At 36.0% G+C, this 72,089-nt stretch overlaps 5 protein-coding genes across 5 annotated transcripts in view; 1 reads left to right on the top strand and 4 right to left on the bottom strand.

The window, feature by feature from the left end:
- The window catches only part of LOC132191452 (protein kinase and PP2C-like domain-containing protein), a 30,810-nt gene extending 30,758 nt beyond the window's left edge, over window positions 1–52 (bottom strand). Inside the window, exon 1 of the mRNA XM_059606468.1 lies at window positions 1–52. This exon is cut by the window's left edge and continues 212 nt beyond it. The gene's annotated coding sequence lies outside the window, so the exon portion shown is untranslated.
- Window positions 53–24,761: 24,709 nt separating this feature from the next.
- Window positions 24,762–27,815, top strand: LOC132161776 (cysteine proteinase inhibitor 12-like). Its single transcript, XM_059571959.1, has 4 exons — window positions 24,762–25,125; window positions 25,511–25,730; window positions 27,038–27,183; window positions 27,417–27,815. Exons 1-4 carry the CDS (start codon window positions 24,910–24,912, stop codon window positions 27,552–27,554), a joined length of 720 nt encoding a protein of 239 aa, XP_059427942.1. The 5' UTR covers window positions 24,762–24,909; the 3' UTR covers window positions 27,555–27,815.
- A 5,716-nt stretch (window positions 27,816–33,531) lies between these two features.
- On the bottom strand, window positions 33,532–36,089 carry LOC132161799 (cytochrome P450 98A2-like). The gene is made up of 3 exons (XM_059571993.1): window positions 35,603–36,089; window positions 35,087–35,484; window positions 33,532–34,930 (listed from the first exon to the last, which is right to left on the bottom strand). The coding sequence occupies exons 1-3, from the start codon at window positions 36,084–36,086 to the stop codon at window positions 34,286–34,288; spliced, it is 1,527 nt and encodes a 508-aa protein (XP_059427976.1). The 5' UTR covers window positions 36,087–36,089; the 3' UTR covers window positions 33,532–34,285.
- A 6,138-nt stretch (window positions 36,090–42,227) lies between these two features.
- On the bottom strand, window positions 42,228–45,681 carry LOC132161912 (cytochrome P450 98A2). The gene is made up of 3 exons (XM_059572133.1): window positions 45,098–45,681; window positions 43,258–43,655; window positions 42,228–42,976 (listed from the first exon to the last, which is right to left on the bottom strand). Exons 1-3 carry the CDS (start codon window positions 45,579–45,581, stop codon window positions 42,332–42,334), a joined length of 1,527 nt encoding a protein of 508 aa, XP_059428116.1. The 5' UTR covers window positions 45,582–45,681; the 3' UTR covers window positions 42,228–42,331.
- Window positions 45,682–49,199: 3,518 nt separating this feature from the next.
- On the bottom strand, window positions 49,200–53,711 carry LOC132162270 (uncharacterized). Its single transcript, XM_059572528.1, has 5 exons — window positions 53,588–53,711; window positions 51,741–52,717; window positions 50,065–50,195; window positions 49,338–49,458; window positions 49,200–49,226 (listed from the first exon to the last, which is right to left on the bottom strand). The coding sequence occupies exons 1-5, from the start codon at window positions 53,709–53,711 to the stop codon at window positions 49,200–49,202; spliced, it is 1,380 nt and encodes a 459-aa protein (XP_059428511.1).
- Between the last annotated feature and the right edge of the window lie 18,378 nt (window positions 53,712–72,089).

Here is a 72,089-nt window from a genome sequence, read left to right as displayed (position 1 = left end):
ATGAAGAAGCGGGGCTGTCTCAGTGTGCTGGAAATTTCGTTTTGATTGTTTGGGTGTGAAGTATGTTTCGTACAGATTGAACGCGACAAATCTAAATGCTTTTCGCCAACTCATATATGTTGTCAATCTTGATATTAATTTATTAATTTTAGAGAAAAATGAAAAATTAATCTTTATGATTTTTTTTTTTTTTAATTTACAATTAGCTAATTTGGTATTGGAATGAACTCAAATGATTTTGAAACATGCTAAAAGAAAATAAAAAAATTAATCTATATAGTCAAATTTTGTCCACTAATTTAACAGATTCTGATAGTGTGACACGTGAGAGTCAATAAAATTATGACACGTATCTTATTTAAGTCAATGTCACACTCACATAATTTGTTAAGTCAATGGACGGAATTTGACTGTAAGAAATAAGTTATTTTTTTAGTATACCTTCGTCGTTCGGAATTTCGGAGTTCATTTTGATACTACTGTCTATATGAAAGTAATTGTGAATCAGATAAACTATAAGGACTGATTTTATATTTTTATTGCTTTAAGTTTTTTCCCTTTTTTTTTTTTTTAATGTTCTTTTAAATGACTTGTGCTTTGATTTGGAATTTCAGTTTTTTAGAATACAAAACCTTTTTACAGTCCATAAATTCACCGAATTGAATCCCAGACTTACCACACAATTTGTCTGAGAAAAGCTTGAAAAAAAAATTGATAAATTAGAAATCGTTTCAAACGGTTTTTTTCTATACCTGTTTTTTATATTTAGTGTAATAATATATTATGAATCAAGAGAAGTCACTTTCGTAGTACATAGAAAATGAGAAAGGCTAAATATTATACTTCCATCTCACTTCATTTTATTAGATAGATTGATGTGACACTGCACATCAGTCATTTAATTTTATTTTTAACAATAGTTGATGAGTAATGAAATATCAACTTAGCCAAATAGAAGTGGAATGAGATATAGTATATAACATTGCTGATAAAAAAAACTATTGCCAAAGGAGATGAAAAATTGTTGGAACTCCCTGTCCAATTGGAGAGCGTACTCCCATTTTTTATAACAAAAGATACTATATATATAAAAGGTAATAAAGCATTAGGTAAAATGGGACATTGAATCTCCGTAAAACAGTAGCTCATTATTTTATTTTCACTCCAAAAATCTCGGACTTGGCTGGGTTTGGCCCTAGGGGGTGGCCGAACCACCCCTTAGGGCCGAAGCCACCCCCAAGTGTCGGTTGGGAGTGGCTTCGGCCACCCCCTAGGGCCATCGGGGTGGCCGAAGCCACCCCCAACCAGCCCTTGGGGGTGGCTCCGGCCACCCCCATGTCTCAGGTGGGGTGGCCGGCCACCCAAATATATTTTTTTTATTTTGTTTTATATTTTTCTTTTTAAAATTTAAATAATATTTTATTAGTTTTTAGTTAGTTGGACACGTGGCAACTTCTAGACCCTTGGATGAGATTCAATAGCCAAAATTTAAAAAAAAAAAAAAAAAAAAAAAAAAAAAAAAATGATGGGCAATTCCCAACTATTGCTGGATCCCGATCCCACATATATACAATCACAAACAGTAGATCTACCCTGGATTTTAATAAAAGCTCTTGCAGCCCGGACCACGTGATTTGAGACAATGTGGTTTTGGGGGCAATGGAACTTCTCTTAAGAATTGAAATTGTCACACTAAACAAATAGTCTCGTGTATGGAACCACGCTGTCATCTTGATGGGTGACAAAGTCACACCATCATCATACATCTCACAATTGTGCCATATGATGAGAATCAACAAGCACCATTAAAGAATTCATTATATGTTCCAGTTGGGCCTATTACTAGAACAAGATCCAAGAAGATCAAAGAAGCACTTAATGGGCTGATTCAAGAGATTTGGGCTGGTTCTAAAATGGGGCATTCCAAGCTTGGCCCAAAGGAAGATGAAGGCGTAATAAATTTAATCCAAGCTATTGATGGGGCTGATCTTGCTTAATTGGGCATAATTTCCTTAGCAATGGCGTAGATTAATGGCTGATTGACTTTCCAATTACATACCAATTAATTGGATGATTGATTTGCTAAATTACATGTCAATTAATTGGTTGATTGACTTACCTATTTCAAGACCTTCCTTAGGTGTGATTTAATTGCCAATTTCAGTCTATTTTTGGCATGAAGGAGCTGCTAATTTCAGACCAAATCAACCTTAATTTTAGGCTTTTATTAGTTAATCCTTCTTTACCTTATTTACCTTCCAATGTTGGAACCAATTTAATTTCCTTTCCATAGCAAGCAGGTAGTCATATTTTCAGCCATACTTTATAAATAGCATGCACTCATTGTAATGGACATCATGAATGAAAATACAAAAAAGTGAGGTTTGCTTCTTCTATTGGTTATTTAAAGAACTTTTGAACTTATAAAGGATTCTTCCTTGTGGCGTTCAAACTTTATACCTTCGGTTTACGTTTCATTTATAAACGCTGAGTCGAAGGTTGTTACTTTATACCTTTGGTTCGCGTTTCACTTATAAACGTTGGGTCGGGGTTTTCTTTCAAAAATATGAATTTTTAGCTTTCTTGGGTCAATATTCCAATATTGTTGTTGGGTCTCAAAAGCGAGTCGATTGAGGTTCGCATCACATATGCATTGAAAAAAAGTGCCTAGTTTTTAGTGTTTATTCCCTAAATTTGTTTTTCTAATACCATGATTAATTATCTTTACCAAGTCATTGTTATTTGCACATCAATAAGAAGGGAAATGTTTAAGCCTGTCATGCCAGGAATATGTTAGAATACCATATCATGGAGTTTAAGATTCGATCTTAAGACTTTTAGTTCTGATTCCATATTAAATTATTAATTATTCTAAAAGCTTAAGTTGATAAGAAGATGTATATTTAATCACTTAATCAATATTTTAACATTTCTCCTTATGTGTGGGCTCAAAATCTCTAATAATAGGTGAAACTCAATCTGTAAAAGGTACTAAAGAAGCCCATTAAATTAACAAAATGTAGTAAAAAGGCCCCTTATTTTTTATATTCCTATAATACCCCTATTCTTTAAAAAAATAAAATATTGGAAAAAAAATATATTAAAAGCCCCCCAACTATAGTGACTAATTATTTATTTATTCCAAAAAACTTTTTTTCTTTTTTTTGTATTTATTCGCCCATTGGTTTTTTTTTTCCTTTTAAAAATTGTTTTTTTTATTATTATTTTATTTTTAAAAAGAATATGGGCATTATGGGAATATAAAAAAATAAGTGGCATTTTTTTATATATTTTGGTAATGTGATGGGCTACTTTAGTACATTTTGAACATTGTGGAGCTTTATCGCAAACAGCAGTTAGTTTGGGGTACTTTTTTTATATTTTTTCCTTAATTTAAATAGAGAGTGAATCAACTGTAACTATTATTCTTAAACTCCATGATATAATCTAACATAATCAACCTACTATGTCACTCTGGGGAGTGTATTAATGGTCTTTCCATGATATCAAGAACCAAGCTATAGGAGAAATATGAGAGAGAGGCATTCACCCATGCGTAGAAGTTGTTAGAAAAAATATGATTTTATTCCGCGCATAGCCTCCAATCAACACAAACCAAACAGCTCCTACATCTCTTAGCACTAAACTATTCTTAGACGTTGAGACTCATTCTCTGAGCACCGAATAGCTCTGGTCGTTTCTCTTAGTCTGAGTGCCAGGCTTCATGGACAAACCTTTGGGTGCAAACATTTTGAGGGGTATAGATAAATTTAGTTTTGTGTTTTCTGCGCATTCAATCATATGTCAATGTTTCTTATTTATAATAATAAAGAGATTGTTTTGTTTACAAGATCAATAATTGATAGAAACCTAATTATATACAAATTATCTTTGAGAAGTAATTCACTTCAGTTCTTGTTCCTGCAAGAGTTTCTGTTTGAGCAAAGGTTCCTTGTCATTATCTTTATCACAATCAGTTGTTTGTAATTTATCTGTTCTAATACGCCCCCTCAAACTCAACGTGGGCATGCTAACATTGATGTTGGATTTTAGCACTTGGAACTTCTGTGAAACTAGAGGTTTGGTAAGGATGTCAGCTATTTGATCTTTCCCTGAGATGAAATGAATGTCAAGTTCCTTGGCAGCCACTAAGTCACGGACAAAATGATAGTCGATGGCAATATGTTTTGTTCGTGCATGAAACATGGGATTGGAGGAGAGATACGTGGCTCCGATATTGTCGCAATGTAAGATCGGAGGATGCTGGAAATGCTGACCAAGTTCACGGAGAAGAGCTTGAATCCATACCAATTCAGCTAAGGCATTTACTAAGGCTTTATACTCAGATTCGGTGCTAGATCTTGACACCGTGGGCTGCTTTTTCGAACTCCATGAGAGTAGATTTCTGCTGAGAAAGGTACAATATCCAGAAGTTGATTGACGATCATCGGGGCATCCCGCCCAGTTAGAGTTTGACTATGCTGTGAGAAAATGTGAAGATGAGCGATATATTGAGAATGTATGATCACTTGTGAACTTTAAGTAACACAAGATACGCTTGACTGCTGTCCAATGGGTGTCTCGGGGTTCCTGCATGAATTGTGATACCTTGTTTACGGCAAATAATAAATTTGGCCGTGTGAGAGATAGATACTGAAGAGAGCTCACTATGCTGCGATATCAAGAGGGATTAGTGATTGTGGAGCCATCAAACTTGCTTAAAGGGGAGGAAGCTGGCATTGGAGAGGATATAGGCTTGGCAAACATCATGTTTGTTTTTGTAAGAAAATCATGTATGTATCGTTGTTGGGAGAGATGAAGAGCATCTTTTGTCCAAATTGCTTCAATGCCTAAGAAGAAGTTCAATGGTCCAAGGTCTTTAATGGCAAAGGATAGTTGCAGGTCAGCAATAAGTCTTGGAATAGCCGATTGGTGGGGGCTCGTAATGATGATATCATCGACATATATTAAAACAAAGATAGTAACACCATTGTATTTATAAATAAAGAGAGAGGAGTCAGATTTTGAATCTTTGAACTTTAGTTCATGAAGCCGTGAACTCAATCGATCAAACCAGGCTCTTGGTGCATGTTTTAAGCCATATAACGCTTTGTGCAGTTCGCAAACTGCATTGGGGATGTTGGGATGTGTGAATCATGGAAGTTGGAGCATATAGACGTTCTCCTTGATGACACCATGTAGGAATGCATTGCTAATATCAATTTGATGAATAGCCCAATTTTGAGTGACAGCAATAGTAAGGACAGTGCGTATAGTGATAGGTTTCACTATGAGACTGTAAGTTTCATCAAAGTCGACCCCTAGTTGTTGGTGGAATCCCTTGGCTACTAATCAAGCCTTATATCTTTCAATGCTCCCATCAGCTTTTCATTTGATTCGAAATACCCACTTTGAGCCAACGACATTCATTGGGGGAGAGAATGGTACCAAGGACCATGTACCATTTTTCAAGAGAGCATCAAACTCTTCATTCATTGCGTGACGCCAATTTGTATCCTTGGCTATTGTAGTGTAGTAGGTTGGTTCAATGGCTGCTGAACTTAAGGTGGTGGTGAATGCACTTGGTGGATACCTGATCATACCTGTATAGAGAGGCTTCGGCTTGAATATCTGATTTTGAGACCGAATTGCCATCTCATGAGTGCGTGTGAGAGGAGTTGGCACTTGTTCATCTTCTGAGGCCGTGGATGAGGTATAAGAATCACTTGATGCAGAGGGTGTGATGGTGGGGGCTGGGACAGTAGGTAATTGAGGTGAGGTGTGAGTAATGCTAATTGGAGAGCTTTGGTTATGAGGAGTTTTCGTAGGTGGGGAACTAGTGGCAGCAGCGGTAGGGGTTGGATGGAGGAAAATTGGGGATGTGAGTGGAGACTGAATCACAACACTTGGTGGTGAGGGTGGGTGATTTGTTTGGCCGCGTTTGAAGGGAAATGATGTTTCATTGAATACAACATGACGTGTGAGAAATATTTTTCCTGAGGGAATGTGAAGACATTTGTAGCCATGATGATCTTTACAGTATCCAAGGAAGACACATGATTTGGATCTATAGTCAAGTTTATGTTTGTTGGATGGACGAATGAAAGGCCAACATTCACAGCCAAAAACTTTAAGGAATTTGTAGTCGGGAGTGACTCTGAGGAGAAGCTTGTAGGGAGATTTGTTTTTGGTAGTTTTGGAAGGAAGTCGATTGATAAGATATGTAGTTCGTGATTTATCTGTTCCAATAAGGGGAATCTTCAGATAATCCCCATTCAGATCACCAAAAATCCAAATAAAAATTCTGAGCAACAGTACCATTGATCATAGTAAAACAAATTGTCCATCATAGTCAAGTGGCCAAGATAGTTCTCCAAGCTCCCAAAATTAAAATCAATTAATTTGATTAACTTGGAGTGAGTTACTAGAGTTGGAAATTGTTACAAGGATTTTTACGTAGAAGGATTTTATCCCGTTATGGTAGAAATTCAATAGAGGACCAAAGAGAAAGAGAAAACAGTATTGTCTATAAAATATGATGGAACGAATTGTTACTTACTATTTTCTCCCTATATAGAGTATTGCAATACATGCAACTCTTCATGAAGAGTTGTATTGTTCCCTTCTAACTCTAACCTCTATGTAAGTTATCACCTTCCATGGGAATTATAAGGTGTGGGGATGACTACACTAATTATGGTGTGATCATTCTTATATCTATATCTCTTACTTGATCACACTATACATTTGGTGATGAACTCTAGTAAAGCATGATTACTATGATAGTAATAATTTTTAACCCATGCCAACTCTCATCTATAAAAAGTACAGATCGGCGTTAGATTATGATTTGATTACATGTGCGCACATTTTGTCATTTTAATCTAACCGCATCTTTTACTATATACTGTTAAACCAACAACATATTAGATATGACTTCATTTCGTTATCTTACAAATGAATGGCATCATATCTCCATGGTTAGGAGTATAGTCCATACCCATTCCATAATTGATGACTTCAGCCATACACAAATCATGTGTTGACCTGCACTAAATTTTTGATCAAGTACGTCCTAAAACACTACTATTGTTAAGGTTTTTCCTTGATTCACATTATTAGTGTCTTTTACACTTTCAGAGCATAAATATTGCTTAAACTCAACATAATGCCTTTTAATGGACTTTGCATTTATGTAAAATATAATATATGTACCTCAAAATTGTTATCTGCCCTTAGCTGACCAATTGTTTCATATTAGGCATAAAAGCATAAAATCATTCTTCCAGGCATCCTTGGATCCTTCTGTTTATGCGCCAATCCATGTAGCAGTCATCAAAATGTACCTTAACCCCATTGTTGCTACATGCCCTCTAAATTTATCCAAAGGCAATCCCCTGGCCATAGTGTAGTGCCCCAAAATTTTCAAAGTTATTTAAATAGATTATTTTGATGATGATATTATTTTAATATCCATTTTAGTCATTGATTTTAATTCTTGGAAAATTTATGGTGTTACAGAGAGTGGTAATTAGAGAATGGTAATTGGTGAAATAATAGGATAGTAAATGGTAGGAAGAATTGTATTGGAAGGTAGAATAGTAAGGGAATGTAGAATAGTTAATGGTAGGTATAATGGTATTGGTATAATAAAAGGAGGGTAGAATTGTAAATGGAATGTAGAATAGTCAATGGTAGGTATAATAATATTGGTAGGTGGAATAGTAAAATGAGGGTAGAATTGTAAATGGAAGGTAGAATAGTATTTGGTTTTTTCCTATAAATAGAGCTATTCCCCTTCACAAATTTCACCACTCCTCTCCCTTCTCTTCCACATATTCTTCCTTCTTCCGCTTTCTACTCGGTCTTTCTTCTTTCTGAGAGTGTTTACACAGAGCAGAGAGAGAAAGGACGAGACAAAGCGCTGCAAGAAAGAAAGAACACGAAAGAGAACGGACTTGAGAAATTAGTTTCAAAAGATATACTAGTCGTGTTAGTCAGATTGGAGCAACTAGATCCTTCAGACCACTTTTAGCTTCAATCTAGAGGTAAGTAAATTCACTACCCCTTCTAAAATTACTTCATGTCATACTATTTATACATTCTTGTATCAAACTGTAAATGATTATTTTATTTACCTGTCATGGAGATATGTTGCATGCATGAAGGATTTCTAAAAGAATTATTTAGAAAGTTTCTATTTCTTTCAACGCTTTCTAAGTACAACAAGTTTATATTTGGAAAAGTTTCTATTTTGAGAAAAGAAAGTTGAGAAATGATGATGATTATAAGAAAGAAGAATGATGATAAACCCTCCTACATGTTGCCCTAAGATGCATCAAAAGAAGTACAAAGAAAAGTACAAGAAATGAGTTACATGTTTATGAAATGAGAGCACATGTATGGAGGAGAGTATTTTTTACCCCCAAGATAAGTAAGGATGAGAGAAGTTCGGTACCGATACTCGGATGGAGGCGAAACCATTGAAGGAGGCTATGCAAGAAGGTGGTATTCCATCAACATGACCGTTGAGTGCACCAAGAAAGAGTAAATTGACGGTCGGGCATGGCTGAGGCCACAGTTCAGTGCCATGGTCACAAGGACCCGCAACCCTCGTACACAGGGGTAACAGTGTACATGGGCCTTAATATGAGAAAATGATAATATAAGTTCAACGATGATATACTATGATGATTTACAATGATGATTTATAAAGATGCATTATGATGATGATTTATAACGATGATTTACGACGATGATTTATTACTAGATGTAATATTATGTATATGCTACGGGAGATGCAACCGTACATACTTATATTATTATGGCTGGATGTATATATATTTGTGAAAATATTTTTTTAAAACTGAGGACAATGAGTAAAACTATTTATGGTTGTGGACTTTACTTGCTGGGCCCCTTTGGGCTCATTCAGTTTTATTTCTTGTTTTTAGGTAGAAAGGACGCTGAAATAGGAGGCCGGAATGGGGGCGGGAATAATTATTAACTTTCAAAGTCTTTTCATATCAGTTATTGTAATAATATGATATTCTGCAACTAAAGTTTAATGTTTTCTAATTTCACTTATAATAAAATCTCTTAAAGAATGTTTATTACATTTATCGTATCCTTTAAAATCAAGTACTATGATAGACCTTATAGATCTTTGCAAAAACTTTTGTTGTAAAAGAAGAAAAGTGGCAAACTCAGCCTTAACGGGCTGGGGATGTTACACGTAGGATCGGCTACCATCTCTACTTCACATTTCTCTAATATATCTTGAATATAATGATAATTTATATCAATGTGTTTGCCTTTTGAACTATGTGCTCTACTTTTTGTTAAAGAGATAGTAGACTTATTGTCATAAAACACATTGACTGGTCTGTTAGGTATACCTAAATTTAAACTTTCAATAAAACATCCAATCCAGACTACATTGTTTACCATTGTGTTGCATGATATATACTCAACCTCCATAGTGGATTTTGCAACACAAATCTGTTTTTTTTGCTAAACCAAGAAATAATGGTTCTTCCAAGTAGGAACACATATCAACTTGTAGATTTTCTATCATCTGCATCACCTGCAAATATGCATCGGTGTATCCTGCAATTTTTAGATCACTTAAACCAAAACATAGCTTGATGCTTTTGGTGCCTTGCAAATATCTAAATATTCCCTTTACAGCTTGCCAGTGTGCCTTCCATGGATTGGACTAATATCTACTCACAAATCCTACCGCATGACAAATGTTAGGTCTTGTACTTGTCATGACATACATGAGACTGCCCATTGCTTGAGCATATGAGACTGGTTCAATTTCTATGATTTCTGTCTCATTTTGGGGACACATTGTTTTACTTAAATCTTGACATACTAAACTTTTTAGGTATCTTTTCCAGATATTTTTCCTGATCCAAGTATAATAATTTTGAATTTCTATTTCTAAAGATTCTTATTCCCAAGACATAGTTAGCTGCACCCATGTCTTTCATTTCAAACTTGGATGCTAAGAAAGCTTTAGTGTTGTTTATCATATCTGACCAATTTCTAGTCAACAATATATCATCTACATATAATGACAATATGGTTAATTTATCATTGTTTTTACATATGTAAACACAGTGATCTAGTGGACTTACCTAGAAACTATTTTCAAGTATAGCTTGGTGGAACTTCAAATACCATTGCCTCAAAGATTGTTTTAGTCCATATAGTGATCTTTTCAATTTGTAGACTTTCTTTTCATGTCCTTCTAGTTCAAATTCCTCTGGCTGGATCATATATATATATCTTTTAATTCTTCATTTAGAAATGTCGTTTTCACATCCAGATGATGTAATTCTAAATCCATTTTTGCTATGATAGACATGATTATTCTTACTGAAGCGAACTTTGCTACAAGCAAATATGTGTCTACAAAGTCTATACCGGGTTCCTGAGTAAACCCTTTAGCTACCAACCTAAGTTTATACTTGTCAAGGCTTCCATCTGCTTTGAATTCTTTCTGAGTACCCACTTACATCCGATTGCTTTCCTTTGTGTTGGTAAATCTGTGAGTTCCCATACGTCATTGTTTTTTATTGAATTAATCTCATCATTCATAGTCTCGATCCATTTATTAGCATCATTACTGTTCATAGCCTCTTTAAAATTTATTGGATCATCTTGTAGATTTATGTCATCTACACTTAGAACATAATGATCTTTGAGTATAATGAATGGTCGCCTTTGTCTTTTACTCTCATTGTTTTTATGATTTGTTCCCATGTTAGAAAGATCATTAGTTTGGGATATATCATCAGATTTCCTTTTAATACTCCCACTTATCTGGGGATCTATCACATGTTGCTCTTGTAAATGAGTATGTGTTGGAATTGAAGTTGGAGTTTGAGGCTCTTCTTCTTCTTGAAAAAATTTGATCTGATCTATAGGAATTATTTGAATGGTATCTTCCAAGTAAACAACATCCCTACTCTCTATCAATCCTTTTTCTGAATGATAAAATCTATAACTACTACCATTTTCCACGTAACCAATGAACCTACATGATGAGTGCCAAATATTGCATATCTCAGCCCCTTAATTTACATTTGTTAATCATTTAGCTGTGTCTTAATCTAATGTTTTGTGTTTTTAGTGTTTTGTAGGTTGCTAAAGAAAAATTGTGCCTTTAAAGGAAAAAATACAAAGTTTGGAAGAAAGTTGGAAAAAGAGCCATCTGAGAAAGTAGGATCGAGTGCACAACCCTGTGCTCGAGCGCATTTGCACTTAAGCCCAGCAGAGCGCAACCACGCCCACAAGCAAGCATCAGCGTATGAGCGCTGCGCCACTGGAGGAACATCGCATGCACGAGTGCGATCGAGCGCATTGGCCATGCGATCGAGCGTACTCGTTTACCAGCTAAGCACCAGCGCCATTTTTAGGATTTAAAACCCTAGAAACCTCTATAAATAGATTGTTAAGCCTCAAGGAAAGGAGGCTGGAAACAAAGTACGATATTTCAAGAGTAGTTCTCCCTTTAGATTAGTTTTTCCTTTATTTTTTTCATAGTTATGTGTAGCTAATTTCTCAACTAAGGTTGAGGATGAAGCCTTACCAATGAAGAGCAACAATGTATTCATGTAAGTTAATATTATCCGATTTTATTGAGTTTTAACATTTCAATTGTTCTATTTCAATTCAATTAGTGGGATGATTCTTGGATATCTTTTGTAATTTACAGATATATTTGATAATTTGAAATACTTTCATTTAATTGATTGCTTGGGCTTTTATTTATTAAAACATTGGATATTCATGGTGTTTCGTTCTATGGATACATTTAATGATTTGTGAAAAACTCTAAACAGATAAATATCACAATTTTATGCGGAATTAACAGATATTTATCAAAGCAAACAATCACCAAAATATGAACAATCACACACAAAGATTTTGGTGACGAAGAGGAAACCTTTTAGAAAACGTTCTAAAAGTAAAACCTCTCCGGGGCAGCCAAACCCAGGAAATCACTATCAAAAGATTTTTCAGAGATTACAGACACTAGGAACACTTACAACCCTTTGCAAGACCTTGACTCTATAAGATCGACAAGCCTCCAACTTGTCTCCTCGCTCACAATCTTTTTCAACGTGATTCTCCTTTATCGGACCCTTTCGATAGACTTCAATTAAGCACACAATGAAAACTAACAAAAATCCTCTAAGAGGAATCAATTTGGCTCACAACAAAATAATCACTCAAGCACAGCCTTACACGAACTTTCTGGGGGTGAAAATTCGTGTCTTTCTCTTCTATAATGATGTATATATATCAGTACATCAAACCCTAGACCTGAGCCCATTAAAAACACATTTTTGGGCATAATAGGTACGGGGTGTCCGGACAGGTTAATGGGCTGTCCGGACACGGACTTGCGGAGCAAAAATGGAGTTTCTGGAAATGCGGTCCGGACCCGGGGAAGGTGTGTCTGGACCGGGTGAAACAACATTCTGGAAATGCTGTCCAGCCTTGATCAACAGCTCCGATCGATGGGCGTTTGTGGTCCGATTTAGCTAAAATTTTGCAGGGACGTTCATAACATACGAATCTACATTATGAACGGTGGAGATTGGATTCTGAGCATTTTATATCAGTGTTTGAGCCCATAAACAGTAGCCTTTGCATTTTGAAACTGAATTAAGCCAACACAAGAACTAACAAACTCCCCCTTTGGCAATTCAGTGACAAAACCAAAATGTCGAGCCAATCCCATCATCTCCCCATATTTATTCCCCATTTTTGTCAAAGAATGACAAAAGGTCTTCATGTTTCTTGAAACACTTCACAAAATACATCAAGCCATATGTGGAACAAGAAGACATAAAATAAAACTCATGATAAAAAAATGACGTAGAATGCATGATCACAAAGAAACATCAGCAAAACCCCTCCTCAATGTATGACTCAATTAACAACATGAAACTGGAAATGCAAAACATGTTTCTCCCCCTCAAAAGTCAAATGAACACACATGATACACACATTAACGACTCATGTATTTCAACAATGAATATCCCAAACATGCTCAAAATATACAAAATATACATGAGATTAAAAATGGCAAGGAACTCATATTGCTTAGCCCAAGCAAAAGACACAATGTTCCATTTAACCAATGCTTGTTTGGTGTGTGTGTGTGTAAGCCATTCAAAGAGAAAAATGGTCAACTTACAAAATGAGGAGAAAGTTTCACCAAAATGAGGTTTTGACAAGTATATCAAATCAAAAGTCAAACCTTATTATACATTTCTCTTTGTAAAACAATTTGCACAAGTTTGACACGATGAAATAAATTCCTTTTGGAATATGATATTTTGATTTTATTTGTTTCACTATTTTGTTTATTTTTCTCTTTGAGAAAGTGTCCTTAAACTTTTGGTGCTTATCACAAAAGAGAAAACATGAATTTTTAAGCCCTAGGTTCAACTAGCATATGGTCAATTTGAAAAATATGACTAGTCAAAAACCTCATATGGTTACCTAACAGACCTCACAAATAAAGCAAAATAAAACCTCAATTTAAGCTTAAATGTGCACAAGAGATAAAGCATAGGCAAAATGTACCACATAAGCTCAGGCTTTAGGTAACCACAAAAACAAGTCCATTGACACAAATTTTCATCTCATTCATATTAAGAACATTCCAAGACGCAAGGAATTTAAATCCATGAAAGCAACATGAGAAATTAATGGACTATTTAGGTGCATAAGACAAAAGAAAGAAAAGAAAACAATCAAAGTAACATATTTTTGCCTTTTTGAAAATTTTTACAAAAGAAATGCACATGAATGAAAACAAATTCAAAACAAAATAAAACAAAAATGCAATGAAAACGAAAAACAACATGCTCTAGGATATGCAAAGATATGCAAGAAAATCAATCCTAAGCATGTGAGTGACTCACCTAACATAAGGTGAGATCATCACCACCCCCCTCTCAAAGGGTGAATGGTATCATCCTTCCTAACCCAAACTTGAGAAATCTTAGGTCTAGACTTATGACTTTGCTCAAACTTATCTAGCCTAGACAACACTTCTCTCATTATTATGACCAAACCCTCACTTTCTTTCCTAGAATAGGAATTTTCATTTATATGCACATAAGGTTTCAAATTAAAACTGTGAGGTCGAATGTGACCCACTTTGCCACAGTGATGACATGTAGGGACAAACCTTTGAGAAGGTAATTTCCTAGGAGGATGCACGACTCTAGGTGTAGGGTAAGATACATGAGGCTCAATGTAGATTTTCTTACCTTGAGGAGTCGGAGCAACTACTTGCTTTTCTTCACTTGAAGATTCTTCTATTTTCACTAGTTTAACAAAAAAAGTCTTTGAAGTAGAAGCACGGTTAGAAGACAAAGAAGCAGTTTTATCAAATCCTAAGCCAGATCTGTCGCTAGAATGCTTTTGAATATGCAACATTTTATCAAGCTTTTCACTAGAGAATTTACTCAAGTGATTTCTAGATGCAATCAGATCATTTTGAAGGGATTTATTTTTAGCAATTAACACGTGATTTTCAGATTTGAGAGTATTGCAAACAGCATGTGAATTACTCAAAGATCTCAACAAATTATCCCTTTCAAGCTCAAGATTCTTAAAATCCTTAACAATTTTCAAGTTAGTATTTCTAAGCATAGAAAACTTTTCCATTAAATTGTTAAAGGAGTTTTGAAGATCATTAACCCTATTTGATTCATTATTAAAGGCAGACTGAACATCTGATTGATTAGAATCATCCAAATCATAGGATGCAACAAAAGCCATATAATTAGGAGTTTCTTCCTCATCGGTGTTACTCAAGGTAATATTGAAGGCTTTTTGGTCTTTTAGCTTATTACTCTTGAGGTTAGCACAATCATTGCGAACATGACCATAGCCAGAACACTCATAACATTTTGGACCACGTGGGTCTCTTTCATTTCATTCCTGAGTACTTCCTTTTTGTTTTCCAAATCTCTTGGAAATTCTATGTTCATTCTTATAAAGCTTTCTAGCTATCAAGGCAAGTTCCTCATCATCTGGTGATTCCTCATCAGATAACTCATCAGAGTTCTTCCTAAGAGTTCTAAGGGCAAGATCCTTATTTTTCCTAGGTTGAGGCAAAGAAAACTCATAAGTCTGAAGGGCACCAACTAACTCTTCTATCCTCATGGTTTCCAGATTAGTACATGACTCAATGGCTGTTACCTTCATTCTGAATCTTTCAGGGAGTGATCTCATGACCTTTCTAATAATCTTAGTGTCAGAAACTTTCTTTCCTAGATTTATCATAGAATTTCTAATTTCACTAAGTTTACCAAAGAAATCATTAAATGTCTCATCCTCTAACATTTTAATTTCCTCAAACTTAGAAACTAACATTTGAAGTTTTGAAGCATTAACAAGATTTGTTCCTTCATAAGTAGTTTCTAGGATCTCCCATGCATCTTTGGCACTATCACAATTTGAAATTCTGGAGAACTCAGTCTGTGAAATTGCCAAGCATAGAGCATTCATAGCTTTGTCATTCGCCATACGAGTTTGTTTTTCATCATTAGACTATTCAGCTGTCGGCTTATCTGGAGCTTTAAATCCATATTCAATGACATGCCAAACGTCTATAGATTTTAAGAAAAATCTCATACGGGACTTCCAATAGCCATAATTTGATCCATCAAAATTAGGCACAGTGTTAAGGGTTTGAGACATCTTAAACAAGAAACAAAGATCACACTTAGGAATTTAATCCTTCACAGAGTGAACCCGCTCTGATACCAATTGAAAATCTCTAAACAGATAAATATCACAATTTTATGCAGAATTAACATATATTTATCAAAGCAAACAATCACCGAAATATGAACAATCACACACAAAGATTTTGGTGACGAAGAGGAAACCTTTTAGAAAACGTTCTAAAAGTAAAACCTCTTCTGAGCAGCCAAACCCAAGAAATCACTATCAAAAGATTTTCCAGAGATTACAGACACTAGGAACACTTGCAACCCTTTGCAAGACCTTGACTCTGTAAGATCGACAAGCCTCCAACTTGTCTTCTCGCTCACAATCTTCTTCAACGTGATTCTCCTTTATCGGACCCTTCCGATAGACTTCAATTAAGCACACAATCAAAACTAACAAAAATCCTCTAAGAGGAATCAATTTGGCTCACAACAAAATAATCACTCAAGCACAGCCTCACACGAACTCTCTGGGGGTGAAAATTCATGCATTTATCTTCTATAATGATGTATATATATCAGTACATCAAACCCTAGACCTGGGCCCATTAAAAACACATTTTTGGGCATAATAGGTACGGGGTGTCCGGACAAGTTAATGGGCTGTCCGGACACGGCCTTGCGGAGCAAAAATGAAGTTTCTGGAAATGCGGTCCGGACCCTGGGAAGGCGTGTCCGGACCGGGTGAAACAGCATTCTGGAAATGCTGTCCAGCCTTGATCAACAACTCCAATCGATGGGCGTTTGTGGTCCGATTGAGCTGAAATTTGGCAAGGACGTTCATAACACATGAATCTACATTATGAACGGTGGAGATTGGATTCTGAGCATTCTATATCAGTGTTTGAGGCCATGAACAGTAGCTTCTGCATTTTGGAACTGAATTAAGCCAACACAAGAACTAATAATTTGGTTTAACGAGTGTTATGCTAGTGACTCTCAAACCAGATGGCTTTAGTGCACTAGATGTATAAACATCCATTAGGGCTTATTAACTCAAGTCAAAAATGTTACGAAGCCAAGCTAGCCATACCATCAATCAACTTGAGCTTCACACATTTTTACGCGAACACCCAATGCTTAATGAGGCAAGAGGTCCGGTTACTCAGTGAAAAGCCCAAAATGATCTTTTATTATTATTATTATTATTATTATATTGCAAGCCATGGTTATTCATCAATAAGTCATCCAACAAATCTCAAGATAAACATGATTAAGCTCAAATTCATACCTCACAGACTATATGCTAATGTGCTCATGATAATTCAACTCAAAACAAGTGAAGTCTCTTTTGCCCAAAAATAAGTGAAAGGACTCAAATTCCTAATGAAATGATGATGTGTTCAAAACGTTAAGCCAGCCAATGAAATGCAAACCACAGTTACAACTTAACTCATACTTATCAGCAACATAACACAATTTTTTTTTTAAGAAACAGATAGATAAAAACAAACAGATAAATAAAAACAAAACGAAACAGACAGAGTGTCTTTCCACTACATTCCCATGTTTTGCTTCTTAATTTATCTCTTAAAGGTTTTGGAATTAGAACATGTGCTTTGCATCCCCATACCTTGAGGTGTTCAAAGTGTGGTTTAAGGCCTGTCCAATATTCATAGGGTGTGAGTGGTCTTGATTTAGCTTTAACTCTATTAAGAATATATGCTATTGTTGATAATGCTTCTCCCCAAAAATGAACGGACAAATCAACATATGTCATCATAGATCTTGATTAAAGTTCTATTTCTTCTTTCTACAATTCCATTTTGTTTAGGCTTATAAGGCATTGTAAACAAATGTCTTATTCCATTTTCGTTACAGAAAAGCTTCAAGGCTTCATACTCACCTCTCTTATCATTATTCAAGATTTTGATGGATCTACCAGGTTGATTTTCTACCTCCAATTTGTATTCTTTGAATTTTTCAATAGCCTCGGACTTAAGTCTGATTAGGTAGATGTGTTCATACCTTGAATAGTCATTAGTAAAAGTAATAAAATATTACATTCCTTTATGTGTTTTAGTTCTTAAAGGTCCACATATATCTGAGTGACTTATGTCCAATAATTATAATGATTTCCAATGTTTTGAAAAATACTTGTTAGTTAATTTCCCATACATGATTCACATATATTAAAATTCTCAAAAATAATTTTTGGTAATAATCCACTCTTGCTCATAGGGATTAATTTATCCTTATTAATGTGATCAAATCTTAAATGCCATAAGAAAGAACTATCAATTGACACAATCAAATAATCATAAATAGATTTTTAATTATCAACTTTTAGAAAGTACATACTGTCTATTTTTGTACCATTTACTAATGTATTCCCTTTTCTAATATATACTTTTCTAGATTTGAGCTTTATACCATATCCTTTGTCATCTAATACGAGTACAAATATTGGATTCCTATGGATACTTGGTACATACAATACATTGTATACAAAACAATAACAGACCCATTAACTGAAATCTTACATTTTCCTTCTCTTAAGACATCATTGTAAGTGTTGTTTCACATATAAACTTTGTGTTCACCGACTGCTTTTTCCTTGAAATCTACAAAAAATTTGCGGCTTCTTGTGATATGTCTAGTTGTTGCCGAATCTATCCACCAGGAATTTGTGGTCGGTTTTGCCATCATTACTTCAGTGATTGTCATAGCAATTTCTTTATGTTTCTTGTTGTTATTGTTCTTTGGACAGTTAGCTTTAAAATGTCCCGTCTTTCCACATCTGTAGCATGCTCTTTGTTTTTGAAGTTGCTTTTTGGTTTTCCTTTTCATCTTTGTTTGAATTTCTTTGATTTTCCTTGGAATGTGGGTGCATGCGATTTTTGTGCAATTGCACGGGCCATCGGTAGGTTTGTAGTTGTCCCTTCTATTCATCTTCACTTCATTCTCTCTTTTTTCCAACACAAGTAATACTGGAAGAGATGTCATGAAAATTTCTTTGCCACTATGTGTCAAAGAAGTTACCACATGCTCCCATGATAGAGAAAGACTTTTGAGTATGGTTGTAACTTGCATTTTGTCTAACATTGGGTGACCTACATTTGATAATTATTTTGCAACAAGTTCCATTTGATTAACATAATCATTTTCTTCCAAACAAGCATTGTTATATTTATTTAGTAACAATTGTATATGTGTGCTAGATATAGGTCCATACTTTTGATCTATTGCCTTCATCAGACCTTTTGCTGTTTCATGTTCTTCAAAAAGATGAATGATATTATCTTTCATATTGTAAAGAATGGTAGCTCTTGCCATAAGGTCATCTTCTAACCATTTTTCTTGTTTCTTGACAACCTCTTCATCTCTTTGACCATCTAATTCTGGTTTAATAGAATTTACAGTGTATAATATTTTCTCATGCATCAGTACATAAGAAAGTTTCAGTTTCCACATTATAAAATTGATGCCATTAAGGTTTTCAACCTCGGAGGCATCTATACCGCTTTTTATAGCCATTTTAAAATGTGGATATGACAACATATAACTATTAAAGTTTGATTATTGCAAACCAATAAAAATGTATTATGTAGCACACTTACAACAAAAATAAATATGTGGTTCGAAAATAAATACACACCAAACAATAAAATAAAATAGGATAGCTATGAAATCAGTTGTTAGGAGGATAAGTGAGACTGGCCTGATAATTGTTCAAATAGGCCTAATAATATTCTAGATCTGGATTTGGCAGATTGAACCGTTCACCTCTTCTTGGAAGAGTGTATCGATGTGTGCCTATAGGCCACGAGTCCCTCGGGTTTTGTGCAATAGTTTGAACAATCCTTAGAGGGCCACACCCTTTAATTGTCGGTTAGTCATAATCTCCGATCGTGCCAAATCTAGAATGTTAAATTCAACCTCATTGTATTGTGTTGGAGACAACCAACAAGGTCGAACAAATTGTTGATTCACGTTTTGATTGCCTTGATTCGAAGATTCTCCCCTTTCCCAATGTTTTTTCTGTTCTGAAAATTGTTGTGAGACAAACTTGTAGTCTTCTTCCCCAATTATGTTTCCATTGGTTTTGGAATCGTCTGAATTGGGTTTGAAACGAGCCAGAACGATCAAAGACAATGAAAGGACCTCGATTCGGGTAGTTCAAGTGAACCGGGCTGTACGGATGAAGCGGGCAGTGAAGGCAAACCGGGTCTGGTCTAACAGAACCAGGCAGGTCAACCTGTTGTTTGGCGCGCCACGCGGCACAGCCTAGTGGCTGGGCTATTGGGTGCGGGTTTGATTCCTGGTCGAATCTCGGGTCCGGGTCGGCTGCTGGATACGGGGCTGAATCTGGGTTTGAAAGTGGTTCGGGTGTGATGGAAGGGTGGGCCTTGAGATTCTGGGCTTGGGCTTGGGCTTTAAGGACAGATTTGCAGGCCATGTGTTTCCACTTCGGGTCGGTGCGGGTTGTAGTTCGGGTCGCATCAGATTTTGGTGTGGAGCCTAAAACGACGTCGTTGAATTTCTTCCGCTCGCCTTCTAGGGTTTGTGGACCGGAGCCGTTTCATGGTGAAACAGCGTCGTACAGCATATGCGGAGGAAAAGGTGCCCACACCTTTGAAACGGCGTGGTTCATAATGGATGAAACGACGTTGTTCCCAGAAGGGCCTTGAGGCGCCTTCTGGAAGGGACGTGAAATGGCGTCGTTTCCAGGATGGCCAAAAGGCGCCTTTCGGTTTGGACGCGAAACAGCGCCGCTTCACTTGGGTGAAACAGCTTCGTCTCTGTTAGGACTCCAAGGGTCAATTTCTGCCTCCTTTTTTGTCAAAACGGCAGCGTTTTGGTAAAAAATTGGGTTGTCTTCAACATCTGAACCAGAATTCGAAATTACAAAGGAAAATGAGGAAGAAAAACCTGAGATTTTTGAGTTTTCAAGCTTGGATTCTTCTTCTTCTTCCAAGATTGCCGAAATCTCATTCTTCTACAACATGCTCAAAACCTGGTGGAGGAGTTGCTTCCTTTTGGTAGAGAAAATTTTTCTTAGTGTTCATTGATGGAGTTTGAAGATAATTATTCCAATAATTCTCCTTCATAACGCCGCTTCAGAATCTCAACATTGCCAGTATATTGTAGACCTCTCACAGTAACGGTAAGAAGTTTTTTATTTGGATTTGCAAGCAATTGATGAAGACTGAACATGTTGAGTGCAATATTGCATATTTAGGCCCCTTAATTTACATTTGTTAATCCTTTAGCTGTGTCATAGTCTGATGCTTTTGTTAATTTTGGTGTCTTAATGTTTTGCAGGGTGTTAAGAGAAAATTGTGGTCTAAGTGTGGAAGTTGCAAAGAAGCTGAAGAAATTCTGGAAGAGGCACAATCAAGCGCACACTTCTAAGCTCGAGCACATTTGCGCTCGATTGCAGAAGTATTGCGCTCGAGCGCATACACACCCACAGCAATCCAACAGCACACAAGTGCTGAGCTGCAAGAGGAGTGATATTTGCACGAGTGCAATCGAGCGCACCTAGTGTGCGATCAAGCGCACTCGTCCGACTTGGTAGCGCTGAAACCCTAACTAACATTATAAATATCAATTTTTAATCTTAAAACGGGGGGCGAGCAGGGGGGAACCGCTCAAAGAGTGTCGTTTAGTGTAATTTTGATTTTCTAACATTTTGTAGCTCTGAAACGATCTTCCCTTGTAAGTTTCTTTGTTTCCATGAATGCAATTAGTGTTTCTATACTTGTTGTAGTCATGAGAGGCTAGAATCTTCAACTAAGGTTGGAGATGAAGCCTCACCCTAGATTTGTTTGCATATTTTTATGTTTTGTTCGTACAATTCTAACCTTTAATGTAATGTATGTTCATTTCAATTCAATTATTTGAGAAAATTGTGATTGATTGTTGTTTATAAATTGTAAAAACATTGGATATTCGATGTGTTTCATCCAACGGATACATCGAATCTTTTGATTGAAATTGGATATCCATTGTTTTTTGCTATTCAAATGGATACATTGGATATTTTGGTCTCAATTGGATATTCGCTGTGATTTATAATAAGGATGGATTCATTGAATGTTTCAATAAGTTAATTTTATAAAAACAATAGAACATGGATAGGGTTTAATTGCTTGTTGGATGTATGAACAAAACATGAGAATGTGTGCGTTGATTTGGTGAGGTGAATTCTGAAACATTAGTTTTTTATCATTTGATTACATTTCAATTTTTAGTTTAGTTTATATTTTTTGCACGACACAATTCAAAATTCGGAAGTAGGTTAAAATAGAATTAGTTTATATAGAAATTAATTTTCACAACACAATTCCCTGTGCATTCGACCTCACACTTGCAAAAGTTATATTGCAAACGACTCGTGCACTTGCGAGTAACATTAAAACTCACAACAGAACAAAGCAATTGTAGATGCCAAACCCACTGCTTGTCTATTGATTGTTTGGATTATTTGCCTTAAAAGAGTTTGAACATCTTTAGATTGTTTGGATTCTTCTTCAAATTTTTCTTTCTCTTTGTCCATGATTCCTTGTGCTCTCATACCACTGTTGGAAATTGTTACAATGATCTTTACGTAGAAGGAAATTATCCCGTTATGGTAGAAATCCAATAGAGGACCAAAGAAAAAGAGAAAACAATATTGTCTATAAAATATGATGGAATGAATTGTTACATACTGTTTTCTTCATATATATAGTATTGCAATACAACTCTTCATGTTATGTACTGTTGTATTGTTCCCATCTAACTCTAACATCTATGAAAGTTATCACCTCCATGTTATGACCACACTAATTGTGGCGTGATTACTCATACATCTACAACTAGCTACACCTCCAAGTCAATTAACTGGTAACTAACTTGTAATATCATCCATTCAACATATCAGAGTAAAAACATGCAGAAACTGAAAATACATGATCTGAAATTGCTACAATTGTAATTATTCATTAATATCTTTATATATCATCAAGTACAGACGCAAAGCTTCCAACAATATTCTAAGAACATTAAACGAATATATACCCAAACCTGCTAATATGAGTCATTTACTTGGCGTCTTCATCTTAGCGAATTTTCTCACTCTGTAATCTTGCAACCAACTAAACCACAAAACACCGAAGTGTTTGGCAAGTGGAAGGAAAATAATAGTGTAAATCAACTACTTAGTAAGCAAATTATTACAAAGTCGGATATGCAATGAGCCTTAAGTGACAATTCATAACTTGAGATAATAAACGTTGATTTTCACAAATGTAACATGTATTGTCTCCATTATTATGTCATAAAAATGCAGCTTATTTTATAAGAATAATGAGACATAATTCTAATAACAATCGCTGATATTTTAATGCAGGAAAATCATGTTTTATATATATATATATATATATATATATATATATATATATATATGCTCCTAACTCTTTTTTTGTAGGGTTGACGTTGTCCCGAAAGACCTATAATACAATATCGGTGCTCCAGATATTATACGCGTCCGTTACTAGGAGCCCGACCAAATTTCACCTTGGGTACCCACGCCGCTAATAAAGTCCATCTATAGTAAGCACCGTTCAAACATGGTTATGTTAGTTGCAAAACAACCATTAGATCAAATGCCAAACGTAAACAATAAACATCTTTTGACTATAGGGTCAAGCCAGAGGCAACTCCGGTCATTTGACACAAAAGATTCCCGATGCCCGATTAGTTGGACAAGTTAGGCATGAGAATTGGGAGGGTAGCCGTTGGGCGTTTTTTTTGGAAGGGAGAGGGGGATTTTTGGAATTCCTCCAAAAAATATGGGGCAATTTTGAAAAGTTTAGACAAAAGAATACACGTGCAGCCCACTTGAGCCATTTTTCGTCAAATTAGACAAAAATGGCTAATAGATGAGTCACATTGTGAATTTTTGATATTTTGTTAAGGTACATTACTAATTTTTAAACATTAGAGGTCAAATTGAAAATCAGGTGAAACTTTGGGTGATGAAGTGTATTTTCCCGTTATTAATTTTTAGATATAATATTAATTTTTATTGCCAGGTTAAAAAATACACACTAAAAAAATAAATTATATCAATAATAATTTTCACGGCCGAATCATAGATAAACTCGCGTAAGACAAAAAGCACGTCAATCGGAAATGGAATTAGGATTTTCTTCAGTTTATTTAAACTGGATAATATTTAGTTGGTTATATTAGGGGTGTCAACCTGGTCCCGGTTACCAATTATTGATCAAAACCGAAACCGGAGTACCCGGTTATTAATTTTGAACAACCGGAACTGGTAATTAGGTACCCGGTTACCCAGTTATGGAATAACTGGCCGGTTCCGGTTAACTGGACCAGGTAATCAGTTTTTTAAAATTTTGGCATTTGGGTTTCTTTTAGGAATTGGGCGTAATGTTTGAGATTAATTTAACCATTTTTAGCCCATTTGTTTTAATAAATAATTAGCATTTTTTCCCAATAAATTGGCCTAATGCATTTTTTTATAAATGAGCAAACTTGGAGGTTAGTCTAATATATATATATATATAACCGTGTATATACCGATTATAACCGTGTATATAAAAATTTCAAAACTGGTAACTGGACCGGGGTACTCGGTTACTGGTTTTAAAAACGGTTTTCAGTTTTCTAGTTACCGGTTAGTACCCGGTTATAACTAACTTGATATATATATATATACTCGATTACCGGTTATAACCGTGTATATAAAAATTTGAAAACTAGTGACTGGACCAGGGTACTTGGCTACTGGTTTTAAAAACGGTTTTCAGTTTTCTAGTTACCGGTTGGTACCCGGTTATAACCAACTGGGTTAACACCTTTAAGTTATATTGGAAGGTATTTTTGTCTTTTTAAAAGTGAAATGACAAAAATACCCCTTCAATATAACTAACTGAATATTTTCACTTAATTGAATCTTAAAATAAAAGAATAAAAATAGTTTTTCAGGATATTATCTTTGTAATCTGAGAGGAACCTCCTTTACTTAGCCAAGAAGTCTTTTGTCGCCAACTAACAGTCAAAAGAACCTCCTTGCAACACGCAACTCTTTCTGGAGAACCTGCTGGTACAACACAAGAGCAAGTGCTGTGGAGGATACAGAATTATCGGATCTATCATCTATTACCAAACACAGAGAAAAACGATGATGAAGGTGAATAGTAATACAAGGTTCTTTCTCGCTGCGTTGCTGAGCCTTGTGCTGCTGCTCTGTGCGGTCTCTGAATTGGGGCACTGCTCCGGTGAGGAACCCGCCATAAGGATGAAGCTTGGAGGGGTTCACGACTGTAAGGGCTCTCAGAACAGCGCCGAGATCGAGAATCTCGCCCGCTTCGCCGTCCAAGAACATAACAATAAAGAGGTCTGTCTTCTTTCTCTCTACCCTTTAATTTCTCTGTCTTCTTTGTTTGTTTGTGTCGTCGGATTTAATGGGTATTCCTCTATATATTGGATTAGATTAGATAATTCCTTTTGTGGGTTTGCTACGCTATGGTTTCTTGGTTGATTTCACAAGTTTTTATTATGGATTGCGCAATCCCTAATTTACTCAAATTAAACAACGTCGATATTAGATTTTTGGATACAAAATATAGGCAAATCCCATATATTTTGGTTATTTTCCTTACTCATCAATTTGCTTGGTAAAAATATGAAAATCTAAATAATAACCTTGGAGAATTCACAAATGGTGTCCTTTATTTTTTTGGTGTATCTTTATGTACATTTTTCATTGATATATTGTGCAGAATACCATCCTCGAGTTTGCCAGGGTTTTGAAAGCCAAAGAACAGGTGGTTGCTGGTAAGATATACCATCTTACTCTGGAAGTGATTGATGCTGGTAAGAAGAACATATACGAAGCTAAAGTCTGGGTGAAGCCATGGATGAACTTCAAGCAGTTGCAGGAATTTAAGCATGCCCCTGATGTCTCTTCCTTTACCCCATCAGACCTGGGGGATAAACGTGGTAATTGACTATTTCAATCTGTCCCTAAATTTATGTGTCACACTTTCTGAGTGTTTTTCCTTCCCCCTTGTAAGTTGTGGTTATATGTAAAGTATCTATAGTAGACACAGTTACGAGTGCATAACATGGGTATTGGTATTTGTAAAGTTGCTATGATTAAGTGTATAGGGTCTTTCATAAGAGTAATGCTAAAAGGAAGACCTATGTCTTGTATTTCTCAAAATTGTTGTAGCTCTTAAAATTACCATTGGATTTGTAATATATTACTATTGAATTTTGATTCAATAGTAATTAAAAGCCACGCCAGTTTTGGGAGGATACAAGGAGGATATGTGGGTTACATTTCGCATTACTCGTTTCAGAATTACTAGAATGTAGCCCTTCTACGATTTCTCCAGTTAAATGGTATCTATCAACTTTGCTATGTATGTAAGTGGTATAAGAGTGGCAAAAAGGAAGCTATACATCTGCACTGTAATTTGAGTAATAACCGTGTTTAAAGTAGTATGATGGTTGCTATAACTGTTATGACCAACCCTATATCACATTGGATTGGGAGAGAATTCAGAGAAACAATTGGTCAAAGACACAACTAATTTCTGTGGATTGTTCTGTGTGAACTATATCAAATCCAGAATGTATGAAGTGTGCCTTTTCAGTTCTACTGCATATTAGAAGATCCATTAGAAATCTATCACTAGTGTAATGCAGTCCAAAGATTTGTTTGAACTCCAAAATCGTGGTGAATGGTGGCATTTTTTCTTCCCTCTTTTATGTATCTTCTTATTCTTGTTCTTAATCTTAGATTTATTAAATAGGTTTAGTGAAGGGATTAAGTTTTATTAAGTTCCTTGTCCCCCTCCCCTTGGGCCATTTACATTATAGAAAAAAGTTCCTTCTTAATTCGGTTTTGACGCTAGTCTATTGGCTTTTTGTTGGTTATTTGTACCTCTGCTGCATACCAGTTCCATATCAGTTGTGGTCAAACCATAGGGAATAAAAATATATTTTACTTTTTTTTTAATAAGTTATTTGGCTATTTACTCTGTTACAAAGATATTGTAAAAAGTATGTTTACTTGATGTGCTTTACAAAAGCTGCTCTACTTCATATTCTATGCTTGTTTAACTTAACATAACATCAAGTTGTGCCTCAACCCTACAATCATCTGTATCCAGGATCTTATACTGGCATTGGTTTTCCCTTGACTCGTCCAAATATAGCATCTGGAGCCATTTTTCTTTTAATATTTTCTAAAGTAGTACTCTGAGTAGTGTTTAACTTGGACCTCTACATAAATCAATCAGATGGCCATGAACCAGGATGGCAAGCAGTGCCAACTCAGGATCCTGGGGTTCAAGATGCAGCAAACCATGCTGTTAAGTCCATCCAGCAGAGGTCCAACTCGTTGTACCCCTATGAACTTCTAGAGATCCTTCTAGCTAAGGCCAAGGTTGCCATTCTGTACTAGTCTGTCTCTAATCTTGATTTATTCCTATATACAGATGGGGTTGAGTTCGTTCTGACCTTGTCTTTCTTTTCATTCCTCACTCTATACGGAGTCCAATTTTAAAATTTCAGAACTCTAATTTTTGACTGAAGGAGTTTGCATTGGTTAAATTCAGGTCTTTTAAGCTCTGGGATCCAAATTTAGTACTGAAGGAATTTGCTTTTGTGTAAATGTAGGTCATTGAAGATTATGCCAAATTCAATCTGCTCCTGAAGCTGAGAAGGGGAACTAAGGAAGAGAAGTTCAGGGTTGAAGTAAATATGAATATTGAAGGAAAGTTCTATTTGAGTCAGTTTGAACAAGATCACTCCTGAATTTAGCATCCATCTTATGTGTTAAATAAAATGTTGAGTTATGCTGCTATATTCAAAGTAAGTAAAATGCTTTGGGAACTTAGCCTATGATGTGTATATGTGTGAAGTGTAGTCCTTTCTGACCTTTTAATCTACATGGATATATCCTTTTAGCTAGCCATTTTCTCTTGTATATTCCTAATGTACTTGAGGCATCTTACGCTTTTAATGCTACTTTTATTACTTGTAAAAAAAAAAATCTACATGAGATATGGTTTTATAGGTTGGCTTGTTTTGTAGGGTGTGAATATACTTGTTGATTACACCTATTTGGTATTTTATATATGTGACTTCCAGTGGTCTTTTCTTGAAGTTTGGGTTTGTAAGTATATATTGTATATCATTCAAATGAATGAATTTAAGCCATAGGGAGTGAAATGTATTTTACCAAGTTATTTGTGCTATTTACTTTGTTGCAAAGAAATTGGAAAAAGTGTGTCATGTGGCACCCTGCTCTTATTTCTTGGAGATTAAGATTAAGGGGCTGAATTATGTGGAAATTTAGATGTGGATTTGTGTTTGTCTGCTGTAAGCTTTGAGAAGATGTTTGTAATGTATTCTTACCTGCTTACATGATCTCTAATGTTTGTTTCTTCTTTGAATTTCATCCTAGTTTCAAGAGTTTGAACCGCTCTTATGTTTCTCTTCTAGAATTTTTTGGGTGCAAACAATTTTTTTGGGCTAACTTGCCGGTAAAGTCAAAGTATTACTTGATCCTAGTTTCATCCTAGTTTCAAGAGTTTGAACCGCTCTTATGTTTCTCTTCTAGAATTTTTTGGGTGCAAACAATTTTTTTGGGCTAACTTGCCGGCAAAGTCAAAGTATTAATTGATCCGTGTAGAGAGAGCACTTTGCACCGGTCAAAAGCTTATCCGATAGAGATAGGTACAGAAAGTGGCCCTGCCTTGTAGGGATTTCTCATCATTATTTTTCCTTTCAAGTCTTCTCTCCTCTTCTCTAGTTTCATGATTTTCCAACAATTCAAAATTCAGATCCTTGACGATAGTTGCAAAAAAATTCTTAATCTTGAAGGTTTTTTAAAACATAATATCTATTATGATATTGATAGTTTATATTTTTTTTCAAAATAAAAGTTTTAAAAGAAATTTTACATATGGAAGGAAGTGCTCCAATTGACATATTGATTATATAAAAAGAATCAATTCTTTTTCTTCCCACTCTTAGGAACCCTAGACGTTAGAGAACCATTCTAGGAGGAACTTCCCTCCTCTTAACTCTGCCATTTTTTCTAAATATTATAGCGGTGAGTCTGGTGATGCTCAGGCTCTGCAACGGTTCTTGTTTGTTTTCTCTTTAGATTTGTTTTCAGCAGCGATCTATGGGGTGAAAATCACTAATCGATATGGCTAAGGAATTATCAAACATATAGAAGAATTGTCACTGATGGTAGAGGTAGCAAAGGAGATTGCGTTTGGGAATGCGCTTGTAGCGGATATGAAAAAGCAAGGAAATTACTGTCTAGTTGAAAAGGTTCCGATTGACCGGTCTTGCTAGTAACCATATTGTAACACTTTGGTCCTATATTAAGAAGATGAGAAATAACCCACATAGAGTGTGTGGTTTATAAAGATAGTTATAAGTGCTAAGTTTCACATTGTCTAGTTACTAGGTGAAACTGGGCTTTATAAGAAATTGTAGGAAAGTTTCAAATTGACTAGTTCTTTCGGGATTATAGAGTAAATGTAGTTAACGTTTTTTTCTAGGTTGTTACACATATGGACCTCTCAAGCTGAGACCATTTTTCAGTTTCTCATGCATCCAACGTTGGAATCAATATGCCTCACTTTAATCTTTTGACAAAAAAATATATATATATTTTTTCGCTCTTGTAAATCAAGGATGTTTTTTCTTTGCTCTTCTTTTTCCTCTTTTAAGATCATATAAGTATTTAACCACGAATAATCTTGTTTGCCCATTTTCTATGTGCATTTCTTGTGCATACTTTCATCTGTACCTTTAATATCACATCCGGTCTTTAATTTAAGAGAAAGATTAAAAATTAGGCCTTATCCCATCATAGTTTCATTGAGTTGATGTGTCAATGCCAACCAATCGTTGAATATATATATATATATAAGGCTGATAGCACTGCTACACTAGTTCAATAAAATAAGAGTTGAATGAAAATGTAATATATAATATTGTTCTTAATTTAAATACGATGAGGATACATAAAATGTGTTTTAAGATAATTATACATAATTCATATGAAAATAATATTTTTCTTTTACTATCCCACTAGGATTACAATTTTATTACAAGCTCCTAATAATAATAATAATAATAATAATAATAATTACATGTCCCCTCCCACACTTTTGTACAAGTGTGATGGCAACCTTGGATTTGCCACGGCTTGTAACAGGTCCTTATGTAAGTGACCAATGCAGAATTTTCTGCCATGTCAACCTCTTCTGTCTTGATCCCTTGAGGTGGTGCCCAAACAAAATGGTTTAATAGGTGACCAAGCATGGACATGACCAAATTAATAGTAAGTTGTACACCGGGGCACACCTGTCAGCCTGCACCAAATGGAAGCAGCCGAAAATTATGGCAGTTCATGTCAACGTCCTCCTCAAGGAACTGCTCAGGGCAGAACTCGAGCGGGTTCTTCCACACCGCCGGATCGCATGCTACGGACCATACATTGACGTGAACACTTGATCCCTTAAGGATGTTATAACCACCAATTTTGACATTGGCGTGAGCATCAGTGGTGTTGCACCCTCGGATTTTTAATTAGTTCAACCATAGCCCATTCTACACAGATTGCGGTGGTGTCCATGCCTGCAGGGATCATGTCCTGCACAAATCATGAGGTACAATAGTGTAACATAATCTTAGTATATATTTATTTATTTTTACGTACCCAAAGGAGTCCGACAAACCTCTTTTCAAATGTTAGTCATGTAATGTTGTTGATTGCCACTGCTCCCAAGTATTTCTTCACCAACAAGCTTTTACCGCAATTATCTGTTAAAGTGTGTAAATAAAACAGTTTTCAATTAATCTTTGTTAATCATAAAGTCAAATTGGATTAGGTAAACTTGTGCCCATGCCAAACCCAAGATTACTTGGGCAATTATTAGTTTAGTTCACATTTTCGCAAAGACAAGTCTATGAAGTGATGAGCATCATATCACTACCTAATGGATTACCTTAGCATATTTATTTTTGCGAAAATGTTAACTAAACGTTTCACAAGTTAAAAAGTGGGACGGGCGGTTAAGTTATGGTTTGGCTGGTCTTAAGCGTGTGCTTGCGGTTTTCACCGTTTAGGTCCCTCCTGAGCAATCTCCTACAGGTTGGTGTTACTATAGTCACGTTAAAGTAAAATAGCCATAATTAGTCTCCTCCTCTAAGCCTTTTAATTTTTTTTTTTTTTAAAAAAATGGTGTTTTTAATCAGAATTGTGAAAAGTGTCTCTCAAAACGAGTGCATTTTTTTTTAAAAAATGTTGGTTTAAAAACTTGAATATATATATATATATATATTCAAATTATAAAGGGAGCGTTTTTTTAATTGAAAAAAAAAAACACAATTTTAAAATTTAAATAACAATTTTATCGAACACTTAATTACCTTTTAAAACCGCAAAACTCATTTAAAATAAGGCTAAGTTATTGAAAATGAGGGCTCAAATAAAAACCATTTACTTTATCCTGTTTTTAAAACCCAAACAAATATAATTTACAATAAAAAACGCAAAGTGAAAGTGAAAACGATTGTAATGAGTGGCGCTCACAGTAATGTAAACGGAAATTTCTTTGGACAAATTTTTTTAAAAAACTTTCACGTGTTTTAAAAATATTTTGAAGTTCAAAAATTTTTAAATAAGGTATTGAATTTTTAATTTCTTTTAATTATACAATTTTCTTAAAATTTGTTGTTAAATCTTATAAAATTTTTCAAAATATCCATTTTATTATTGTAAACAAATAAAATAAAAAATTATAAAGATTCATGCGTTTTTATTTTATAAAAAAATATTTGCAATATTTTGCAACATCTTTACAATTCTTTTTTTTTTTTATATATATATATATAAAATAACAGTATTTTGAGAATTTTGACAAAATTGAACAGAAAATTCAAAAGAAAAAGAATAATTAAAAAAAATAAAAATTTGATATCTTTAATTAAAAATTTAAAAAATTTAAAACTAATGTCAAAATAAGTGAAAATTTTTACAACCAAGAACATTATTACTAGGAGACAAAAAATGATAAAGCAGGTTTTTTTTTTTTTTTTAAATTTTCTGTGCAATAACAAATGAATTGCATCACATCATTTGACCATGAAATGAATGAACCACTTGTGTGAAGCGTGAGACGTGGAAAGGTGCGGTTCAGTTCCTAGATTGTTGACATGGTCAGAATCGGTGATTGATAATAACTTTTGATTAGAATGTGGCTTGTTTGGGAAGGTAATTTTTTTCAATTTTTTTTAGTTGATTTCACACCACTAATACTTAATTCAACTCAAAAAAAATTAATTTTATTCAAAATTTTATATTCTTAAAAAAAAAAAAAAAATAGTGTTAACTCTTTTTTTTTTCTTCGATATTCTCAATTTTGAATTCAGTTAAGTAGAATAGAAAAAAATCGCAAGCACAAATAACTCAAATTAGTATAATCATCTGATTCACTTTCGGAGATCTTTTTTAGATTTTTGTTAAATTTAGAAAGGATAGAGTTTTTCTCGGAAGTGGAATTTCCTCCGACCTAATTTATAATAATAGAGTAATTTTAGAAGGTCTACTTATGTTCTACTAAGAATGATGTGGCTATTAAAATCACCATTTGATCAAAATTCAATAATGATTAATCACAAGCCAATGGTGATTTTAATAGCCACATCATTCTTAGTAGGACACAAATAAGCCTCTTAGAATTACTCATAATAATGACATGTTTGCTTTGAGCATGTGTTTTTTTTAATAGTAGAAATAAACTTGGAAGAAAATTTATTAAAAAAATATATGCATTTCACATGTTATTAAAAAATCACGTGTTTCTCATATGTTAAGAGACACATATCATTATTATAGATTAGATCCTCCACCCAGACACATATCTTTATCTCTCTAGATTTGAGGAGTGGGGAAGTGCATGGAAGCTGGGTGATAATAACTTAAAAGCTAAACAATATGCTAATGTAAATAATTGTATTTTTGTAGAAAAAAAAAAAAAAAAAGGGACAAAAGTCGAACTAAGTCAAGTCAAGCTAATAAACGAAAGAAAAAGACAAAACGTAAATAGAAAGAAAGGAAGGACGAGGAGAGCCTACACGTCGATTGAAGAAAGAAGTAAAGACTTCCAATCCAACAATTTGTGGGGCCCACAGGTTTGAGAAAACTATAATTAGAGTTTGTGCATGGGTGGATAAAAGTACATAGACCTCTCAAGTTTCTCAAGTTGCTCTTCTTTTTTCTTTTTTAAGACCATTTAATTATTTTATCATGAATAATCTGGTTTGCACATCTTCTATCGCCATTTTTTTTTTTTGTAATTTTCTATGGGCATGTCTTATGCATACTTTCATAATTTATACCATTAATATCACATTTAGTCTCTAATTTAAGAGAAATGTTAAATACTAGACCCCATTTCACCCCTAAATTTATTGAGTAGATATGTAGGTGCCCAACAACACTTGAATATATATATATAACAAAGGCCGATAATATTGCTACATCAACCTAATAAAATAAAAGTTAGATAGAAATATAATATGTAACATTATTTTTAATCTAAACATAAGGACACATTAAATGTTTTAAAAATAATTATACATGACTAATATAAAAATAATATTTTTCTTTTATTATCCCACCCGGACTACAACTTTTTTTTTATTTTATTTTTTTTTTAGGGAAAACCAATCTGATTTCATTAATAGTGGTCAAGAGCATAAAAGTTTTTATAATCACAGAACATAAAGTTCTGGAAAATCATAGCCGAAGTTAAAAGATTACACGTCAAAAAATCGAAAACATAACAGATCGATCTTACAATGAAAAACCAATCTATGACGTCAAACATCCGCTATCCCAGCCCGATCTTCAGATTATAGAACAGATCTGCTAACCCAGACTCTTTCCGGGAGCACAGGAAGCCATTTCTCAGGTATGAGCAAAATACTCACACTCAAACCATTCCCCTTTCGACCCGAAAGCGAGAAGCATTATTCATGTCCTCAGCCCAATAGCTAGGACCATAAAAAAAAAAAAAAAACAACAACAACAAAAAACAAAAACAAAAACTCCGACAAGCAGCAGTGGGGAAGCACGGCATCGTAGACATCCCTTCGGAAGACACGCCTTTGCTGAAGAAAACAATCAGATCTAAGGTTGAAGAAACTAAATTTGGATCTAGATCTAAATCTACAAATTAGATCTAAAACAACCCGCCAGAAACGGAGACCGGTGGAGCCTACAGAGAAGACCCCGAGTCCTACTACCATGAAAGGAGAGGAGGGAAGATCGAGAGCTAGATCTTCCCTCCTCTTGAAGTTCTTTTTAGTGTTGTTTAGATGAAAAGAGAGGAATTTTAGAGAGAAGGCGGTTTTGCAAGCATGGCCACTTGACTACAACCTTATTACAAGCTCATAGCAATAATAATTAAAAAAAAAAAAAAAAAACAAGGAGGATAAAGAAAACAAAATAAAAATTACATGTCCGCTGCCACACGTTTGTACAAGTGCGATGGCAACCTCGGATTGGCCACGGCTTGTAATGGGGTCCGCATGTAAGTGACCAATCCAGGGTTTTCTGACAAGTCAAAATGTTCGGGCTTGACCCCTTCAGGTGGTGCCCAAACAAAATGGTGCAATAAGTGACCAAGCATGGATGTGACCAAATTAATAGCAAGTTGTGCACCCGGGCACACCCGCCGCCCTGCACCAAATGGAAGCAGTCGAAAATCATGGCCCTTCATGTCAACGTCCTCCTCAAGGAATCGCTCAGGACGAAACTCGAGCGGGTTCTTCCACACCGCCGGATCGCGTGCTATGGCCCATACATTAACGTGAACACTTGATCCCTTAGGGATGTCATAGCCACCAATTTTGACATGGGTGTTGGCTCGGTGGGGGAGCATCAGTGGGGTTGGAGGGTGCAACCTTAGGGCCTCTTTGACTACACATTGTAGGTAGGGCAGGGAAGTAAAATCGGCTTCTGTCATGACGCGTTCGGTTCCGATAACACGGTCTAGCTCCTCTTGAGCCTTGTGTTGCACTCTCGGGTTCTTAATTAGCTCAGCCATAGCCCATTCTACAGAGATTGCGGTGGTGTCCATGCCTGCAGTGATCATGTCCTGCACAAGCAATTTGTGAAATTAAAATAGAAAAATTATTGGGATACCGACATTACAAAGTTTATGATTATGATTACAAAAACGCTAATAGTCCGAGAGTGAGAGGGTAAGTGAAGTGTTTCTAATTTTTTTTTAAATTTTTTTATTTTTACATACCCAAAGGAGTCCAATGACGGTGTCGTCGCAAAGGTCGTACTTGTCCTGCAAGGTAAGCAAGGCATCAACAAAATGCTGCTTGGCTCCACCACTCTTTTTTCGTGCCTGTGTGTGCTCTTCCATGATAATATTAGTGAGTCTGTCCCTCCTTTCCCCATGCTTGTGGAATGCCTCTTCCTCCAATGGAAACATCCAACGAAGCCATGGGATGTGGTCTGTAATGGGAAGTGATCCACCAATCTTCACTCCATTGGCCATGATTGCCTTGAATTCCAACCCCTGCTCGTCCGTTAAACCCTCTGAGTTCACAAACCTCTTTCCAAATGTCAGTCGTGTAATGTTGTTGAATGCCACTGCTCCCAAGTATTCCTTCACCAACAAGCTTTTACCGCTATTATCTGTAAAAGTATGGAAATTAATAAAACAGTTTTCCATTTATTTATTTTGTTAATCAATTACAAATAAGGAAGCAAAATTAACCATAAAGAAACTTTTGAAAAGAAAAAACAGACGTACCGGGATGAGTGCAGTGGTTGAAAATGGATTCAACCATGGCTGTAACCTCATCTTCCCTAATGGGTCTCAGAGCTTCGAGCCTTTTTGGGGTGAAAAGCTCAAGAGTGCAAACTTTTCTGACCTTCACATAGTGGGGTCCATAATCCGCCCATATAAGATCCTTCCCATCCCTGCTAAACCTTGCAGCCGACCTATTTCTAAACCTGTCAGCAAGTTGCTGGTCATTCTCCTTGAGCACTTCCTTAGCCAGCTCCGAGCTCGACACGACCACGTTTAACGTGGACCCGAACCACACCGATATGATGGGGCCGTACGCCTGCGCCCACTCGGCAAAGCACCGGAACCTCACCGGCTTTACGTCGTACAGGTTGCCGACTATCGGCCACGGGCGAGGCCCCGGTGGGAGCTTGAATCTTAGCCTTTGGTAGAGCTTGTATGCGAGGAGGAGGAGGATGAGTGCGACGGGTAGTAGAGGGAGACCCATTTCTGCTTCTTTGGGCTTGAGCAAAAGAAACGGTTTATTATATAGAGGTTTTTTTTTTTGTTTTTTTTATTTATTTTTTTGAATTTTAAATTCCAAATAAGGGAGGTTTATTATATAGATTAGAGGTTGATAGTCGGACACGTATGCTACCAGTAGCCCGAGCAGGTAAATTCTTTCTAAACGACACAAATCAATTATATTAAACGACAAAAAAGTTAAAGTGAAAACGATTGGTGAGTGGCGCTCACAATTATGGAAAGGAAAAGGGACAACCTTTTTTTATTTTATTTTTTTTGATGAACAACATTAATTAATAATTACAAGACCAAAAATGGTATAGCATGTTTTTGTCGGTGATAGCTAGATAGATAACACAGTAAATTAATAAACAACTTCAATAATATCTTTGATTATGGAATTGAAGTGTACGTAGTAGGTGTACCGAATTCAATTCTCATTGGCTTATGTAAGTAGTTTAATGGAATGAGAGACTTCTAGAATGGAAGCCCACATTCCCCCGGTCCAATGGACAGCCTATCAAAATACAGCTTACATAAAGAGAAGTGATAGGAAACTAAACAAATGAATTCAGAAAAATTTTCAAACAGATGTGACAATGGTTATTAAATTAAAAAAAAAAAAAAATGCAATACTCTTTCCCTTGTCTGTCATTTACTGTTTGCCACATCAGCTTAAAATTTTTTTTGAATTCATTTGTTTAGCTCATTAGCACTTATCTACTTAAAAGTACACATATAGAATGATCTCATGGAGAGTAACATATAATGAAAGTTTCATTATCCAGTAACAATCTACCGTAGAAAGTAATGGATAATGGAAATTATAGAAAGAAAACTCATTAAATGGTAGTAGAATTCATGAAAATACCAATAGGAGGCTAGACCAGGTATGCTCTTATCTCCTAATCCCCATCTCTTTACCCAATCTCATATATATACTTTTTATTGATTTGGCCAAAAGTAATTTTAATAGTCACATGACTCACATAACTTTTGAAGGGACTCAAGAAAGATACAAGAGGGACTTGTAATATTATTCAAGTATCGGAGGTAGTGCCATAGCCCCCTCCCCTTTGGCGATGCACCACTCTGACGTTTGGCTGTCTTACATGATCCCAAATCGAGGACTAAGCGCATGTAGTCACTATTAATTTTTCTGCATCAACAAATTAGAATATTAAATAACTCAAATTGGTATAAACTCTAACATCGTACTCCTTACACATTCTTATTTCCTTTGCTAAGAGCACAAGTATTAGCAACTTTGTTCTTTAGATTTTCCTTCGCCGTGTCTTTTTCTAGGGTTGATGGGGTCCTTGGATTTGACTGTTCAAAGCTCGATCTACGTCCCTCCGTCAGACCCACCTCGACACGCGCCACTCCACCGCGTGCACCGGCCCTGCCCACTTCCAACGGCACCTGCCGCTTCTAATTTTGGCAACCCCGCGACGGATCGTGACTCGCACCCACCTGTTTGTGGTTTTTTCACTTTCTAGCTAAAATCATCTAGCAGCCTTCCTTCAGTGGTGTTTTGTGAGCTTTTGTGTGTGTGTGTGTTTTTTTATTTTATTTTATTTTATTTTTTTTCATGTCTTTCCATTTTCCCTGTATTTTGTGGTCCTAACCTGTTGGGTTGAGGATGTGAATAATTTCTTGGCTTGTGAGTCGAGAATGATGAGTTTCGGTAGGAGGATGTTGCTACCTATGTGTCGAATTGAGTTTGTCTGGAACAGACTTGTTGTTACAACTGAAGATTAGTCATGGGTTAGCGGATTTTGATGTCATATATATGTCTTGAATGTCAGATTGTTATGTATGTATTTATGACTTGTAACCTTGTAGTTTCGGCTATGATTTTCTCAGAACTTTTGCTCTGTGATGTAAGAGCTTTATACTCATGATCATTCATCAATTAATTAGACTGAAATGATTTTCCCTTCAAAAAATAAAAAATAAGTTTTACAATAACTTCCCTTATAATTTTCATATAATATATCATTTAAATAAAAATTAGGAGAAAATAAAAAAGAGAAAAAGGAAAAGAAAATCTTGATGAGGAAAATAATTCCATCCCATTTAAAGGACATAACTTTTTTTTCAAATCAGTCTGGAGGAAATATCCTCTAATCAATTTAAAATAGTGTTAAATGTTTATAAACATTTAAAAGGCACATTAAAGGACAAAGTTTTCCTCCAAACTGGGTTGGAGGAATTTTCTCTAACCTGGTCTATAAAAATGACACGTGTCCCTTAAACATGTGAGATGCACATGTTTTTTTAATAGCAGGAGAAAGTTGGAATAAATTTTATTAAAAAATCATGTGCATTTCATATATTACTAAAAAAATAGACACATGTGACTAGGTTGAAGGAAATTCCTCTAACTCAGTTTGGAGGAAAACTTTGTCCCACATTAAATTCTTAACATCACTAATAACAGTTTACCAACTTAGACTAAATTTAATATATTTTTTAAATATTTATAAATACTTGCTATTTTAAATTGATTAATTTAGAGAAAATTTCTGTCATTTAAAGTAATATATTAGCCAGAAACTATTCTTGTCAGAAACGATTCTCATAATCTTATCCGATGCTACTTCTCCCGATGCTATATTTGGTGTGGCCTAAGTTAAGCCGCATAGTAAAGAGGTGTGGTTAGGTGTTTCGTGTGGTTGCAAGGAAGGAAAGTCGTTATCTTTTTAAATGCACAGGTACCACCGCCTTAAAGCCTGTCTATTCCGTCTAAATATCTCCACTGAAATATATCACGCCTACTTCATACAGGTTTATTTATTTTCTAGTAAATGCAAAATCCAGCAGCCCGTGATTTCCTCTTGAACGTCTAAATTTTTTACCTTAAGGGTTTTGAATTATAAATTGCATACTTTGAATTTATAAAGTGTCAGCGCGTGTGGGCTTAAATTTTTTTTTAATAAATAAGGTTATGAAGTGAATTAATTATCGTCACTCAGAACCTTGCTTTGACATTATTTTAAACTGATAGGAATAAATAAATTTAATCATTTAATCATTACTTTAACAAACATCAATAGTCCAGTGATTTGTAATGAGTCTAATATATATATATATATATATATATATATATATATATAAAAGAATCTAGACATAGAATGTGACAAAAAGTTCTGTTTTGATGTGCTTTACTCCATTCTTGACCTTATAATATGGAAGCTATTAGTGACAAGTATCTCATCGAGTCCATTGCATGTAACACACCATAAAATCTAGACATAGAATGTGACAAAAAGTTCTGTTTTGATGTGCTTTACTCCATTCTTGACCTTATAATATGGAAGCTATTAGTGACAAGTATCTCATCGAGTCCATTGCATGTAACACACCATAAAATACAAAATTTAATAGGGGGAGGGGTGGGTTGGGGGAAGTAACAATTTCTAATGCATTCAAAGAACAAGATCTTTAAAAAATATAAGTGGCTCTTCTCTTACTAGAGACTTCTCGCCACTATTTCTTTCTCTAGAAAATTTCTTTGTAAGATTCTGTGTTCATCTTGCTACTAAAGATAGGGCTTCAACCGGTGTAAATTTTTATGATCGTTCGATTGAGTACCAGGTCAATCGTTCGATCTTAGGGTTCCATCGATTGATCGATTGTTCAATCCTTCAAAAATTCCCTTGAAAGTCCAAAATTCCAAACTCAACCCGACTCCAAAGGTCTTCGGTTAATTTAGAGTATACTTAACTTAAGTAAAACCAATTTTTATTTCGAGTTGTTACATCCATGAATTGGGAATTTGAATATGATGTGTTTCTTTGAACTTATTTACCTTGTTGATTTGCATAGTTGGAGCCCACCATGCTCTAATGTTTATGTTTTGTGTTAACAGTGCATTTTTCATTTGTGCATTTACTTTCTTGCATTATGCATTGCCCTTTTCTACTTCCCTTTAAGATGATCTTCCCCAGGGCGCAGGAGAGAGTACTTAAATTCTATCCTTTGTGACAATAAGAGAGGGATCATGATCTACTTAAATTTTTAGAGAATTTCAGTTTCTAAAATTTTAAATTTAGGCCATCCATTTTTTATCCAAAGGTTATTGTTCTGCCACGTGTCTCACTACTAATAAAATCATAAATATTTATTGTTCTGTCAAGTATTCCACCACTTATTTTATTATTTTATTAGTAGTGGAACACATGACAGAACAATGACCCTTGGATTGAAAATTGACAGTTTAGATTTGAAATTTCAGAAACTGAAATTCTCCTAAGAATTTCAATGAATCCAGATCCAGAAGGGAGAGACTACTTCAAAATTTTAATGGACCAAGTTTTGGTCCAATCATAGCTTCCACATGATTTCACTTTCTTAAGCCATTATTACATCCCCCTTTTTTTTTTTTTTTTACCAAAACTCTTAATGGGCCGAATACTCCTTAGGCTTTTTTTCTTTGGCATTTTTGGCTAAATTTCAAATTCTTTCAATTTCCTTGGACCCATTTTTGTACTTATACTTCTATTGGCTACATAAAAAGTTTCCAAAAATTTCCCCTTCTTCCTAATTTCAAAACCAAAAATTTCGGCCCTATTTTATTTTATTTTTCTTTTTAAAGCCGAAACATCTCTTTTTATTGAAAATATATACTTAGAGCCCAAAATGCCTAACTTAGTCAATGAACCTTTCTCAGCTCACTGAGACATAAGTCTATAACTATGCAGCTCGAAGCCCAATAGCCTAGGCAGGACGCCAAAACCCTATCTTAGTACGTCTACTTCCCCTTTTGTATTCTACTAGACTACTACGACGGGGTATTGCTTTATTTCTCTCATTCAGGAATAAAATATGATTTCAATTAGAATTTTATTAATACTTTTTTTTTATTTGGAATATATTGCCAAACACCGTTAATTTGTTTTTAATTAAATCACACTAAATCACATGTAGTATATGAATCTCAATTTGTCAACAAATGATTGTCTAATTTGTTCACTCAATAGCATATAAGTAGGGGTGGCAATTCGTGTTCGTGTATTGGTAACGGCGGATACACACCATGCCTGCCCCCGGTAATTTTTTTTAAAAAAAAATATTTTTATGCCCAAATTTCATATCTCTGACACTTTTAGCCCCTATAAAACTCAGTCCAACCCAAATTTCAGTCCAAAACTCAGAGTAAACTGAAGAAGATGATGTTTTACAATACTTTTTACCTACCAGGCTACCACAATTTTTTATTTTTTATTTTATTTTATTATTATTATTATTATTATTATTTTTGTGCTTGTTCATTACTGTTGGCTGCTACTACACTGTGATTCTGTTCTGTAAAGCTTGTGATGAAAGTTCATTTGTCTGAGCAGTGAGTCGTCTTCCACAGGCCGTAGCTTCATTATATTTTATTATTTTATTTCTGCCCCTATTAAGATAAATTTCTCGATCCGCCATTGCGTGTCGGGTTCGGATTGTGTCAAAGTATTAGTATAAGACTATATAGGTCAATCATAACTCGATCCATTTAATTAAATGGGTCAAAGTCATCAGTCCTAACCCTATAATTTTGTATTGGGTTTGTGTCGAGATTAGCAGGTTATGTCAAAAATTACAAGCCATTATATCATTTGTCGGGTTCAAGTCGTGTCATGACATAAATATAAGACTACATAAGTCAATAATAACATGACCCATTTAATTAAACGAATTAGACTTCATAATCATAATCCTTTAATTTTATATTAAGTTTATGTCAAATTAAGGGATAGTGTAAAAAATTATGAGCCCTATATATAAGTCTTGCGTCCAACAACTATAGTCAACATCCCTCAAATCTTAATAAAAAAGAAAAAGAAAAAAAGAAAAAGAAAAAAAAACATCCCTCAAAGGCTCAAATCTTTCACACGAAAATCTCTTTTTCGCTCTTAAAATTAATCTAGGATTTTTTTTTTTAATTTTTTTTTATTTGCCTTTTTTCTAAAGATCATTTAAGTATTATGCAAGTAATAATACTGCTCACACATCTTTTATGTACATTTCTTATGCATACCTTTGTTCGTATCTTTGTTAATATTGTATCTAGTTAGTTACGATACCTAATAACATTAATTTAAATCCAACCACGGAGATGAAATGTGTATACACATGAAAATAATAATTTTCTCTAATCATCTCACCGGAATTACAATTTTATCACAACTTCGTAATAGTAAAACCCCAAGGAGGATAAAGAAACAAACAAAATAAAAATTACATGTCCGCTGCCAGACGTTTGTACAAGTGCGATGGCAACCTCGGATTGGCCACTGCTTGCAATGGGGTCCGCATGTAAGTGACCAATCCAGGATTTTCTGACATGTCAATCTCCTCTGGCTTGACCCCTTCAGGTGGTGTCCAAACAAAATGGTGCAATAGGTGACCAAGCATGGACGTGACCAAATTGATACCGAGTTGTGCACCGGGGCACACCCGCCGCCCCGCACCAAATGGAAGTAGTCGGAAGTCATGGCCCTTCATGTCGACGTCCTCCTCAAGGAACCGCTCCGGGCGGAACTCCGTTGGGTTCTTCCACACAGCCGGATCGCGTGCTACGGCCCAAACATTAACATGAACATTTGATCCCTTAGGGATGTCATAGCCACCAATTTTGACGTTGGCGTTGGCTCGATGGGGGAGCATCAATGGGGTTGGAGGGTGCAACCTTAAGGCTTCTTTGGCTAAAGATTGTAGGTAGGGCAGGGTCATAAAATCGGCTTCGGTCAACACGCGTTCCAATCCAATAACACGATCCAGCTCCTCTTGAGCCTTGTGTTGCACCCTTGGGTTCTTTATAAGCTCCACCATAGCCCATTCTACCGAGATCGCAGTGGTGTCCATGCCTGCAGTGATCATGTCCTGCACACAAATCATGTGTTACAATTGTTTTCAAGCATTTGCCATTTTCACGAAACTCATTCCAATAAACCTCTATTCTTAAAGTTGCCAAATTAAAGAGAAAACTTCACTTAGCCCATTGCAAAACCCGTGACACATTCGGGAAGTAAGTGAAATTTCACTCAAATTCTGACTCGGGTTTCGGTAATCTTGCAAAGTAATAAAGGAATTTATGTATTTATTGGTATTTCTGAATCCAAAAGCAAAAGAAAAAAAAAAAAAAAAAAGTTTTGTTTAATTACCCAAAGGAGTCCAATGATGGTGTCCTCGCTAAGGTCATATTTGTCCTGCAAAGTGAGCAGGGCATCAACAAAATGCTGCTTGGCTCCGCCACTCTTCTCACGTGCCTGGGTGTGCTCCTCCATGATAGCTCGAGTGAGTCGGTCCCTCCTCGCCCCATGCTTGGCGAATGCGTCTTCCTCCAGGGGAAACATCCAGCGAAGCCATGGGATGTGCTCCGCCATGGCAAGGGATCCGCCAAGCTTCAGCCCATTGGCCACGATTGCCTTGAATTCCAACCCTTGCTCGTCGATTACGCCCTCTGAATTCACAAACCGCTTCCCAAATGCCAGCCTTGTAATGTTGTTGAACGCCACTGCTCCCAAATATTTCTTCACCAGCAAACTTTTTCCATAATTTTCTGCCAAAACAAAATATTTTCTTTTAATTTTTGCTGGTCAAATTAATTTTTTGTGTGGGAATTAAAAATAAGGAAAAAATAATGAAAATGATTTAATAAATTTTTGGGAAAACTTCATAAAATCCCTCTCAACTTTCACTCGTTTTGACACTCTTTTAAAGTTTAAATACTCTCAATAAAGGGTATCGAAATCTCAAAAATATGTTGCAAAAATAGTAAAAAAAAAAAGAAAAAAAAAAAGAGAGGATATTTTGAGAACTGTGATAAGATTTAACAGAAAATATCAACAGAATGAGGTAATTAAAAGGAATTGAAAGTTCGATACCCTTAATTGAAAGCTTTTGAGCTTTGAAAAGATAATTTCAAAAGGCGTGGACGGTTAAGAAAGTTTTCTAAAGTTTCTCCTAAAATTTTTGTTTTCTATTAGATTTACCTGCTTGCTTGTAGGACTTGTTGAAATTTACCAAACAATTAATCTTATATTTCTAGTACCCAAATTTGTTTTACCTCTATGATTTAATAAAATATATTATGTATAGTTTACTTCTTGCTCTTTGATTTCAATTATATACCATGTCTTCTTTTCTCTTAGTAAAGTGGTAATTAAGTTGAAGTTGATGTAGAGATTTATAGCTAAGCTTTACAGAGAAAAAAGAAAGAAAGAAAGGAACAAGTCAATCTGATATACTTGAGAGACTTTGGTTAAATTATTGTCCTTAAATTAACTTTAGTCACATGACGTGCCTGGATGTGCTGCTATACTATATATATATATAGTGAGGTCCATGCCTTATTTTTATTTATTTGTTATTATCTTGCAAACTAATAAATAAATCTTATTTTTCCCTAAACACAGCATTACACGGATTGAGGTTCCCACATTCACAAGCAACGGGCCTCTCGCCTGGCAATGTTGCAAGTGGTGTACGTCACCATTCGGTGGGATCAAACAAGTTGACTTTATACACAAATTGTAACCATAATAAAATAATAAAACAAATTTATCAAGAAACACACAAGGAAATAATTGCTGGACTCAAGATTTCCCACTTTTACGCAATTTTATATACACGAGTGTCTTTATCATGTCAATTTCAATTACAATTTTATAATTGTAATTTTAAAAGTCGTATTTTTAATTATATATTTTTAAATCACAATTTGTTCATCGTGCTTTTTAAAATTGAAAACTCAAACAAGCCCATGATACCAAAGGATGGTACTTTGAAAAGTTTTAGGAAGCTAAATAAATGAATTTAATTTTTTTTTTCAAATTGATGTAGCAGATCGTGAATGACAGATAAGAGAAAATTATATTTTTCTTTTTTAATTTAAAAACCTTTATTACGTTATTTTTTTTTTTGAAACATTTTAGTTAATGCGTCATCAATTATCATTTGGAAAAAAAGAAAAAGAAAAAGAAAAAGAAAGAAAGAGCGTACCAGGATTGGTGCAGTGGTTGAAAATGGATTCAACCATGGCTGTAACCTCATCTTCCCTAATGGGTCGAAGGCTCTCGAGCCTTTTGGGGGTGAAAAGCTCAAGAGTGCAAACCTTCCTGACCTTCACATAGTGGGGTCCATAATCGGCCCATATAAGATCCTTCCCATCCCTGCTAAACTTAGCCGCCGACCGACTTCTGTGCCTGTCAGCCAGCTGCTGGTCGTGTTCCTTGAGAACTTCCTTAGCCAGCTCCGTGTTCGACACGACCACGTTCAACGTGGACCCGAACCACACAGATATGATGGGGCCGTAGGCCTGTGCCCACTCGGCAAAGCAGCGGAACCTCACCGGCTTTACGTCGTAGAGATTGCCGACGATCGGCCACGGGCGAGGCCCCGGTGGGAGCTTGAATCTTAGCCGTTGGTAGAGCTTGTATGCGACGAGGAGGAGGAGAAGTGAGATGGGTATTAAAAAGAGAGACATTGGAGGAGAAGATAGAGAGAAAGGCGTGGAGTTTTTCTCAGGAAATGGCTGGAGATCGAGAGGTTGATATAAATGAGAGAGGGAGTTGGTGATTACACTTGTCCTCGTTATGATTATGCAGGACGTTGAGGACAAATTATACCAGACTTACCAGTAACGCCAGAAGCATGCTTGATTCTTTTTATTTTTTTATTTTTTATATATATATTTTTTTGCCAAAGATTTATACCAAATCTAGTCCAAGGAATTTCTTTCGACTTAATTTATAAAAATGACACGTGTCATTTACATGTGAAAAATATATGTTTTTTTTTTAAAGACAAAGTTAAAATAATTTTTATTAAAAAAATATAAGCTTTTCACATGCTATTTAAAAAGAAAAATGTTATGTGCTCTTCTGATGTTTTTCTAGTGTCATTCTTATTCGAGGTGAATATTATTTAAAAAAAAAAAAAGGAAACTGACCCTTATTTCTCCCATATAATTTTTAGAAAATAATATCCATATACGATCGGGAGAACACGAGTACTACAATTCTCTTTTGCGTCATTATTGTATCCTTAAAAAAAAAATAAGGTGACTTTTAAAATTGCAATTCGATCAGAATCTAATAGGTAATCAAATCATAACGCTAATGGTAATTTTAAGTGTTACATCATTCTTGAAATGACACAAGAAAGACTTGTAGTATTATTCGAAGAGCACTAAGAGTAACATGAGAGCACCAAAAAATGTGTTTCTCAAGCTAAAAGTGACAATTATCATTTTTAGAGAATAGGTTAAATAAAATACATCAAATCTAATTTAAACGAAAACTCTGATATTATTATTATTATTATTTGCATATGTGAGATGCCTTTGTAGGTTTTGTTGGTGACGGTGGAGCGGCTACGAAATGTGGATCAATCACTGCGGCACTTTTGTTGTGGAGCACGTGGGGGGTGACGCGTGGGGACGGTGAGGATTAGTTCCATGGTAGTTGGTAAGGTGAGAATTAGTGAGAAAGCTAAACAAAGTATGTGAAGGTATCAAAAGTTGGTAAGGTAATAGACCTTTCCACTTTTGTTGTACAAAGACAAATGAGTTTTTTTTTTTTTTTGGTAATTTTTTAAAGTTTATAAAAGTACTGTTTTAATTTATGGGTTTTTAATTACCTTTGTTTAAAATCACTTCCTTTGAAGTTCAAAACCCATCAAATTGTTCCTTAAGATTTAGTCTATTACCAAATTACTTGCGAGACATGTACTATTGCTTAATCAACTTTACCACGTCAAATGCATACCTTGGTAAATCACTACATGGACATCGTCGTTACTTGACCGGGCCTCATCGGGACCCAACTAGGACTCGACTGGGACATCATTAGTGTTGAGCTACAACAATATCGCTTTGCTCACGTGAAGTGATTTTAAAATATGTCTTACGGAATGCGATTTCGAATGCCATGAAAGATTTTGGTTTCTCTCACTGGACACCAATTAGTTTTCAAATAAAATGATTAAAGGTCTGACCCAACAAATGATATTATAGCTAGGGTCATAGGTTTGAGTTGCGGGAGCGTCATCACCTCAACAATGCCACTCTGTTCATGTGGACGACTCTTAAAATATGCTTTGCATGGTGTGATTTCGAATGTCATAAAATACTTTTGTTTTTCTCATTAGACATCAATTAATTTTCAAATGAGATGGTTAAAGGTTTAACCCAACAACTTGAACTTAATTAGGACTCAACTAGGATCTAATGGGACACCATTGGAACTTCACTGTTTTTTTTCTGACGGTGGGCCAAGAAATTTGATTGAGAAAGCTGGACGTAGATTTATCTCTAAGCCATTGAAACGGTTGGAAAAATGATAACGAAAGTTAAACCAAACCAACCCTACCAAACAAGAGCGCTAGAAGACGTTTGTCTTTCCACGATGTAGTTTCAGTGAATTTGTTTGGGTGGAGTAGGAGTGTTCGGGGTCCACTCATAGTTGGTGGGTTGGTGAGATTGAGAAAGTTGTGCTTGGGAAGTGGGGGCAAATCATCATCGTTTCCTTCACAAAATAAATATAAAAATTAAAAAAATAAAAATAAATTTTTTGATAAGAAGCACTTTACTACTTTAGCTCACCTAACATTATCCATCAAATGATGATAATGACGAAAGGGTGACCAAATCAAAACGCAACTATTGTTTTGTCAAATCCAACACCACTCAAATGGGTAAACAATGAAAGATACTCGCCAAAGGATCATGGACAAGTTTATTTTAGGAAAACAAATCAAATATAATTTCTAGGTTTCTAGCGAATTCTATTTAGTTCCTAATTTTTAATTTCGACAATTAAATTTTTTGACAAAAAAGAAAAAGAATTCGTAGAAAATCTGATAGGTGAAGCAAATCAAACCTATTTTCGGACAAAGAAAAAAAAAAAAAAACAATAACAACCCATAATGGCTAGGAATGACCTGAAAATTTTATGAGAAATTAGGAACGTTGAAGTGAGTTGTGGCTTATAAATACGAAGATGAGCAGATACCAGGGGAAGGATATTCATGATACTAGGTTGGATTTTTGGCTTCACTTGAGTAAAGGATGGTTGAGTCATCCACAGGAAGTGCTGAGTCAGATGTTTAACGGAAGGATTTCAATAAAGAAAATGCCTAAAGGTTTTCCTTTAATTTGGATTATTTGAGGGTTATCCAACTTGAGTTATGAGGATGTGAATACGAATGATATATATATATATATATATATATATATATATATATATTGTTTTGGAGCATGAGTAAAGAAGAAGAAAACCTACTTAAATCATAGTTTAATTGGTTTGATGGATTTATATTTTATGTCAAAGTATCCATCTAACATGTCTCCCAACTTTCTCAAGACATTAAAACATACACAACAGACTCTTATGTCATACCCTACAAATTATGTGCTCATGTGCTTGTATCAGATCAGATCAAACATGTGAATTCTCAAATGCCTAAAGTAAGTAACCAACTTAAAAACTCTATCATCAGATTATGTGTTCAAAATTTTAAGCTCACCAATGAAAATTAAATCACAATTCTTTCAGATCAACAAAATTTTTTAAATAAACATGAACATGCTTTTTTTTTTTTTTTTAATAACAAAAATGACACATTGTCCCCAATGGGTCCAGAGATACAATACCAGGTGAGCGGCACAAGTCAATTGGAACGTAGGAAAATGCTCCCCCAAACTTGAATGGCAGACACTTGCCTTGAAAAACACAACAGAATCAAACAAACAAGATAAAATGGTAAGGAAAGAATTAGGGTTGCCTCCCAAAAGCGCTAAGTTTTAAGTCTTTAGCCAGATTCGCCACAAAAGACGACAATCACTCAGGATAACTCGGATCCTCCAACAATATCGTCTCGATCTCCTTACACCTCAACTCTAAGAATGGTTTTAATCTATGCCCATTCACCTTGAAGGTGTTATCATTCTTAGGATCCTCAATCTCGATGGCCCCATGAGGAAAATTGACCGAATGATAAATGGGCCTGTCCACTAAGATTTTAACTTGCCTGGGAAAAGATGCAGCCATGAATTGTAAAGAAGGACTCTCTCACCCGGCTTAAAAGACCATCTCAATATGCGCTAGTCATGAGCCTTCTTCATCTGTGCCTTGTACAACCACACAGAATCATAAGCATCATTCCGCAACTCCTCCAATTCATTGAGTTGGAGCTTCCTTTGTGAGCCAGCCTTCAAAAGATTGAAGTTCAGCTGCTTGATGGCCCAATATGCTCTATGCTCCAACTCCACGGGAAAATGGTATGCTTTCCCGTACACAAGCCGATAGGGTGACATATCAATCGGGGTCTTGAAAGCTGTCCTATATGCCCACAGTGCATCACTCAATCCCAGAGACCAATCTTTTCTGTTGGGGTTTACCGTCTTTTCCAAAATATGCTTGATCTCTCGATTGGAAACTTCAACCTGTCCACTCATCTGTGGGTGATACGGGGTGACAACCTTATGTGTGATGAAATACTTCTTCATCAACTGCTCAAAAATCCGATTGCAAAAATGCTTACCTCCATCACTTATAATTGCTCGAGGCGTACCAAACCGAGCAAAGATAGTGTATCTAAAAAATTGGACCACAACTCTGTGGTCATTGGTCTTGCATGCAACCGCCTCCACCCATTTGGACACATAGTCCACAGCAACCAAGATGTACAGATAGCCAAAGGAGTTCGGGAAAGGTCCCATGAAATCGATGCCCCATACATCAAAAATCTCAACGATGAAAATGGGATTGAGGGGCATCATATTCTTCCTGGAGATACTCCCGAGCTTCTGACACCGCTCACAAGATAGGCAATAAGTATGGGTGTCTCTAAAAAGGGTAGGCCAATAGAATCCACACTGCAAAATCTTGGCAGTGGTCTTCTTAGCACTGAAATGGCCTCTACAAGCATGATCATGACAAAATGAGATGACATTGGATTGATCATGCTCAGGTATACACCTCCTAATGATCTGATTGGGACAATACTTGAACAGGTAAGGATCGTCCCAGAAAAAGTGCTTCACCATGGACAAAAATTTGGACCTATCTTGTCGCCCCCACTGCTGAGGCAGTTGGCCGGTGACGAGATAGTTTACTATGTCAGTAAACCATGGTGTGGGCTCATGAGCAATGTGCATAAAGTGCTCATTAGGGAAAGTCTCCGAAATGGGGCTGGCGTCCTCGGTGTAATCCATAGTCAATCTAGACAAATGATCTGCCACCACATTTTCGGAACCCTTCTTGTCTCGAATTTCTATGTCAAACTCCTGAAGTAGCAAAATCCATAGGATTAGACGAGATTTAGCATCTTTTTTGGAAAAAAGATACTTCAATGCTACGTGATCTGAAAAGATGATGACTTTAGATACTAGCAAATAGGATCTAAACTTGTCTAGTGCAAAAACGACTGCCAACAACTCCTTCTCCGTGGTGGAGTAGTTGAGTTGTACATCGTTCAGAGTCTTGCTCGCAAAGTAAATGACATGGGGTAGTCTATCAACACGCTGCCCCAAAACAGCTCCAACTACATAATCCGATGCGTCACACATGATCTTAAAAGGTACACCCCAGTTGGGTGGCTGAATAATAAGTGTGGACGTCAGAATGCTCTTAAGGTCCCCAAATGCTCTCTTGCAATCCTCATCAAATACAAATGGGGCATCCTTCACCAACAACTTGCACAAGGGCCTGGCAATCTTGCTAAAGTCTTGGATAAACCGCCTGTAGAATCCTGCATGGCCCAGAAAAGAACGAACCTCCTTCACTGTACGTGGGGGTGGAAGGTTGGAAATCAGATCCACCTTTGCTTTATCAACCTCTATCCCCCTCTGAGATATGACGTGCCCCAATACAATACCTTGCTTGACCATAAAATGGCACTTCTCCCAATTGAGCACCAGGTTCTTCTCCTTGCACCGTACTAATACCAAAGTCAAGCGGTGCAAACAATCATCAAAGGATGACTCGAAGACAGAGAAGTTGTCCATGAAAATCTCTAAGAAACGCTCTACCATGTTAGAAAAAATACTGATCATGCACCGCTGAAAAGTAGTGGGTGCGTTGCATAACCCAAAGGGCATGCGACGGTAGGCGAAAGTCCCAAAAAGACAGGTAAACGTTGTCTTCGCCTGATCTTCTGGGTCCACAGGGACCTGGTTATATCCAGAATAACCATCCAAAAAACAATAGTACTCATGCCCAACCAAGCGCTCCACCATTTGATCAATAAATGGAAGCGGGAAGTGATCCTTTCTGGTGGCAGCATTCAACTTCCAGTAGTCTATGCATACTCGCCATCCTGATTGAATACGAGTTGGGACCAACTCATCATCCTGGTTCTTCACTACCGTCAATCCAGCCCGCTTGGGCACAACATGAATCGGGCTCACCCACTTGCTATCAGAGATGGGATAAATGATCCCTGCATCCAACAACTTTATCACTTCAATCCTCACCACCTCTTGCATAGCTGGGTTAAGCCTCCTCTGTGGCTCCCTCGATGGCTTGGCATTCTCCTCCAAATGTATCTGATGCATCACCACCGAGGGACTGATCCCCTTGATATCCTTAATAGTCCAGTTGATAGCTTCTTTGTGCTCTCTTATAACCTCTAACAATTTCTCCTCTTGAGCATCAACCAAGTCTGAAGCTATAATCACAGGCAATGAATTTGCTGGACCTAGGAACTTATACTTGAGAGTGTCCGGTAGAGGTTTAAGTTCCTTCTTGGGGGGATCAAGTACTGATGTCTCCTCCTTCTCACTGCTCAGTAGAGAAGCAGTCTCTAAAATTGCATCTGCTTGCTCAAGCAATTTGTCCAAGTCCAAATCTTCTCCAAACTGAGCAAGGCATGCCTCCAGGGGGTCATCTATGCTTGATTCTTCAACAACCTCCTCAATGATCTCCTCTATCAAGCATACTTGTTGCATTTCCTCATATTCCAATGGTTGCTTTCTAATATGAAAAATATTCAGCTCCATTGTCATATTTCCAAAGGAAATCTTCATCACCCCCATCCTACAATTGATTAGGGCGTTAGCCGTAGCTAGAAATGGTCGCCCTAAGATCACCGGTATTTGACTCCCCACATTTGGAACCGGCTCCGTGTCAAGCATAATAAAATCCACGGGGAAATAAAACTTATTCGCCTTAATCAAGACATCCTCTATTATTCCCTGTGGAACCTTCACTGACCTGTCAACTAATTGCAGTGTCATGGAAGTGGGCCTCAACTCTCCTAGCCCCAACTGCACATAAACTGAGTAGGGCAACAAATTTACACTTGCTCCAAGATCCACTAATGCCCTCTCAACTTGGCTGACTCCTATCATGCAAGAAATAGTGGGACATCCAGGGTCCTTGTACTTGAGGGGTAACTTGCATTGCAGGATTGAACTAACCTGCTCGGTCAGGAATGCCTTCTTCGGAACATTCGTCCTCCTCTTCACTGTAATCAAGTCCTTTAAGAACTTGGCATATGAAGGTACTTGTTGGATGGCGTCCAAAAATGGGATATTGATTTGGACCTGCTTGAACACCACCAGAATGTCCTCAAACTTCCCTCCTTTCTTGGGTGCTTGCAACGTTTTAGGGTAAGGTGCTTTCGGCACAAATGACCTAGGAGGGTCCTCAATAATGGGTGTGGCTGTAGATGGCTCGGCATCTCTCTTCTCTTTGTTGCCACTCTTTTCCCTTTCTTGCCCCGTAGGGTCTTCTTCTCGCTCAACCACCTGATTGTCCACTTGTCTCCCTGACCTCAGTGTGACAATTGCTTGCACATGTTCTTGCCCGTGTGCAGAACTCGAGGAATTTCCAACCATATAATGTCCTTTTGGGTTGGTCACGGGCTGACTGGGCAACTTCCCCTTTTCTCTCTCACCCAAGTGATTGGCGATCTGTCCAATCTGACTTTCCATCTTCGCAATTGCTTGGGTGTTAACCATGGTGGCATTCTTCACTTCATCTATCGCTTGGGTGTTTGCCATGGTGGAGTTCTTGAGCTCTTGTATGGCCTGGCTATTTGATTGTATGAATGCCTTCATTGTTTCTTCCAGCGAGGATTGTGACGCAGATGCAGAAGGTTGCGCTGGTTGAGCCGAACGACCATGATTTTGAGCATGTGTGGGAAATCCTTGTTTCATTGATTGGCTCTGCTTCCATGAGAAATTAGGGTGGTTTTGCCACCCTAGATTGTATGTCTCCGAATATGGTCCGCTTGCTTGCTTCCTAAAGTCATTGAAAGCGTTCACTTATTCCATGGAGCACTCAGCAAAAGCCAATGAAAATGGACAATTATGTGCTAAGTGCGTAGGATTAGCACAGATGGAACAACAATCAACATTGAATGTGTTGGCAACATTAACGGACTGACCCACTGCAAGAGCTTCAACCTTCTTGGTCAGGGCATCTATCTTTATCCTCAAATCAGTGTCCTCCTTAACCTCATAGATGCCACCTTTCTTGGGGATACGGGCAGATTTATCCCGACAACTTGAAAAATTCCACTGCTGTGAGCTGTCGGACAACTTGTCTATTGCCTTATACGCTGCATCCCCTGTCAAACTTAAGAATGCTCCTTCATTCATTGACGCCATCATACTACGGTTGGATTGGGTCAATCCTTGGTAAAAAAACTGAACGAGTCTCCACTTCTCATAACCATGTGGAGGGCATCTTATCAACAACTCCTTAAATCTTTCCCAACACTCCGAAAATTTCTCGTCCTCCTCCTGAGTGAAGGAACTTATTTCCTTTCTGCATTCATTGACCTTCAACATTGGGAAATACTTGTTATAGAACTTTCTTAACAAGCTTTCCCAAGATGTAATGGACCCCGGCATGTTGGAGTCCAACCATGCCCTGGCTTTGTCTTACAGAGAGAAAGGAAATAGTCTGAGATGGACAGACTCTTCGGAGAAATTTTGAAATTTGAAAGTGGCGCATATGTCCTTGAATTTCTTTAAATGACTGCAAGGATTTTCAAGTTCTAGGCCATGGAACAATGGTAGGAGTTGGATGACATGAGGTTTCAAATCAAAATGAGTAGCATTGGTTGGTGGCAACACTATGCACGAATGGGATGTAGTGAAGTCCACAGGTGCGAACAACTCCCTAAGTGACGTAGTGAAGTCCACATTCCAAGCTCTAGCTTGCTCGGGATTTCCAGCTCTAGCATCCTCATGCTCAACCCTAGGTTGCTTTATATTCTGGGGTATGTTATCTTGTTGGTCTCCCATTTCGCCTCTATTCCCACTCTCAACAAGTGCTCTTCGAGTTCTCCTAAGAATTCTATCAATGTCGGGGTCTAAGGGTATCAATTCTAGGTTCAAGGATCTCCGACCAAGCATGCACCAAACACGAATGCTCAAATAAACTAGCTAAATAACAACGAAGTATTCACAAAAGAAAGAATAAACAAAAGAATTTGCAGAACAAAATAAAAAAAAAAAAAGAAAAAATTTCACTTAGCTGCTTCTAGTATGCTGATGCTTCCAGCGGAGATGCGCTCAAGCGTAGGAATTTCTGATCGAGCGTAAATGTGTGCCCTCTGGGAGTGCGCTCGATCGTCATAGAGGTGCGATCGAGCGTATACGTGCTTTGAATGCAAGCGCAGAAAGTTATGGTCAAAATACTGAGATTTGTAACGAATCCAAATTTGAATCCAATCCGATTTTAACTCCAATTTGACAATTTTCGATTTAATCCTTTCATTGATTTAATTAAACTTATCCACATCATATAGGTCCTCTATTATGATTCTTGATGTACAAATTTAATTGTACTCGCAAGCGCACGAGTCGTGTGTAGTAAAGTGTGTGCAAGTGCGAGGTCGAATCCACAGGGAGACGTGTTTGCAAAAATTAATTTTCTAGTTTAACCTAATTTTATCTTAACCTAGTTCCAATTTTTGTAATTGTGTCGTGCAAAATCATAAACTAAACTAAACAATTTGAAAATAAGTAATGTCAAATTACTAAGGTTTCCGAATCCCCCTCGCCAAATCAAACAACATGTCTTGCATTTTATGCATACAATATTCAATCCAAATACATTGTTCAAAAGTTGTAAACATGCAAATGAAATCATTCGATGAATCCATTCGTTAAAAGAATCACAACGAATATTTAATTGAGATCAAATCATCCACTGTATTCGTAGATCACAATGGATATTAGTCTCAATCCAATCATTCGATGTACCCCCAGACGAAACACAACGAATATTAAATTAAGCATGAGTATATTACCAACATTTAATCAATTAAACTTAATTAAACTGTTGAATTGGCTTTTGAACAACACTTTCATAAAATAGTCTCATTGTATGTACAAAATGACAAGACATGTATGTTTATCAATGATGAGGCTTCATTTTCAACCTTAGTTGAAGGTTTTAGCCTCTCATGATAACAAAAACAACAAACAATTGAATTGACATCATGAGAAAAATAAAACTTACAATGAAAAACGAAGCACAAGCTTAGGGACGACAATACGATGTATTTTAGCCTAAAACGGCGCCTCCCAATGTGTGTTTACAAGAGAAAAACGTTGTATATAAATAATAAAAACTAGGGTTCAGCGCTGCCATGTCAGCATGAGTGCGCTCGATCGCACTCGAAGTGCGCTCGAGTGCACTCGGCTCTTTAGGGCTCCTGCGGCGTAGCACTTAAGCGATGCATGCTAGGGCTGACGTAGTCGTGCGCTCGAGCGTGCCATGCTTGCACTCGAACGCAGGTGCGCTCGATAGTCGCTCTGTGCGCTCGATCGCACTTCTAGGGGTGTTCAATTCTTTTGCTTATTTTCACCCTCAAACCACAGTTTTCTCTTAATGACCTGCAACACGCCACAACATGAAAACTAACAAAAAACATCAGAAATTAACACAGCTAAGAGCTTAACAAACATAAGTTAAGGGGCCCAACCAAAGAAATTTATAAATCAAGTTTTTCACCCTTGTCTTTTTGCAATGATTACAGCGTAAAAACAGTTGAACACGTTTATGCTTTAAATAAACATCATGATACATGTCAATTACTTTCCAAAGAAGTAATTAAAAAACTTAGAGAAAAGAAAATGAATTTCCTTCATGTAGGATTAATCCAAGTTGCGGTAAAACCCCTCTAGGCCTTGGCACTCCCAACAGCACGTGCATAATGGTGGTGAAGAGTAGGGTTGTAAATGAACAAAGCTATCCATGAGCCCGCTCGGGCTCAGCTCAATAAAGCTTGGCTCTTGCGCGACTCGATTATTAAATTACCCGTTCATAGATACAAAACTGAAGTCGATTATTAAATTATACATATCCGTATAAAACTTAGCTCGCTTGTTTAAAGTTCACGAATATACTCGTATAAGGGCTCGGCTCACTTATTAGCACGGCTCGTATATATTTACATATATACATATTAATTAATAAATATAGATATATGTACTAATTAATAAAAATAACTTATATAGTAATAGTATATTACTTATCAAGTAACAATTTAACAATAGTCATTGTGATTTTATATAGTACATGTAATATATTATATGTATAGCTTGAGTATTAATTATTTTTAGGGGAAAGTCCACATACCCCTCCTAAAACTACCACCCAATTGGCAATGTCCCTCCAAACTTTCAATTCTGACAATGTCCCCCCTAAACTACAAAAAATTGTTAATGTTCCCCCCAATGACGAAACTACCCTTAGAAAAAAAAAAAAAAAAAAAACAAAAAATACTAAAACTTCTAAAAAAACCTTAAAAAAAAAAAATAAATAAAAAATTCCAAAGAGTGGAACATTTAAAATTAAAAACAAATCATTTTTATAAGAAAAAAAATTAAAAAATAGAAGAATTCAAATTTAAATAAGGCTTCTGAAAGTTTATACGGATCGTGTTTTACCTCTTATAACCAAAATATTCAACAATAAAAACTAACCCATCTCATCAAGCACAAAAAACATGTACGGTGAAAAAAATAAAAATAAATAAACAAACAAAACCACAACACATATTTTGTTTACGAAGTGAAAAACCCTTGAGCACCTCAAGGTAAAAACCACTATAGGGCAGCCAAATCCAGGAATCCACTAAAAGAAGATTCACAGTTATAGGATAGACGATACTCACACCCCCGAGCACCTCTAAACTTACTAAGAACGACAAACCTCTCAGCTTGTCTCCATCATAACCATCTTCAAAAAGTGACCTTTTTTACCGACCATTCGGTAGACTTTCTTCAACAAACACCCATCAAAGATTCCAGCTTTATCATCAAGCGAGAAAGACAACACGCCAAAGGCTAAGACACCAAACAAGAGAAAGGACAACTTCAAGCTATATCATGTCCCTTCTTCTAAAACAATACCACTAGGACCTAGTGCTAGTGGAGAAAAAGAGACTTCAGAGAAGAAAGAGCTCTCAAAATAAAATCCCAAAGTCTAAAGAGTGAACAGTGAAGGAAAATCTTTTATAGAGAAAACATTTCCTTCGTCACGTCATAACAAGACACTTTCTCGTTATAATGGGAAGAATAGATTTTGCAAATCTGAAATTCTCACGTCTTAATGAGACAGCAATCCCGTTCTGACGGGAAGGCAAAATGCCTCAACTTCGTCACATGTTCCGTCTTGATACACAACTGAAGGGAAACCAGGAAATGCAACTTTAGTCCCATTACATATCCCGCCCTGACAGGGTTCCTGATAAGAAACCAGGAGGTCCAATTTTGCTCTCGTCACATCCGCATCCTGATGCAGTTCCTGACAAAAAATGGTCTCGTCACATCCTCGTCTTGACGCCATTCCTGACAAGATACTAGGGAGTCCAAAAATGCTCCTATTACATCCCTGTCCTAACGCCGCTTCTAACAAGAAAACAAGAAGTCCAAAAATGCTCTTGTCACATCCTCTTCTTGACGAGCTTCCTGGCGAGAAAACAAGGAGACCAAAGTTTGCTCCCGTTACATGTCCCATTCTAACGTGCTTCTGACGGGAAAACAGCGTGTTCTTTAATCAATCTCGTTATGAGCTTCGTCCTGAAGGCACTTTTGACAGGGAAACAGGGAACTTCTCAGAGAACCCTAAAAGCACTAGGACACACCCAAACAAACTTAGGACAACCCCAAACACACTCTCAAAGTTTTAAACCAAACAATATTACAAGAACAGTCATTGAATTTAGGCCAATCTAAATGCTAACAATCTCCTCCTTTGGCCATTCAATGACAACCCTAAAACAAGGTTTAAAACTTTTACAAGGCACAAGGCCACAAACACCTACGCAGAGGCCATCTCCATAACTTCCAAACACAAACCAAAGAGTCCATAACTTCCAAACACAAACCAAAGTGCTAAGTCAAGGGGAACTTCACCAAGACCATTGTTGCACTAATTAAAGCCAAAACACAACCCAACAGTTTTCTCTTAAAACAAGCTCAAGAGCAAGAGCAAGAAACAAGATAATTTTCAATTTTCTGAAACAAGTCACACAAAAGACATTAATGCACCATATTCAAGGAGATTCAAAAGATAACACAAAGACTGAACAATCATCATAACATAAATTAAAACCAATAAAAACAAATGTCAGAAAATTGTTCACAAAATAAACAAAAACCTCCAACTATTGTTTGACAAATTTAAACCATTTCTCCCCCTTTTTGTCTCAAATGGACAAAGGAAAAGATTATTCAGAATCTTCAGATTCTTCATCAACAAGCTGCATAGGCTACACTGGAGGTACTGAAGCAATAGAAACAATAAGAATAGGAGCAGTAGAAGACACTAAAACAGCATCCACAAGAACTGACATAGTAGATGAGGGAGTTGGAGTTGTAGCCTCAGGAGGAGCTAAAATGGGGTTCCGAGCATCCTTGAAGAGATCACGAAAGTGATGATCATTGTCTGGATCCACAAAATTCAAATCTAAATCCCCAAATGAGGTTGGTTTCTCCGTTGCAACTGTCTCTTCCAAACCATAGCCCTCATCTTCCAAGAGTTTATCACCAACCTGTGTCTAAAAATCATCTCGAGATCTCTTCAAAAGAGAAGATAAGGCAATTCCTACCTTAGAAAAGGACTTATTGACTTCTACTGAGAAGGCCTTTGTGAGATCTGCTACTTCCTACTTGAACTCCCCTTTGAGATTAGCTACTTCCTTTTTGAATTCCCCTTTGAGATTAGCTACTTCCTTTTTTAGCCCAGTTATCTGACTTTCAAACAAATTCTTTGTTTCCCCAATCATCTTTTCAAGAAGACTAGAATCCTCAGAAGAAGCCTGAGGGGCAAACAAAGATGATGGAATAGACAAAGGATCACTTGACCTTTTTCCCTTTTGAGGTTCTGATTTAAGAACCGTAGTTTGATCAAGGGGACCAAGTTGAGGGGCAATGTGGTCAGAAGAACAGGGTACAACAGAGAAATGAGATAAGATTTTACTAATGGTACCACCATATGGAAGAGCTATTTTTTTCGAGTTTGAAGTCTTGATGGAAACCATGAGATCAATGATGCAAGCAGATAAGTTGATGCGATGGTTTTTAAGCAAAGCGTAAAGAAATTGAGCCCTATCAAGAGTGAAATCAGTCTTTCGAAGGATAGGCAAAAGATTGCTCATAATCAGAAGAGCAAGCATACGTTCAGACAACTTAATGGAGTTCACTGGAAAGGAAGCTAAACTAAAAGGCCAGGGAGTTTTCCCAAAGAGTTCTCCTAACAATTCTCTAGTGGGAGCAGTATCTGGGGGATAAGGGAATTGACTATTAGCCACAAAAGTAATATCCAGAATTTGAGAAAGTGATTCAGGGGTCAAAGAGATACCTTTTCCTCGAACCCGAGTGGTGAGAGAAGAGGTAAGAGCATAGTAGGCAGAAATATTGTAGTAAAACTCACGAACAAGGTCCAAATAAACAGTTGGTGGGGATCGAGTGAAGAATAGCGATTCAAAGATTTGGGGAATGAAAGCATACTCATAGAGGTGAAATCAAGAAGGGTGATAGGACGTTCAACAATTATAGTCCTGGTGTTGAAGCACATGTTGAAAAAGCAATTTTTCTCAGCAATGGATGGAAAACGCTATTCAAAACCGATATCTCCAACTGCAATTACGGTAGAATTTTGAGGATGGATACGTCTAGTAGCAGTTTGAACTCATGAAGCAGAACTGGATCCCAATTCATCAGTTCTATTAGCTCTTGTTTTTAGTGTTTCCGTTTGCCAGGAGTTGATTCTAGAGACATATCTGTACAATAATGAACAATAGGACATATTCAGGCAGCAACGTTCAAAAACACATTCTTAGACAAGATAAACCACCCCAACCTCAAAAGCATGTTTAACAAGTACTGAAGTATCTTCAAAATAAAAAATAAAAAAAGGCAATTAATCACAAAAGATCGAAGAAAGAAAACACAAACAACAATGACCAAGCAACTTTTCTAATCTTTCAAGAAAAACACATAAAGTATTTGAAGAATTAATTGTTTAATCAAAAATATTTATTGGAGTTCAGTCACAATCATTTAGTGGAATTAATTGTGATTAAAATATTGTTGCTGTTTAAATGTTAGGGTGACATGATTACAAACATATTTAAGCCAAGAATATTTTTTCTTTCTAGGTCCCTCACTAAGCTGATGTAATTTAAATATAAGGCTTTCTTATTTATTAGGCTACGTGTTTTATTTATTTAAAATATGGGCCAGAGAGATTTGGTGCAATTGGGCTTGGGATAAAACCTAGAGGCCAAGGAGCATAGGTGGAACACATAAGGCCAGGGAATATTCACTAGGCCTATGTATTGGAGACAAGGAGAAAGGCCTTGGGTAAAACTGATAAGCGCCGAATGTTGCACATTCAAGCCCCTTAATTTGCATATGTTAATTCCTTAGCATTGTTATTTGTTTGATTTTGTTTTGTTTTTGTGTTTTCAGGTTATAAATCAAGATGCTATTAATTCCATTGATTTTGGGCTTAAAAGCACACTCTGAGAAGACCTAGAAGATATGGTTAAACTTAACCAATCATGGTTAAGTTTAAATCAAATAAAGAAAAGGATTAATTCGGAATTTCTCAAATTGGAGTCAAAATCGGATTGGATTCAAATTTGAATTTTGCATACGTCTCGGTATTTTAGCCATAACTTTTAGTTCAAATATTCGATTGAGATGATTCAAGCAGCACTGGAAAGCTAACTCAAATTGCTACAAATCATTGTGAAGTAGTATTTTCCTAATTCAGAGCGCCGCAATGCCAAAATCGCCCCGCAAGATAGGAATGCAATTCTGGGCGAATCCTATTCCGATTTGGACTTAGGTTTTCTTTATCCTAATTGGACTTGGACTTAAATCTCCGAAATTTCTAGGTTTCCTAAGGCTTCTAGGACTTAAATCTTCACTTTTAGGGACATATGACACTCTCCCGATTATTATTGCTTATGACTTACCAAGAGGCCAGGAGAGTAATCTGCAAGAACAAAAAGAGACCATCGAGGTAGAAAAATTCCCTGAGTATTCTCCTCATTTTAATCCATTTCATGATTCCTTCCGGATGAGAAACTGCTTGAGAATACTCAAAGTGATCTACCTCGATTTGCGGACATTATGAATTACCTTTCTATAGGTAAAATTCATTATCTTTGGTCCAAGAGAAGAAAAGATTGGTGCTTTAAATTTAAATTTAAGGGTCAGATAATACTGAGCGCATCAAGGATGTGGATTCTGTTGACTTGGCAGATTCCATATATTTTGACTAGATGAGTTAGTTTCATAGGATCGAGCGCAGGCCCTGTGCGCTCAACTCCTCATTCCACCAGGGCATATGATCTCCATCCAGGTTTATCTTATCCATTGTTGCTTCATTTTTTGTTTATCTTTGTACAACAATGTGTGCACTGGATTGGTATTTGGTTGGAGTATCACTTTGTTTTTCAGAACATGTGTTTTTGCATTCAAGTTTGGGGGTATGATATGCCCCCATCTGCTCATTCAGGTATTTTTGTACTCCTGATCTTAATCTTTAGTTCTATACATACATTGGGGACAATGTATGATTCAAGTTGGGGGGTATGGAAAAACAAAACACAGTCCATTATTATTGTTATGTGATTCTTAAGCATATGGTTGAGCTTTGATTTTGGTTTTAAATTTATTGGTAGGCTTAAAGTTGTGAACACATGATCATATGACTTAGGGATTTTGAGTCTTATTACTTACTTTTGGCAACATGAGATGCTTCTTGTTTTAATTTAAATCTATCTTGAGCACATTAGCACATGTCTGTGAAGTATGAATTTTGAGACCAATTATGTTTGTTTTCAATGTCTTGAATTTTGTTGGGTGACATATTGGGTGAATAACTTTGGCATGCTATAAAAAATAAAAAATAAAAAAATAAAAAAAATCAAGTTTGAATTTTTCGCTGAGTAACCGGACTTCTTGTCTCATTAAGCAGTGAGTGTTCGCGTCAAAAAGTGAAATTTTTGGGTTGATTAATAAAATGGCTAGCTTAACTTCGTAGCCTTTTTGACTCGAGTTAGTAAGTCCTTAGGGGTGTCTTTACACCTAATGTCCTAAAGCCATTTGGTTTGGGAGATATTGGCCTAACATTCGATACATGAGTAAACTAGAAAGCTTAAGGGAGCTAAGTATTACAAAGCCAAAAAAAAAAAAAAAGTATGCCTTGGTTGTTTCATTTGATATGAAGTCCAATAAATTCTGAGATGTTGATTCATTCATATTGGAATTATTTTGAAACCTCATGATTATGTGTTAGTTCACTTTGCACCAATTGAAATTTGTGTATCTCAATCTACCATTTGTAAGTGATTTGACTTGTAAATTCCTGGGAATTTTGAAAATGAAGTTTATAATTTTAAGCCTGCTAATGAATGAGAACCATTATTTTTGTGATGCTTTATCCTTTTGAATAACGTAATGATGACAATGTTTGTGGGTATCATTCCTGGAAAACCCTCACGAGACTTCACTCGTCCTCTAGGGAATGCCTAGGAGTTTAAAAGACTTGTTGCATATGCTAAATGCAATCGTACATCCCACGAAAGATGGACTTATCTTTTTGTTTTTCAGTTTATTTTCTATTTTGTATTGCTAAGGGACTAGCAATATGTAAGTTTGGAGGTGTGATAAGCGCCGAATGTTGCACATTCAAGCCCCTTAATTTGCATATGTTAATTCCTTAGCATTGTTATTTGTTTGATTTTGTTTTGTTTTTGTGTTTTCAGGTTATAAATCAAGATGCAATTAATTCCATTGATTTTGGGCTTAAAAGCACACTCTGAGAAGACCTAGAAGATATGGTTAAACTTAACCAATCATGGTTAAGTTTAAATCAAATAAAGAAAAGGATTAATTCGGAATTTCTCAAATTGGAGTCAAAATCGGATTGGATTCAAATTTGGATTCTGCATACGTCTCGGTATTTTAGCCATAACTTTTAGTTCAAATATTCAATTGAGGTGATTCAAGCGTCACTGGAAAGCTAACTCAAATTTATACAAATCATTTTGAAATAGTATTTTCCTAATTCGGAGCGTCGCAATGCCAAAATCGCCCCGAAAGATAGGAATGCAATTATGGGCGAATCCTATTCCGATTTGGACTTAGATTTTCTTTATCCTAATTGGACTTGGACTTAAATCTCCGAAATTTCTAGGTTTACTAAGGCTTCTAGGACTGGCTTGCTCCCTATAAATAGACCCTTAACCTTCAAGAGAAGGTGTGCTTAGTTTTAGATACAAAAATCTTCTTGGAGGCTTGATAAGTTGAAGAGGAGATAATCCATGGCAGGAGGCCATCCTAGCACCCCGATGAGCGGCTAATTCTGTAATAGGGTGTTGATATAGCCCTTTCCAAGTAACAATGGTTTAATTGTATTTCTAGATTTTCAATTTATGCATGTTGATTGTATAACTACGAGAATTGCTACCTTTTGATTATGTTCTTAATTATTAAATGCAATTATTCTTAAATTCCAAAATCAATATTTGTGAAATTCTTCTCTTGTCTTAGAAAGTATTTTACTTTTATTGATCTCAAATCATTCTTATTTTCTGTGATCATGAGAATGATGGTTATAAAATGGGTTTAATTGACATATGATCAATAGAATTTGATAGGCCATGCCTAGGGAAGACGGATTGTACTACACCCTAGTTTAGTGTAATTTAGGTAGACAGTTCGTGCCAACCGAAGATGGGTTACACTTATTTATTGATTGTATGTATCCTGTTATAGAATTTGATAATTCATACCTAGAGAAGACGGGTCGTACCGCATCTTAGTGGTTAGGTGGACGATTCGTGCCAACCGAAGATGGATTATACTTATTCTTTAATAAGGTAATTTCTTGTTTATTTATAACATGCATAGAATGAATTTTTGGATCAAATCTGATTGACCATTGTTATGCGGTTAGTAGTGAAATCAACCCCCTATTCTATCTCTCATACTTTTTATCTTTATTTTCATGCACTTTACTTTTAAAGAAAATCAAATCAATTCTCTTTTTAATTAAGTTAATTTAGATCTTTCGAATTTGATAACAAAACCCCTGCAGTCCTTGAGGTTCGACACTCTCTCTATAGCCGTATCCTACAAAGATTCATTTTATTGCGAATGGTTATTTTTATAATTGATATTTTTGGTCACAAAAATACCACATCAAAAACCTAGGCTCAGTTCCAAGGCATGGAAACACATGGCCCAAGGAGATTGTCTCCTTGGGCCGTATGGCCACTAGAGGAGTGGAGGCTAGGGTTTTCCTAGCCCTAGCCATCAACTCCACTTTAATAGTCTTTATTGGACTAGGTCTCCTAATACTTCTTGTCCCACATTGCTTAATTCTAATTCTTTGCCTCCCTACTAAGCCTATAAATAGAGAAGAGCCTAGGATCTCAAATCAATCAATCAATCTATCAAGTTCTCTCGATAGTTAATTCTCAGAACATGATGAGAATTAATAGTTCTTTGTGTTAATTCACGAAGAACAAAAATTTAATATTTGAAAAGCCAAGTAAGAGCCCAGACTCTATTGATTATTATTAGTCATTGGTGAGAAGATCTAAAGGTCTCTATATTCCTAAGATCTATTGTGTTCTTAAAGAAAGAAGAACTTGTTCTTTGTGTTCATGAAGAAAAGAAGAAAATTGGTCTTCGTGTTCTTGAACGAAAAAGAACATGTTCTTGGAGAAGAAAAAAAATTTTTTGCCCAAAGCCAGGAATGGCCGGTAATATCCAAGTAAGTGTTATTCGTTCTTGAACTTTAATTTTAAATAGCAACTGTTCTTCACATGTTCTTCATAAAGGATCTTGGCATGGGAATTCGATTCCTTACGCTGCATAAATATCTAACATGTAGTTTACCTTGATCTTGTTCGAGACTCTTACACGAACATTCAAGTTTTTGTGCTTTATCTTCTTCCCTTACCACTTATGTTAGAGGTAAAGGTATTTCTCTTACTCCTCAAACTTTGGCTAAAATTTTGAAAATTCCTCATGTACCTCATAGTCAATACACGTATCCTCCTCAAACTGCTCTTACTCGAGAGGAGCTTGGTAAGTTGTTTGGTACCACTCTGTGGCCTTTTGCTTTCGAATCTTTTCCTGTGAACTCCATTAACCTCCCTAAACGAATGATAGCTCTTTTGATAATGAGCAATATTTTGCCTGTTCTTCATAAAACTAATTTTCCACTTGATAAGGCTCAATTTCTTTATACTTTGCTAAAAAATCATTGCATTGACCTAGCATCTTGCATCATTGATCTCATTGCCTCCATTAAAATTTCAAAATCCCAAAAGCTTGCCCTTCCTTATGGGGGTATGATTAGCAAAGTGTTGACTCACTTCTCAGTCTTTCCATGTGCCTCTGATCATTTAGCGCCTCAGTTTGGTCTATGTTATCAAATCACTCTTGCTAAATCAGAGTCACTTAAAAGAAAGAGGTCAGCTTCTTCTGTTAACACTCCTTCATCATCTACTGCTGCTCCTCTTTTTCCTATTCCCCTTCCCTCTGATGTTTTGAGCCGTTTGGAGAAAACGTTTGAGGACACTAAGGAAATTGTCCTTATTCAGGTGAGGAACCTCAAGAAGGAAGCTGCTAAGCTAAAAAGTTCAATGTCCAAGATAGAAGTGGCCTTGACTACTCTTCTCAAAAGAACCAATGATAGCATCACTAAGCGAAAAGAAGCTGAGACACAAGTGGAAGGCGATGCAGCTCAGGAAGATGCAGAGCTAGAGGATGATCTACCTGCTGGGAAGAGTAGCTTGATTTTGAGAACGAGTACCTTTTAAGAGATAGTCAGAATCCACAAGGCAATGCAGCTGCTCCATCTCATCTGGTTGATCCAGTTCTTCCGACTGACCTAGTCGATCCTACCGATCCTAGAGACGATGATGATGATTACTTGGAATCCCAATGATGATTTTTGTTTCTATGTTACCCCTTTGTCCATTGTGACAAAAAGGGGGTGATATTCCAAAACAATCTTTATTATGTATTTTGTTTTGACATTTTATGTTAAGTATTCATATAGATGCAAACTTTTGTTACATTACTTATTTGAAGTTTGGATATGGTTCAAGTAATATTTCTTGTTTAAATGTTTCAGAAACAGGACAGTGTTATGGTGTCTTAGAACACACTTTATGGTTTTGGTATGACACTTATGAATGATATTGATTATCTTGTGTCTTCTGTGTTACCTTTGTGTAAGTTTTATGGCCTTGGTATGCCATGGTTGTGACTTTGCCATAGTTTCTTTTACTTGCACTTGTATAATCTTTAGAGTTTTTGAGCTGTATTGATGTTTTTCAAAATTGTTGTTATTCGTTTTCTCATTGAATGGCCAAAATAGGAGATTATTAGGTTTTAGTTTGGCCTTATTCAATCAAATCTCTATTTTTTACTTTTGTTATTTAAAACCATGGGTTAAGGGTGCAAGATTAGGAGCATTTTGGTAGCCCTCTGTTTTTCTGTCAGATAGGCATCATGACAGGCTCGTGATGGCACCTTAAGAAGTACTATATGTTTTCTCGTCAGATGGCACGTCATGACGAGCTCATGATGGCACTTCAAAGAATGTTTCCTGGTTTCTCGTCAGATGGAACGTCATAATGCACACGTAACGTGGTTTAAAGAATACTCCCTAGTTTCTTGTCAGATGAAACGTCATGACGAGCAAGTGACGTGACTCAAGAATGAGTTCCCTATTTTCTCGTCAAATGGCTCGTTAGGACGGGCTTGTGACATAACTCAAGAAAGAGCTTCCTGTTTCCTCGTCAGATAGATCGTCAGGACGGACTCGTGACGGGACTGAGATGGTTTTACTCTTCACGTCATGACGACTCTTTTCCCGTTAAAACTAGAAAAATTCTAGATCTTAGATCTTCGTATTTTGTTCATCACATCCTAAAGGGAAATGAGTCTCATTAAGACATGATGAGTAAAATATCATCCCTATAAAGTCCTCTTCCTCTCACTATTCACAACAGACTTTTTGAGTGATTTTGTCGATAGTCTCAAAGGTTTCCTCTGAGCAGTTAGTTCTAGTGAGTTGGTTTCCAAGAGATCACCTAGTGACAGCTTTGGGTTGTCCTTCTCTTGATGTTTTGATCGTCGTTCCATATTCTACAATCGTATTTGTTCTACAACCGTGAAGAAGCCTACTGAAAGGTCGGTGAGGAAATGCGCTCCATGAAGATGGTCAGCTAGGAGACAACCAAGTGAGCTTGTTGTTCTCACAAAGCCTAGAGACTTACAAGGGTTTCTTAGTATTTTCTATTGTCTGTAATCTGAATCTTCGTATAGTGACTTCTCGAGTTTGGCTACCCTGAAGTGGTTTTTTCCTTTGATTGGTTCAAAGGGTTTTCCACTTCATCAACAATTTTTTGGTGTTGTGGTTGTGAAGAATTAATTTCTGCTATGCATGTTTATTCTATTTTTACATTATCTTTTGTATTAGTTGGCATTTTAGGGTAGAATACAATCCTCGTATTTTATCAGTGAATTAATCACCAAAGATGATAGGGCATATGTTTTGCTCGTGACTAAGCAAGGGTATTAGCCTTGGGTCCAACCCATGACTTTGGCATCACCTTAGTGTTTTGACCAGCCACCACCCTTAGGTGCAATACCTAAGGTCATGTACACCCTAGGGGTTGCAAGCCTAAGATTAATTTAGGGTTTCACTAAAACCCTAACCCTAATTTGTGAACCCTAAAAGTATGGATCCAAAAATCATTAAGCTAATATTTTTGGATCTCTTTTTTCTTAAGAATATTTTGGTATGATAATTTCCTAAATGAGATTGGTTGTAAATTTTTCACAAAACTTAAACATGAGGAATTCCAACAAGGTTGGAATATAAAGATTAAGATTTACAATTTATGAAAGTTATGAATAGGGATTGATTTGGTAGTTCAAACTCTATAAACCTAGGACATAATTCCAACGGGGTTGGAATGAGGATGACCAAACTGGGTTAGGGTAAACATATGTATTTGGATGAAAGGATTGTTGGGGATTGTGCCACAAATCCCAATGATTTTATATCTATGTTGACATTCAAATTTTTGTAATGAATATATATTTTATTCACTTAAGAGATAAAGGACTTGTGATTAAGATCATGAACAACCACACTGCCATAAAGTTACTTGACAACTACATAAAGTCTATTTAATGGTGTACACTTGACCAAGTTTAAAGTGATAATCTTCACTACTAGAACTCTGTCATCTTAAAATTGGAGGTTGAGGAAAGAGCTGTAAATTATTAATGTTTGGTATGAAATACCTAGATGGCAATAATAATGATAAATTTTTTCACCTAATCATGGTAGTTGAAAGCATCTTGCGTTGACCATAGAGTCATTCTCCACTATCAGAGGGTGTTTTTAATTATAGGATTAAGATGTAGTTGCATTTTAAATACTATATGTTTTCGTTAGGTTTTCATATTTTATTTAGCGCTAAAGTATATGCTCTAATATATTTTATTTGAGTGGAGTTGTCTTTGTTCAAATGGTGGGTGCTTTGTTGGATGTTATGGGCTATTTTGGTGAATTAACCAAACTGAGTATTACAACTTGGGTGAATGCTTATACAGGTTTTTGGTCAAATTGTTTATTATGTTGATTTTCCATGGTAATGGCCGATTCAAGTGAGAACTTGGTTCTCTATTGATGGTGGAATGGTGTGTAGAGTGAGGTGTTGTTAGTGTACTAACAATAAATAAAATCAACAAATATAAAATAATATCAAAAAATCTAATAAAAAGTTTAATTGTCAAATGACAAAATTTTGGATCGGGAATAGTTCAACCAACGTAACTTCAAAATTTACACAACAATATAAAATCATGTAGTAAAGCATCTATGATTTATTTTATTTTGCAATATTAAAAGACTAAGTAAAAATAATAAAAAAACATTATTGAAACAAGTGACAATCGAAAACTGCGTTGCATAACAAGTCCAACTCTCGTACATTGCTGTAAGAATCCTTCAATTGAATCTGAAAACAAAGGATGCTATGAGTGTGAAATGCAAGTTTAACAAATAATGTGAAAAGTGAAGAACGTTGAAATACATGCTTCCAGGTAAGTAAATAGAAGGTTATTTACATGAGAATTGTGTTCAAATAACAAAAGACAAGCATAGAAATAGATGTAAAAGCTTATTATCCTTTTAGAATAATTAGGCATTTTTATTGTTAATAATTTTATACAATGTTATTTGCAATATTGTAAACTTTTATTGGTAGACATCATCAAAAACAGAGATTTATTCCTTGCATTCAAATGAAATTACTCTGTTTGGTTTTTTCTTTGTCAATCCACACCTAGTTATCATACAAAACTAGACCAACACAAAAATTTTGACAACCCCTTTTTTGGTTAGTGAAAAAACATATAGTGACAATTGTGCTAGGGATTATGCCCTAAATCCCAAAGATAGCATATCTATGTTTGACACTCAATGTTTGTAATGAATATAAGTTGTTATTCATTGATTAAAGTATTTGAGCATATGGCATATAACAATTTTACATGCCTATTAAAATTATGTATGTTGTGCATGTGAGACGTCCTTGGATTACATTGAATATGGTCTATGGGTGTGAGTAACGAGGTTATCATACAAGATCTTAGTCTATAATCTTTATAGTCTTAAGCTTTGAGTGGATCACAGTTGGTAATGGAATTGGACATTCCATTTGCGACAGATTATTATGCATCGAATCTTGATGATCTACCTTGATCAAGTGAAGCTTCCGTTGATGTCTAAGTGTTATGCACTAAACGGACCAAGGAGTTATCTTTTAACAAAATACTATCAATATGAAAGACAATACAGTCAATATCCTAAGAGGATTTTGTACTCAGATATGAAATAAAAGTTGCTTTGATACATCTAAGGATGAGACCTTTATTGCGATCAATATTTCCGGTGTTTTGGGTAATCACATGCAGCATTGTGAAAAAGGTTTTCTCAAGAAGGAATCCAAGTCCTTTTCTTAGAAAGGATAAGAAATTTCTTTTTAAGATAAATTTTTATGGATTCAATTATTCTCAATCTTTGGCCAGAGCATTTTGGTTGGGCAAACCAAAATAATGTACATATGATAAGGCTTTCACAAGTACGAGAATAATAATAAAATCAATGAGTTAAGAGTAAAGAGAAAGAGAATTAAGTGGCAATATATTTGGCTTTAATTCTGCAACAGAAGATTTCATGAAGGAATCAAAAGTCAATATTATGTGTCAAATGGATTAACTATTTTAACAAAAAATATAAACTAGAGTGCAATAACAATTTTTTAGTGAAATCGAATGTAATGAAATAGTGATTGTTGATAGTCAAAACTATTGGGAGCTAGTTTTTATTTTTATCTTTAGGTCCCTCACCAAGCTAATGTAATTAAACCAAGGTAGGTTTTCTTATTTATTGGATTGCTTGTTTTAATTTATTAAAACATGGGCTAGAGAGAAACTAAAGAGAAGATGCAAGAGAGGGGATTGGGCTTGGATAAAACTCAAGGCGAACAACAGTATAGTAGATGCTTGGGCCAGGGAAAATCCCCTAGCGCCATGCGTCCTTTTAAGAGGAGTGGAGGCTAGGGCATTACATGCCCTTGCCATTCACTACCCCTTGTAGTCCTTCTTGGACTAGCTTTTCTACTACTACTACTACTAGTGCCACATGAGTTAGATCCCCCACCTCACTTAGCCTGTAAACCCATAAATAGAAAATAACATGAGGCTCTAAAGATACACTATCTCTATAGTTTTTTAGCTTCTACTAAGAACTAATATTCTTGAGTTAACTCTCGAGAATAAGTTAACTTTTTGAAGAGTATGGAAGGAGCCCACACTCCCTTGATTATTATCAGTCATTGATGAAAAGATCTAAAGGTCTAATAATCCCTAAGATCGCACATTGCTAATTGAGGAGCAATGAGCAAATCTAAAACTGGAGCTCAAGGATGGTGATGATGGTGATGATGGTTCGTATCTTCTTTGTTTTTGATATGCTTTTGATAACATTATTCGAAACAATTTTCAACTCTAGATGGAATTTTGAATTTTCGCAAGCAATATGCTACACATTTATTAAAGCCAGGACCTATAACTTTGTCCTTATAAGTATTGACGCAGTATGAAAATCCAAAATAGATACACGTGCCATGACGAAATATGTTACCAACTTCCTGTCTAGTATTCAGACAACGTTGACGTTTTTTTGTTAGGCAAGATTCCAATGTTAGCTTTCCCTCCTTTCGCACTACATAATGAGAATTGTCAAGTTCAGAGAAATAGGGAAGCATTATGGGACTTGAACGAGTGAAAGAGGCAGTAGGAAGGTTATTAGCTTGTATTTTATCCATAATAAGGATAAGCAACACTATGATAACAACCATAAACTTTCTAATACATTTGCTAGCCATCTCTTTACCTTGATAATAG

This window comes from Corylus avellana, chromosome ca9 (assembly GCF_901000735.1).
Source record: "Corylus avellana chromosome ca9, CavTom2PMs-1.0".
Taxonomy (NCBI): Eukaryota; Viridiplantae; Streptophyta; class Magnoliopsida; order Fagales; family Betulaceae; genus Corylus; species Corylus avellana.
The sequence above is the reverse complement of the archived record's forward strand: the minus strand, read 5'-3'. Positions and strand labels throughout refer to the sequence as shown.

What these genes read in the sequence shown, in the direction of transcription:
- LOC132161776 (XM_059571959.1), top strand. Translation starts at nt 24,910, where the DNA reads ATGATGAAGGTGAATAGTAATACAAGGTTCTTTCTCGCTGCGTTGCTG. An exon ending in AGACCTGGGGGATAAACGTG is followed by an intron (nt 25,731 to 27,037) that starts GTAATTGACTAT and finishes TAAATCAATCAG; the next exon opens with ATGGCCATGAACCAGGATGG. An exon ending in TCCTTCTAGCTAAGGCCAAG is followed by an intron (nt 27,184 to 27,416) that starts GTTGCCATTCTG and finishes GTGTAAATGTAG; the next exon opens with GTCATTGAAGATTATGCCAA.
- LOC132161799 (XM_059571993.1), bottom strand. Translation starts at nt 36,086, where the DNA reads ATGGGTCTCCCTCTACTACCCGTCGCACTCATCCTCCTCCTCCTCGCA. An exon ending in CAACCACTGCACTCATCCCG is followed by an intron (nt 35,485 to 35,602) that starts GTACGTCTGTTT and finishes ATACTTTTACAG; the next exon opens with ATAATAGCGGTAAAAGCTTG. An exon ending in CCGTCATTGGACTCCTTTGG is followed by an intron (nt 34,931 to 35,086) that starts GTATGTAAAAAT and finishes TTGCTTGTGCAG; the next exon opens with GACATGATCACTGCAGGCAT.
- LOC132161912 (XM_059572133.1), bottom strand. Translation starts at nt 45,581, where the DNA reads ATGTCTCTCTTTTTAATACCCATCTCACTTCTCCTCCTCCTCGTCGCA. An exon ending in CAACCACTGCACCAATCCTG is followed by an intron (nt 43,656 to 45,097) that starts GTACGCTCTTTC and finishes TTGTTTTGGCAG; the next exon opens with AAAATTATGGAAAAAGTTTG. An exon ending in CCATCATTGGACTCCTTTGG is followed by an intron (nt 42,977 to 43,257) that starts GTAATTAAACAA and finishes ATTTGTGTGCAG; the next exon opens with GACATGATCACTGCAGGCAT.
- LOC132162270 (XM_059572528.1), bottom strand. Translation starts at nt 53,711, where the DNA reads ATGGCGTCAATGAATGAAGGAGCATTCTTAAGTTTGACAGGGGATGCA. An exon ending in TTGTCGGGATAAATCTGCCC is followed by an intron (nt 52,718 to 53,587) that starts GTATCCCCAAGA and finishes TTGTGCCGAAAG; the next exon opens with CACCTTACCCTAAAACGTTG. An exon ending in ACTTGGTTGATGCTCAAGAG is followed by an intron (nt 50,196 to 51,740) that starts GAGAAATTGTTA and finishes TATCTCGTCACC; the next exon opens with GGCCAACTGCCTCAGCAGTG.